The sequence below is a fragment of the Mustela nivalis genome, assembly GCF_964662115.1.
Source record: "Mustela nivalis genome assembly, contig: HAP1_SCAFFOLD_2481, whole genome shotgun sequence".
In the NCBI taxonomy this organism is placed as follows: domain Eukaryota; kingdom Metazoa; phylum Chordata; class Mammalia; order Carnivora; family Mustelidae; genus Mustela; species Mustela nivalis.
This window is the reverse complement of record NW_028134184.1, coordinates 1-59,101: the sequence shown is the minus strand read 5'-3', so window position 1 is coordinate 59,101 and position 59,101 is coordinate 1. Positions and strand designations below refer to the sequence as shown.

General features: G+C 43.1%; 1 protein-coding gene and 1 long non-coding RNA gene across 10 annotated transcripts; one reads left to right on the top strand and one right to left on the bottom strand.

The window, feature by feature from the left end:
- Positions 1–10,288: 10,288 nt before the first annotated feature.
- LOC309858442 (conserved oligomeric Golgi complex subunit 2-like) lies at positions 10,289–39,815 on the bottom strand. 8 transcript variants are annotated; one of them, XR_014308195.1, is made up of 7 exons: positions 39,530–39,813; positions 19,959–20,120; positions 18,749–18,810; positions 16,461–16,541; positions 14,710–14,813; positions 12,341–12,449; positions 10,289–11,505 (listed from the first exon to the last, which is right to left on the bottom strand). XR_014308195.1 is itself a non-coding variant. In XM_082751134.1 (3 exons), exons 1-3 carry the CDS (start codon positions 39,599–39,601, stop codon positions 18,745–18,747), a joined length of 300 nt encoding a protein of 99 aa, XP_082607260.1. In that variant the 5' UTR covers positions 39,602–39,815; the 3' UTR covers positions 17,779–18,744. The 8 variants fall into 8 exon arrangements, 1 of the variants encoding a protein (XP_082607260.1); XR_014308192.1 differs by lacking the exon at positions 16,461–16,541 and having other exon boundaries at positions 39,530–39,814; XR_014308194.1 differs by having other exon boundaries at positions 10,289–12,449.
- Positions 39,454–45,348, top strand: LOC309858443. 2 transcript variants are annotated; one of them, XR_014308198.1, is made up of 3 exons: positions 39,454–39,908; positions 42,889–43,132; positions 44,472–45,348. It is a non-coding gene; the product is annotated as an uncharacterized lncRNA (long non-coding RNA). The 2 variants fall into 2 exon arrangements; XR_014308199.1 differs by lacking the exon at positions 39,454–39,908 and adding an exon at positions 39,943–40,394.
- Positions 45,349–59,101: the final 13,753 nt, after the last annotated feature.

The following is a 59,101-nucleotide window of genomic DNA, read 5'->3' as shown; positions in this document are numbered from 1 at the left end:
TATAGAAAGCAGGTTGAAAAGAGGGAATGGATAAAATGCATGAACTTCCATTGAAACCCAGTAGACAAGATTGTTAAATTTGAGGATTTTCTTTCAGTTATTTGCCTGCTCTGAAGGAAAGCTGTGCTGGACCATTGCCAGGAAACAGTGGGAAAGACCCAGGCTCGTTCTTCTTGGGGACAGGCTGGAAAGCATTTCTATCATTGCATGTATGTATGGGAAAACAAATCATCACTCTTGCCTCACACTATATCCAAAAATTAACTGGAAATAGATTGTAGACTTAAATGTAAAGGCTAAAACCATAAAACTTTCGAAAGAAAATGCAGGGGGAAATCTTCATATTCTTGGGGTAAGCATGGCTGGATCGGGCCAGGTACACTATTCCCTGGGCACCATTTTTCAATTCAGGGCACAGGAAGATTCAAGACTATTTTGGTCTTGAATCTAAGCCATGTTGATTCATCTAGCCCTCAATACCTATCACATTTGATTGAACTCGGTTCTTATCTGTTGTCAGTCTAGGTTAGAACCCAGAAGGATGATTTATTGACACCTTCCCTGATCTCTAAGAGCACAGAGTCTAATATTCTTCAGTTTTCCCAGACTTGGGAAGAAGTGCCTTGTGGGGACATTGCAAAAAGGTGGATGAGAGGTTGTCTACAAAACACCCAGGTCTCTAGGAGGAAGACACCTCAGATTCACAAGGGTCCACTAGCATAACTCTTTTTCCCAAGAATATGTTCTGACCTGTTGCCAAGAACCTTTCTTAGATCTGTCTCAGGATGTCTGTGTTTAAACGCACAGAGTTAATGATTGGGCTGGTGGTTGGCATGAGGGGATGGTCACTGAACAAAGGCACCCCACCTATCCTCTGCCCTCTGAATTCCTCCCTCCCTCTTCTCCAGGTCCCCTATAGCATGTGACAAGCAGAATTAGCTCACATAAAGCTGTCAAAGAACTCTCTTATTAACTTAGCCCCCAGGTGTCAAAAGAAACAGCTTAAATCCCTGAAACATGAAATGAAGATGTGTCCCCACCTTAACGATATAACACCCCTTCCCTCACATGCTGCACACCGTAGGAAGCTCTAATGACATCCATTAGGGACCTAGTTGCTGAGCATATATCAAAGGAATAGGACAGAAGTGAGGAAAGATAATTATGTTTAACAAATGAATTAAAACAATTATACAACCACCCACTGAGTACAGAGCTTTGAGCTCTGCTTCAAATAGGATATGAAAAGAATCAGCTGAGAAATCGTATTGCAATCAAAGCTGGTCAGCACTTTCAGAGAACTTTCTTCTGCAGGATCAGAATGCAGACATTATTGGTTAGAGAAATCTAAAAGGTGCTCTCTTATCAGATATCTTGTGAACCTACAGTAAATGATTCCCAGTAACATTAAAACCCAATAATAACTGTTTCAAGACATTAAAACCCCACTTCTGATGGTCAGTGGTATTGTTTGTCATGTTTGTTGTAATTTGCAACAGCCAGCATCCTTTGGACACTCTTCCTACCTCTGAGGAATTTTCCCATGTTGACTTTCTTCCCCAAGAGAAGCCAGAAATTTCTTTGCAAATGATACAAGGTCTGCCCATCAGATGCACCCACATGAGGCTTTGATGGGAGAAGAAGAAGCAAGCACCAAGTAGGTAGGATCTGTTTCTAAGGATGGATGCAAAAGACTGGAGTTCTCTGAGCAGCCATGCCCATTGTTCCATCCAGGGCCAACTGTTGGGGTATCACTGCACTATCTCCCCTGGGCAGTCCTGCGGTGGTACAGCCCCAGAACCTGGCATTGGCCCTCCAGGCATTCTTCAAGGCCCTTGATAATGTTCAATAAAGTTCTTTTCTGTTCAAACTAATTACATCATTGACTGATACACATTTTGCTTTTCAGAAGAATAGCGGAAGAACTCATAAGTGCTTTGAAAACTGTAAAAGACTGTACTGATCTACGGTAGCAACTACAGTGCTTGGCTTTTAAAGGCAAGAAGCACCAACCTAAGCTTGCAAATAAATAGACCACTCACAAGCTTGTTGACTGTTTGGAATTCTACAAAGTAAAACATGGGTCATGGGATTAATGTTGTAGACATCCCTTCATAACCAGATGGATGATGAGTTGGGTTTTCAGAAGTTTCCAAAGCTACTCTTAGTGTAGGTACTAACTGAGGCTATTTCTGTCCCCACGCTCCGACACTGTACACTTGTCCTTTGTGGGGCACATAGCAGGAAACCCCAAGTTGGTGGGACGGTGCAGGTTTTCAGTTCTGGCCTGGCTTAGGTCCCAGCCAAGAGCCAACATGGCCCACCAGGGACATCACCCACACTCCTTCTTTTGTTAAGCTGAATAATCTTCCATTGTATGGATTTACCACATTTTGTGGGTCTGTTCATGTGGTGATGGACACTTAGGCTGCTCTTTCTGACATGAACCTTTCCCATCATTTCGCAGAGCCCTTCCCTGGGACACAGCCCACTGGGATGGCAGACAGAGCTCTCCTGCATTGGCTGCCACATAACCCAAAACTGAATCTGCTTCCTTGTTCCCACAGTGATTTTTCACTCATGGGCGATGAGGCTATGAGGCCCTCATCAAAGGCCCTACTTTGGTTCAGGGAGTTGATGGTCACTTACTCTGGCACTTTTTTGTATTTGCCCCCACTTGGTGGAGAGACAGAGTGCACACTACCATCAATGGGGAAAAGAAAATACGGCTTCTTTATTGTCTTATCCATTCTTGCTCATGGGGCTCTGCTTTGTATGGAGAATGAGCAGGGGACTTAAAGTATCTCAGCATCTTTGTGATTAAGTAGAGCGCATTCAAAATCCAGCTCCCTCACCAGGCTGGGTCAGACACTCCATTGTACCATGCACCCTTTATCAGGTATAGGCACTCTCTCTCCATGGATCTGGATGTAGGGTGGGATGGGACTGAAGGCTCCGGGGCACAAAGCCCTTGGATTCATGCTGCGTCCTGTGGCACTGGTAGTTTTTGCTGCAGAATGCTGGTTTGTGGGTGGTCCTGGTGAGGTCTTGTGGGTCCCCACTGCTGGAGGCTGGCTCCTATCAAGTCTCCATATACCATGGCTTACTCATCCCAGCCCCATCCCTCTTGGTCTTCTCTCTGCTCTCCAGCAGGAACTGGGGAGGTGAGGGGGGGCTCTGGGTCTTCTCCATACCACACAGACTGTGTGGAGCCAGGAACTCACCCCAGCCTCTTCTCTCCAGCCAACCCCACACCCCCATATCTTCCTCCACCCAAACACTAAGCTTCTTGACTCAATTTTAATGATGGGAAGAGTGTTCTTGACACACTAGGAAAGAAGCACTACCATAGAGTCCCCCAGACCTGGCTCCTAGAAGTTTGAAAGGAAGAAGCTTTTTCTAGCTGGGGATAAAAAAATAATAATAAAGACTCAACTTTGAGGCTTGGTTGATGAATGGCCTCTTTGATTTCCGTGGTACCTGTGGTCCTTCCTGAGACTTCTGGCTCTGCCTTGGAGACAGAAGTCTATATGGGAATGCAATTTGGGGCCCTGCTGAGATTATATTGGCTTCATCTTTGAAAAAGATTATCTCTATTACTTGATTTCAATCTTAGAACAAGCAGAGTTGTTGTTCCCTTCCCTTTTGGAGAGCCTGTTCTGCTTTTGCCAACTTCCCCACACAATCCCGGCTAACCTCCATGATTACAGGGAAAGGTGGACATGGGTCCCTTTGCCAAAGAAGGTTGGGGGGCGAGTGCTCTACTTAGATGAAAACTCTGGTTATAATCTCACTGTCAAAAGATGGCTGGATACTTGCTTAACTTTGGGGTTTCTTATCAAGGGATTAAAATGTTAATTGATGTTTCCATCTCCAGGAACACAAACTTGCCCGTATCTTCCAAATGGTTCATCCCAGTTATGTAACACCAACTTCCTCTTCCCCCGCTCTGCCACACTGACAATGTCTGCCCCTCTGAGCCGGCATCCTGAATCACTGATGAAGTCTGACACCCTCTCATGCATCCCTGTATCTGGCCCAGTTCATTCCCAGTCTCAGCTTTTTGAAAGTCTGGGAGGTAATATGCAGAACCAGAGTCCTTGAATGGACGCAGAAATTCCTTCCAAACACCCACAAATATCCTCAATGTCTTCCCTTTGTATCTGTTTTCTCTCAAGTACCATATCACCCAACAGATTTCTGTAAATACCTGTCATTCCATTTAATTTTATTTTGTGTCTATACTAGAATTAAATCTTTTTAAAATTATTTTGAGTCAAATGTACAGTGTTTAAAGTCAATGACAGACTAGGAATTTTTTAGGAGGGACGTATATGTAAGTCAGTTATTTTAACCCAACAATTCACAAAATAACTTTCTTTAATATCATAGGAAAAAATATATAATGTCAGAAGGGCAGGGAGAACTTCCTCTTTGTTACTGCTTACCTCTAGTGCCTTGTACAGTACCTGGAAATTTATTTATTTTTTGCATTTCATTTATTGATAGAATATAACATTATGATAATATTTCATATATTATATGTACTATATCATATCATTGGCTCTCTCCCGTCCCTTCCCACAAGGACACGAATCCCATTGTTAGGGCCCCACCACCATGACCTAATAATCTCCTAAAGGCCTTATCTGTAAATGTCATTACACTGGGATTAGGGCTCCAACATATGACTTTTTTTTTTTTAAGATTTTATTTATTTATTTATTTGACAGACAGAGATCACAAGTAGGCAGAGAGGCAGAAAGAGAGAGGGAGGGATGCAGGCTCCATGCTGATCAAAAAGCCCAATGCAGTGCTCAATCCCAGGACCCTGGGATCATGACCTGAGCCAAAGGCAGAGGCTTAGCCCACTGAGCCACCCAGGCGCCCCTCCAACATATGACTTTTGAGAGGGGACACAAACATTCAGACTATAAGAGAGCTATATTTTTTTAAATTATTTTTTAAGAAACAGGAATAATTAACCAAAACCCATTAATGTTTAAAAATGATAAAAGTACATTGTATTACTGTAGATTTATTTTGTAACTGCTAATATTCACTTAATATAATCAATCACCTGGGATGATAAAAAATGTGAACTCAACAGCCCTGGCTGACAATTCGAGTCGGCATCTAAACTGTATCTGTGTTTTAGTTTGTGTGTACGTGTATTTTGTGTCTTGAGAAAAATATGATTACAGAGATAAGTAACTGTAAAGGCTGACTCGTGACAATTTGCCTTAAAATCTCAGAGCACACCTTAATTTAACCCAAAGTCTTAAAGAAAAGATGAAAAAAGTCTTTGCTTCAAAGTTGAATCAGTAAGAAGGTCAAATACGTGTTCAGATTCCTAAACATAAACATGCACATTTTATTATGGCAGCAGAAATTTACACAGTGATGGGTTAGTCCCTCACTTGCTATTGTATAACACTATCTGGTCCCGGAGGAAATTCCAGGGAGGAACATGAATTGAGCTACGCCCATTGGGGCAAAATAGTGCACATTCAGCATCTTCGCCTGACGTTTTAAGGGTTACCAGAAGGAGACACTTTGGGCTAAAAACCAACCTGTGCTTTGCTCCCCAAGCAGTCTCCACAGCACACAGCTGCAACCATGCAAAGGAAGGTGCTTCTTTTCCTAATCCACACCCAGGCACCATACAAAGATAATAAGGCACCATACATTCAGCAGTGGGAGGGGTCCTTGTGTAATCAGGCATACTGTTTTGATTTTCTATGCACGGATATTTACAAGCCTGAATTTCTTAAAAGAGCAGTCAGAGTTTAAATTTTCCTGGTTAATTGTGTATTTGGAAGGTCGAAGATAGGCACAATAATGCAGAGAAAAAACGTATTCAATAATCAGTATGAGGATGAATGAACAATGGCTCTATAAGTGAATGTGATGGTGGAAATTCAGGATATATTGCACACCTCGAGTTTTGTTGTCATCATTTTAATAAAAAAATATGAATAAAAATATTTTTAAGACACGTGAGTAAAGACTAGAAGTGCAGTCTTACAGGCTACCCACATCAAATGAGGTCACACATCCATTACATCGAAATTAAAATGGCTTCAAGTTCTCACCCTCTTCCCTCAAAGGAATCTGAAGGTTGAACATTGCTATGCTGTCACTTGGGATGCCATTGTTGGCGCTGTCACCTTGCAAGGACAGAAATATGCACTGGTTATTATGGGATCAGAAGTAAGAGTCACAGAAACCTGATTTAGGGGAAGAGGGTGAAAAAAATATCAGGGAAGAATAATTGAACTCTGCATTAGAAACTATTGATACACTTTACGTTAACTAATTGAATTTAAATAAAAGAAGTTTAAAAAGAAAAAAAAATCAGGGAAGATGAGTAACCGTCCTTTATTTTCCATATTTTGATACTTTGACCATCATGAGTGCTTGCTGAAGCTGGAAGGACTGCCCCTCCAGGGTTGGTCAGCTCCTAGAGAGAGTTACCCCTCAGCTGGAAGTGAGGTGTTTAAATGCAAAGCAATGAATCTAGAGTCTGAATTCCTGACCACCTTCTCTGTGGAACTGTTACTCAGGGTCCGAATCACCCCAGGGCCAAGTAACAGACAACCAGGGACAGCCATTATACCCCAGCTCCTGCTGAAAGTGTCCAAATCAGCCAGTCCCAACCTACCATCCCTACTTCCCCCATTCCTTCCTACAGAAACCACAATAAAGACTCTTACCCTCAGTCCCATCCTGACAGATCCCGGTGCTCCCTTTTGTTCCCCACCCCACCCCTCCCTGGTGGCTGCGCCAGCCCCTCCTTCTGGGATCTGTAACCAATTGTCTTTTCAATGGCAGTGATCTCCTGGTCTGTTGGCCTTACTATCCCTAAATAACAATAAAACCCCTAGTTCCAAACAAAGACTTCCTGGAGGAGGTGATGTATGAGGTGTATGATGTGTGAAGAATGTCCGGAAGTATTATCTTTGTACAACAAGCCAGCAAATAGGGTTTTAGGCACAGAGAGCAGCAGTTGTGGCCAAAGCCATCCATGAATTCACAGGGGCTCACTGTGGTTCAAGCACAGAACCTGCGGAAGGAGCAGGGAAAAGTGGAATCGAAGAGATCATGTAAATGGTGGAAACTGTGGGCTATGTGTTGTGCCTGACCTCTGTACTTTCTCATCTTCCTCTTTCTTGGTACACAACGCCGTTCACTCTGGATAATTTCCCCTGTGCTTCACATTATGAAGGTTCCTCAAAGAGGAAAATAGAGTTACCCTAGGACCCAGCAACCCCACAATGGCTATTTACATATCTTTGTAAAGATACAAATGTAGTGATCCAAAGGGGCATGTGAACCTGAATGTTTACAGCAGCAATTTCCATATAGCCAAACTATGGAAAGAACCTAGATGTTCATCAACAGAGGAATGGATAAAGAAGATGTGATAAACACACACACACACACACACACACACACACACACACACACACAATGGAATATTATGCAGCCATCAAAAATGAAATCTTGCCATTTGCAATGACTTGGATGGAACTAGAGGGTATTATGCTAAGTGAAGTAAGTCAATCAGAGGAAGGCAATTATCATATGATCTCTGATATGAGGAACTTGAAAGGCAGGGTAGGGGGTCATGGGAGGTAGGAGGGATAAAATGAAACAAAATGGGATGGGGAGAGAGACAAACCATAACAGACTTAATCTCACAAAACAAACAGGATTGCGGGGATGGAGGGGGTATGGAGAGGGTGGATGCGTTATGGACATTGGGGAGGGTATGTGATAGGGTGAGTGCTGTGAAATGTGTAACACAGATGAATCACAGACCTGCACCCTTGGGGCAAATAATATATTATATGTTAATTTAAAAAATTTTGCCTGTGCTTTATGCAGTCTGGGGGAGGATGGGCACACATATAAACCCATATAGTGATTGGTCCGCCTGACACCAATAGGACCAATCAGAGTCTCCCTTGGAAATATATGTAAATGACAGGAAGGCGAGGTTCTCTCTTTAGGCAAGTGACTGGCCTTGCTGGATGGGATTCAGGAGCTGGCAATGGCCATCTTCCCGGACACTTGAAGAGTCTCTGACCAGAGAAGAAAGTAGCCTTATGGAGACGAGTAAACATGAGACATGGACAAAGAGAAAAGTGTTTTGCCGGTTTCCAGTTCCTAGTTCTTGATTCTGAAATTTTAGTTCTGCAGCTCTTCTTTTGATTTTTTAAAAAGATTTTTTCTTTATTTATCTGACAGAAATCACAAGTAGGCAGAGAGGCAGGCAGAGAGAGATGAGGAAGCAGGCTACTTGCAGAGCAGAAAGCCCAATGTGGGGCTCGATCCCAGGACCCTGGGATCATGACCTGAGCCAAAGGCAGAGGCTTAACCCACTGAGCCACCCAGGTGCCCCGTCTTCTTTTGGATTTTTATAAACTTCTGTGGTATCCACCCCTACAGGAACCTGGACATTCCTTTGTTTTTTGTTTGTTTGCTTGCTTTTCCCTTTTGGTTCCTCCAGTTTTCTTTGTGGTTGCTACCACTTGCAAGCAAAGGGTCTTGTAAAAATACCACACCAAGGAAATTCACACGTCCTTAGGAGCTACTGAGTAAGTTCCTGTAGGGGAAGGACAGAATGAGATGCACATTTTAGAGTGATCATCTTAGAATAAGTTTAGAGGATGAATTGGTGTGAGGAGGGGAGGGAAAGGGGCATATTCCTGAAGATGAGATGACAGGTTGGAAGGCCATTATGGTCATTCTGGCAAAGTATGGTGAGTGCCTGAAACAGAAGAGAAAAGGGGGCCGAGGAAAGATTAAACTTACACAAGGTGAGAAGACTAATGAGACTTTATGAAATCTGAGTTTGTGAAATCGGATATTGCTAGGCTTTTTGCACACTTACTTTGGGATCTAATCTTCAAAAATATTTAAATATCTCTGGTGGTGACAACACCATCATCTTTCCAGTGATTAAGAACTCTGAAATCTTTATCTGGCCTGGGCTGTAGAATGTCAGCTGCGGCTTGAGCACAACGAAAAGCCATTGAAGGGTTTTACACTGGTAAGTGGAGGGTGGTCATGGGATTCCTTTTGCATTTTTAAAATGTCATTTTTGGCTGCTGTGAAAAGAATGGATAGAGAAAAGGCAAAAATAGAAACGAATCATTCTCCAATATTTACGGAACATCTACTATGTGTCAGGTACTGTTCTAAACCCTAAAGACAGAATAGTTAACAAGAAACAAAATGAATTTGATGTCCTCTTGGAGTTTTCATTTTAGTTGTTGAGTGAGAAATGAAGCAAATAAATATACATACTAATCAGGGGTTGATGTGGGGTAGGAAGCAAACTAAGCTGAGTGAGTGGACATGGGGTGTGGGGGTTTAGGGGAGCAGGTTGGTATTTTCTATGGGACTGTGTCAGGGAAGTCTCCCTCATTTGAGGAAAGACCTGGAGGAAATTAAGGAATGAGCAGTTGTGCTGTTTGGAGAAGAGCATCCCACACAAAGCAAACAGTAAGCCCAAGGTGGGAGCACATCTGGTGTGTTAAAAGAATGACACAGCGACCAATAATGCTGGGCAAAAAATGAGCCAGATGGCAAGTGGTAGGAGGTAGGTAAGGAAGGTAGTGGGGTCAGATCACATAAAGTCTTGAAGGCCATTGTAAAGATGTGCCTTTAACTTTGTGCCAGATGAGAAGAGCTTGGATGGTTTTGAAGAGGCTTGACTTGATTTAGATTAGAAAAGGATCGGGGTGCCTGGGTGGCTCAGTGGGTTAAGCCTTTGCCTTCATCTCAGGTCATGGTCTCGGGGTCCTGGCATCGAGCCCCGCATTGGGCTCTCTGCTCATCAGGGAGCCTGATTCTCCCTTTCCCACTGCCTGCCTCTCTGCCTACATGAGATCTCTCTCTGGCTCTGTCAAATAAGTAAATAAAATCTTAATGAGAAAAGAAAAGAATCATTCAGGCTGCTGTGTGCACAACGGACTTGTGGGGTTGTGGGGTGGGGATGCTACATTAATTTTTGCTATGGGGAGCTGTCCTGTGCACTGACAGAGACTGGCCTGAATCTAAAACATCACACACACTCATCTGCTTCCCTTCTGAGCTTAAAAGCGAAATACTGTATCTGCAGACAACAGCTCTGTACCATCTTCACCCTGGCCTTATCCTCTACCGTCTCCAGAACAGGGAAAGGGCTGAGATGGAAAGTGATGGAAGACAGACACAGAAACGTAAAGTACTTCCCTAATTTAGCCTATTAGATTCAGTTCAGTGAAAAGGGCATAAATTAAATAACTAAAATATTTTCATTTAGTGCAAAGAATAATGTGATCTTTTTCACCCCCACAGAGAGAGCTATGAACTATAATAGGATACATACAAAGAACTGACAGATCATTTACTTTTAGTAGTCCTAATGAAGCTGAGAAGATTACTGAAATTAATCCTTCAATTTCACTTCTATCACTGGGATACTGTCCCGTTTTAAAACTGGAAGCCTTTCATCCTGAAGTCATGGTGGGTAGCTTTATACTTACCGGACAGAAAGAACACTCGCACTGGCAGGTGACTGGAAGAAAGCCCTCAAACGCTGAGACTGGCTTCATGACTTCTGTCAGCCTGAACTAGATGAAACCGACTCTCTCTAAATGGGAAGCTGCTGACTGCTGGCGGCCTCACACGGTGCAGCCCATACTCCGGCCACTCAGAGGCAGGATACACTGACTCCCTGTATTTAACTGTATCCTCATAGGTCAAGAACACTGGGTAACCAAGTTCCGGACTTAAGGTACTACCCCGCTAACTCGCCCTTAAAAGCCCTTTATCTTTGAATATTCCCTCCCTCCCACCTTCCTAGCCTGGCAAACTCCCCCATGGTCTTCAAGACTTAGGCCACATCAATTCTGCTAAGACGCCTCCCCTCACGGACTTTCCCTGCGCACAGAGCTGTCTTCCAGCTCCTCCAGTGGGCACGGGCACCTTGGTGGGGTCACGCTTTTCGGCAACTTCATTAACGTATAACTTATGGAAATGGAAATTGACCTGAAAATGTTCTGATCCGTATCTTCTTCCTAGGCAAGTCCCTCACCCCTACTAAATTAAGATGATCCCTGAGCTATGGCATTACTGGAAGAAACCAGAGCGCATGCCTGATTCCTGCCATGCTGATGGGTACCAAGCGGGACCAACCTTTTCTTACAACCAGAAGAGCAGGAACTAGGAGCATCTTCAAGGAAGAGCCCTGAGCTCTCTCGCACCCAGTCAAGAAACGAAGCCAGATTAGATGCTCTGTGTTTGCGGAATGAGGTGCATGGGGGCACAAACCTCATCTATGTACGGTTTCATCAGTACTTGACCGACTAACGCTTCTGCATCCCGTGTGTTGTCAATAGTAGCGTAAGTCCGGAGGCAGTGCCGTATGATGTCCACATTGGAAGTCTGAAGCCCTTCTAGCAGCAGGCCTCCCAGGGACTGCTGCAGCATGGCCGTAATGTGGGCTATACACTGCAAGAACAGAGAGACCAGGAAAGAAGGTCCAGGCACAACAGTTTCTAAAAGCTCAAATATATGTGTATAATTTATATACATATGTGTTTTATATATATAAAGCGAGCCTCTAATTCTACCAGAATATATGTAAGATTAAAATCCCAACATTGCCTAGAGAATAACAATGAATCTCTTCTCCCCATGATTGCTTTCATTCTTCCTTCCTTCCTTTCTTTCTTTCTTTTTTAAAGGTTTTTATTTATTTATTTGTCGAGAGAGAGCACAAGCACACAAGGAGGCACAAGCAGAAAGAGAAGCAGGCTTCCTGCCAAGCAAGGAGCCCAAGGTGGGACTCGATCCCAGGACCCTGGGATCATGACCTAAGTCAGAGGCAGTGGCTTAACTGACTGAGCCACTGAGGCGTCCCCTCCCTATGATTTCTTTGAAAGTAAGTCGGCTTCATCAAAGTGAAGTTTAGACAATTACTGAACGACAAAAAGTTATTTGCCTCTTAAGCTACGGAGTAAATCTGACAAACATGCATTTAAACCCAGTCAAGGGCTTTGGATAAATGAACTCTGACTACATCATATGATGTGTCAAGTTACATGATATTCAGAATTAATTTTACTTGCATAGTTTGGAGACTACGCTTGTGTCTTTACACAAAATCTACCTAGTGTGACATAATGGAAGCAGGGTCCCAAGCAGGAGACACTGAAAAAAAAAAAATTCAAAGCTAGCTTCAAAATCCTGTAGAGTAGCAATTATCAGGGAGCAATGCTAGGTCAAACCAAAATCATCCAGGAAATTCACAAACAGCAAATTGAAAATCGAAACCAACACTTGCTGGTCTTACTTTGTCCAGAAGAGGCATGCCTTTGCTCTGAACAGCATGAAACTGTAACTGGTTAAATTCTGAGGCAATTCTCTCCAAAATCTGTCTAGTCCAGAGAGGGCTAGTAGAGACAATTAGAGAAGTATAATTCCCAAAGTTAAAACCTGCCACCCCCACCGCCCCCCATGCCTTACAGCATTCAGGCACCTGCACCTGCACGCCATCAATTTTCAGGACAAACTGTCTGTGCAGCAGGCCCCAGGTGCAAGGGGTGAGGAGCGGGGAGGTCGTAGAAGCCACCGATGCAGCCTGGCCCGGGCCACAGGCCCCAGGCAAGGGGATGGAGCTATTTTAGGTCAGTGTGGGTACAACTGCATGTTTCCACCACGTTCCTCGGGCTCTCCCATTCGTGCCCTTCTTCTCCCTTCTTCTCCCATTCTCTAACCCCCTCCTCTCTCTTGCCCTGTCCTACCGTTCATACCCGAATCCCCCTCTTCTTCTCTGCCTGCCTCATTCTCCCTCCCAAGTACCTCCCCAGTACCAACTACTGCTGTCTCCTCAATCAGCTAAAACTGACCGCCTAGCAGCAACCTGGGAAATCGCTCAGAGCAGCGGACTCCAAGTTTACATTTACCCAATGGCAGAAAGAGCAAGCTCGGTGCTCCGGGAGCTGGTGAGAAATCACTCACAGTGCATCTGCCATCAAGTGTACTGGATACACTTCTCTCTTGCCCCCCACATTAAGAAAGCGTCAACCCCATTCAAAAGGAAGTCGAACAGTGAAAGAAAAAAAAAAACCAAAAACCACAACAAAGGCCCCAAAGTCCCTGCTGGGCTCTATGAGGCATCCCACATCTGAAGATGGGCAGTCAGGTAGTGAGGAAACACACTGTAAGGAAACCCAAAATGTCTGGAGACCTGCCACGGTGTGCCCCGTCCCAGAGCATAACTGGTGTGGAGGGAAGGCAAGCGCTCAGCACGACCAACGCCAATGCCGAAGCCTAATCCCAACCTCTACTGACTGATCCCATGCGCATTTCCTATTTATCCTTATCTCGGCATTTCTGGGCCTGGCAGAGCATGATGGATTTACCGTGCGCTGACGCTGCTCTGGCTTTCCTGACTCTAGAGCTCAGAGCTGCTCTTCTGGAGAAAAAAGTCCTCCAAGGTAATTCTGAGAAAGAAAGTGCACAATGTCTGTTTATCAAGGACAGTGTTGCAAAGGGACAGGATTGTAGACACAGAGCTCACTGAGGTGTTTCTATCTGAGAAGCACAGCAGTAACAGCAAAGACGGGAAGAACACTGGAGGGCCAGCTCCCCAGGGGCCAAACGTGGACATGGCTGGAGGGGCTGCAGGTGCTGCCAAGGGCCGCAGCGAAGAAGAGCCGCTGGAGACACACGGGCTGCAGAAGGGCCGCATGCAGACTGTCTGCTAAGTGTGGACGAACGGGGCAGAAGCACGAGTGCAACGGGCTAGAGACACAAGCACAGTGGAGGCTGACCAGTTCGTTGAATGCCTTGATGTGAAAGGGGGCAGAGACCTAGGACCAGAGAATCGCTTCCTTTGGGATGTGTCCGTTCTTAATCTCCATGAGACATGTGGAGCATATGGTCTCTCAAGTTCCTTCCAAATCTAAAACCTTAATTCCTAAAATTTAGAAACTTAACTCCGCCTGCAGGGGGAGGGACTGTTAGCCTCACACAACAGAGCACGCAGGGCACGCAGGGCACCAGGCGACTTTGACGCAGGCAGCCCAGCTGGTATGTGCAGAACCAGCCCGGGCTACTCCCACTGCACCACTGTGCGTCTCACGGTGCACTCATTTTCCGAGTCACTCATCTACCCTGGCTGATTGAAAATTCACACCAGGAAGGGAACAAGACAATCACAGTATAACAAAGAGAGCCATCATCTTTTTCCTATTTCATAAGCTTTTTCTTTCCTGTTTGTAAATTTCAACTGGATGTGTCCTATACTGTTTCATAATAATATAATGCTGGTGCAAAATACATCAATGGTAATACTCTGGGCATGTCTAGGGAAAAAAATGAGATGGAGAAAAACCAAGATGAATGGTAGGTATGCCTTAAAGATCAACAGGACTTTGCTAGTCCTCAGGGAAGGTGATTCCAAATATAGTTTTCCACTGCAAGCATAATGACGTGTTGGAACTGTGGTCTATAACCAAAGGGTTTATAGGAACGTGTTATAGATTTCACCATTTCATGCTCTCCACTCTCCTGGAGCTACATTCTAGCCACAAACCTGGATTTTCTTCTTGTTCAGAAATGAATTCTAACTAAGCCGTCCCCGCCTAATTAGACTGGATGTGAAGTATTAATTTATGTGCTACTTAGTTAAAAAAAAAAAAAGCTTACCTGCTTTCTTCTGGTGCAGAGGTTTCTTTAGAACTTTGTGAATTTAAGATTTTTTCAATCTTTTCAACTGATCAAATAACTTGTATAAGCCTCAACACACACATCTATAAAAATAAAAATTAAGCAAACAAAAAACGTCACCATCTTTACTCTTAATCATCTTTATTTCCCATGCTAAATGCAGGAAAATATAAGACCAAAAGTTAACTTCAAATATATAGGGCATGCTATATTTTGAATATTTCTATGAAACACAGAATTCTCAAGAATGCCAATCTTAGTTCTAGAATAACCATACTTCCATATTCTATTGCAAGTTTATAGAGAAAAAAAAAAACCCCTAGACTTTGCTTTCTCATATTCTATACTCTTATTTCTTCTTTTCCCCATCCTGAATCTTTCTATGGGCCTTTCTTTCCTATTTTTTTAAAAAGATTTGTTTATTTGAGAGAGAGAGAGATTGCATGTGCGCGTGCAGGGGAAGGGCAGAGGGAGAGAGAATCTCGAGCAGACATCCTGCTGAGCACAGAGCTCAATGCGGGGCTCAATCTCATGACCCTGAGATCATGACCTGAGCCAAAATCAAGAGTCGGACGTTTAACCAACTGAGCCACCAGGCGCCCCTCCATTTGTTTTCTTATGGCCCTTTATTCATGTTTTAACTTTGGCTTCCGATTGTACTGGCCCTCTCAGTTTACATGTGCATATACCTATATGCCCAAGCACCAAATCATTAAAGACCTTTTACACTACAAATATTATCAAAGAGGTTGAGGGACATTATGAAAACTCTCATCCTTAAAGAACAAAAAAATTCAAAGTCATCCATTCAATAAATAATAGTAATAATGAATCCACCCCTGGGAGCTCGATATTCATTCCGATGGGGGGTGGGGGGGGCACGAGAAAATAAAGCAAGAAATACACCCTGCTCTCACAAAGCTTACTGTTTTGTCTGGAAGCGCACGACAAGCATTCTTTGGACAAAAGCTGTGAGGAGATCCAGAGGCGAATTAAACAGAAGGTCCCTCAAACAGGCTTTCTCCCCACTGAGATTTTAACAAATATGCTAATAATACACATAGAAAACATTGTACAGAGCAGCAGGCGAGAGTCAGAAGCCCAGACTCCCAATGCCCGCTGTGCCCCTACATCGTTATGATCATGAATGATATCGGGGACACTTGGAACTGGAGATAGCACTAAGGGGCACACTCCCGGGGTGAGCCCTCAGATGTACAGAGCCGTTGCCTGTCTCACACACCTGAAACTAAGCCAACACCGCATGCTAACTACTGGGAATTGAAAAAATTAAAGTGAACACCAGAACATAAAGAACACAGGATCAGAAAATAACAGCAAACCTACGGCAGAATCCTGAGTTTGCTTTGGAAAGCCCACTTCTCCCCTAGTCTCTAATATAGGCCTATTTTCTTTACAGGGCCGCTGACAATTTATACAGTCGTTAACTGTCAAGCGCTGCACCGACAACAGTTATCACTGTTTCTTGTTCTGGAAAAAGTGGGTGATCTTGAGATCGTGTGGGTACCTCTGAAATTCTGTCTTCTTATTTCAGGTAGATAACGTGACATAATGCATAAAATGCACATGCGTGAGAGCTTTGAAAAAAAGCTAAATTTAGAAAAAAAAGAAAAAAAAAGAAAAAAAGCTGAATAGTTCTGACAAGTTCGCGGAGACAAGAGGAGAGGGCTTCAACTGGCATGCAGCATAAGAAATCTACTGGAGGGTACCTTTTTCTTCCTTATGTCCTCTTGTTTACACACTCGTTCATCTACTGCCCGAATTCCTTCACTGACTGATGACCTGAGACTCTTTAAAAGAATAATAAAGAAAATGTATTACAGACATTGTTTTGTCACATTATCAATTTCCTCATTCAATTCCACAGAAATTAATACCTGTGCACCAGTACTATGCAGATATTGACAAAAAAAAAAAAAAAACCAAACATGATATACCAGACACAGTTACTGTTGAGGGGACTCATGACCTGGGGGCATAATGACATGAAGGCAGGGTCGCATGGCTAGAAGAAGAATGACATATACAGTGAAAGTTATGAGGATGAGGGGGCTTAGAATGGAGAACAGATAATATGAAGCAAAGTACAGGAGAGTCTGGAAATGCGACGGGGCTCGAATCGGACTCTGAAAGCCATGTGTACACAACTGCCGAGGTGGGGAGGGGATGGGGAGCAGATGTAAGTGCACACACACTCAGGGGCAGGGTCAGACAGGCACACAGCCATGTGCACTGCAGGCTTCCTTCTGGAGAGAAGCAGAAATAGGAATGGAGGGCCAACTTCACTGAGATGAAGTCTTTAGATTCTGCATATTTGGAGAACGAAAAAATGTCAAAGCACTGATGCATGATGATGAAATGTGGGTATGGAAATACCAGGAATCAAGAATGAAGAACAGAAGACCAGAAAAAGGCAGAGCACAGAGGTAGAGAAACATGTCCAGAAGCTAATAAATAAAGAGATAATTAGGAATTAGGGCCAAAACAAAGGTTAACAGAAACAACTAGAATGAAGTAGGCATATCACAAAAATTCCACAGGAAGGTGAATTAATTCATTCCATCAACATTATGAAACACCTCCTGGACGTCAGTATTGTGGCAGCCTACAGGGATGCAATGAAGACAGATATAGTCGTATCCCTCAGTGATCTGAGAATCTCACAGAACAGCTTCAGAGTTGGGACCAGAAAGGCAGGTCAGGCCTGTGGCTGAGCAGGACCAAAGTGGCCATAAAAACAGGCCATGGAAAAGGGAGGGGATACGGTGATGGCAGGGGGTGAGGTGGGACGGGAGCCTGTGTGAGTAGAGCAAATCTGCCTCCAGGGAGGGGGTTCGAGAGAAGAGTGGGAGGCCAAAGGAAGGCTAGGCTTGGGAAACAACACCACTATGAGGCCCCGGGAGGAAGAGGCACACCAAGGAGGCAGTGGGAGAGCCCCACAGCGGCTGGTGTGGAATCCAACAGCGGACCATGAAAATCCCTTCCATTCCAAGGAAAAGTATCTTTAACAAGATTTTGCAAAATTCAAATGAGACATAAACCATGGAAAGTATTGGCTACCTCAAGGCACAACTCAAGATTTTTACCTGTTTCATGAACTCTTTCCTGCCTGCCCCTCCCCTAGGCTTCTCAGCACTGATATTTCCGTTACTCTACATTTTTCTTGGTTCTAACTGTGTACTGTGTCTTCCCTTAAATTATGTTCTCCTTATATTCTCTCTAGGATGCAGGCACTGTCTTAGGGGAGGGATGCACGAGGCCACTCAAGCTAGAGGAGACACACAAGGAAGGATGGTGTCGTTTATGACAAGTTTACGACAGGGCATCAGAACGGACAGAGGCCAGAAGTCAGGGCACCAGACACAGACGGGGGGGCGGGGGGGGGAAGACAGGCCAGCACAGTTTTCTGTTAGAACTCCCCCTCCACTGTTCACCCAGGTGGAGTTCCTATTCCCAATGGCTTAGAGGTGGGGAGTCCCATTCCCACAACAGAGATTTTTCTAAGAGAACATGCAAATGTAACATTTATTAAGTATTACATTTTATTTATATTATCCTTCAGTTCCATTAGGGATTACACAGTTTTTGTAGATCAGCCCAGGAACCTAACCACACGTAGATTACGTGTGTGTGGGGGGGATATTTACAAGATTACAAACTGTTAAAATACAAGTCATTCGTAAGTTAGAAACCACTTACATATGACCAAAGTGGCATTAATAAGTTGAATTTGGAAATACGCTTCCTCTCCCCTGACATTTTAAGGTTGTCTACTCTGAGAATATGTCTTCTTCAAATCGAACATTTTTTTTTAGGTTTTTAGCATATGCAAAAACAAAATCATTTACAACTCTTCTGAAGGTGAATATTATAATCATGAACCGTTAAAATACAACCACCAGTACCACCAAACTAACAGATGAAAACAATTCTTAGAGAAAAGCCGACAAGGGCAACAGGCGTCACAGCAGGCGGTTTTCATTAATTGGGGACTTACCAGAACTTCTCTAACTGTCCCAAAGGCACAGAAAGTTGATTGAGGGCTTTGTCCATGCCAACCTAAAGGCAAAACCAGGTTGGCACAAACACATCACGATAAGAAGTAATAGTGACGTAACTATTTAACGATCAAAGCAGTACCAGATTTAAGTTATTTTTTTGGCACAACCGTAATTTGCTATATAACTAGCTAAACAACAGAAGTGTTATTTGGCCATTAATGTTGTTCATAGAATATGAAAAAAATCTGTTGAAATACATGAAACTATAAAAATAAGGGAAGTCATGAGAAACGAAAGTTTCCTTAAGAACAATTTGCCTTTAGATGACATTTTAAATGAATGTGAAAAATTTTCACAGAAGGTGAACAGTTCTCTGTCTGTAATTGATGATACTCAGCCAGCTGATATGAAAGTCTGACGGGCTACGTCTCTCTTAAACATTATTATAAGCCTTGAGAAAAATAGAAATTGAACAGAAGTAAAATTTTCTAGGTTTTTAATCCTATTGGGATATTTATCTTAGTGGTATATTTCCCAAAAGCAAATGTGCATCATTAATTTTAATGCTTCTTGAAATTCCCATGGAGCTGCAACTTTCTGTGCTTCTCTGGACAAACAGATTTAAAACAAAATGAAGCATCAACAAGGAGACTTTTCTGCCAAGTAACAAAATTCAACATTTCTAAACGGCTTTTACAAACAATTGATAAGCTCACTGCAAATCATCCTTATATTTTTATAAAACCAAACTTTTTAAATTTAAATATCAATATTGGCCAATGTTTCCTCAACCTAGCTCTGGCTAACAGATATACCTGGGAGTAAATTAAACATTGTAAGAGTGGTGGACATTTGCTCCTACAAATTAGTCTAAATCAAGGAAGACTTCAGGGTAATCACTTAGCAACTAATAAAACAACCCCTTGTGTATTATTATCCTTTACTTTTCACTGTTGACTAATGAATTTGAAACATAATCAAACTAGAGCAACCTTAAATGAATAAAAACTAAAACAAACAAAAAAATGTATTCCAAAAAGTTTAGTTCTTTTATTAATGAAATTGGTAATTTCTTCAAGTTTCTGGTGGGGTTGGTGGGGTAATCAACTGAAAGGTTTCTAAAAACTCTGCCCTTTTAATAAATATGAAGGAGAGAGAAAGTGTGTGTGTGTGTGTGTGTGTAGGACTTGTGAATTTCAGGTTTACCAAGTTTGTGGAAAGGTTGACAAAATCTGCATAATCCTTGTTGATGAGCTTGACCATGGCTATTTTAAGAAGTTTATAGTAGAGTTTCAGATCTCCTCTTAGTTCCTCCAGCTGGACACGCTTCCTACAGTCAGAAACAAAGTGATCGACATTGAAATCTTCCTGAAAATCAAACCAGAAAGAAAAAATGATTGCATTGATACCACATTTTACATAGAAAAATAAGATCAGAGAAAGAATAAGAGGCCGTATTACTGCAGGGGAACACACACAGGGACATCAGGGGGTCTGCTCACTTCCTAAGATTATGGGAAAGGGGGCCCCTCACCAAGACCATTCTCTCCTGTTGCCTAACTCTGCAGGCATTTTATTTCTTTTAATTATACATTTCAAAGAGGCTCTTCTCAAAATAGAAACAGCTTTTTCTTCTTAATTTTAAAAGTAACAAATGTTCACTGTCAAACTTTCAACCAACCAAGAAATACTTATGTAAGAGAGAGAAAAAAAAAATCACCCACTCTCTAATGCTCTGCAGTTAAGCACTGTTAATGTTTATTTTTCTTCACTATTTAACACAGCGATTCACATACTTCCAGACTTTGTTTTGGTCTTTCTCTTTACTTTTTTTTTTTTTTTTAAGATTTTATTTATTTGAGAGAGAGAGATGGAGAGAACAAGTGGGAGGAGGGGCAGAGGGAGAAGCCGGCTCTCTGCTAAGCTGGGACCCTGATGCCAGGGTTCATTCCAAAACTCTGAAATCAAGACATTAACCAAAGGCAGACGCTTAACTGACTGAGCCACCCAGGTGCCCTAGTCTTTCTCTTTAAACTATAAATTACTTTTGGGGTGCCTGGCTGGTTCAGTGGGTTAAGGCCTCTGTCTTTAGCTCAGGTCATGATCCCAGGGTTATGGGTTCAAGCCCCGCATTGGGCTTTCTGCTCAGCAGGGAGCCTGCTTCCCTGTCTCTCTCTCTGCCTGCCTCTCTGCCTACTTGTGATCTCTATCTGTCAAATAAATAAATAATTTAAAAAAAAATAAATATCAATTACTTTTTAAAGAAACTGACATATAATGGACACATGTTAGATTCAGGCATACAACATAAAAATTCCCTATTTTTATCTGTTGTGAAATGATCACCCTAAGACTAGTTAACATCCATCACCAAACATACACATTTTTTTCTTGTGCTAAGAACTCTTAAGCTTTAGCAACTTTAAATATATAATAATATAGGGCACCTGGGTAGCTCAGTGAGTTAAGGCCTCTGCCTTTGGCTCAGGTCATGATTCCAGGGTCCTGGGATTGAGCCCCACATCAGGCTCTCTCCTCAGCAGGGAGCCTGTTTCCTCCTCTCTCTCTGCCTGCCTCTCTTCCTACTTGTAATCTCTGTCAAATAAATAAAATCTTAATTATATATATATATATATATATATATATATATATATATATATATATATATAAAATATACTATGCAGCCATCAAAAGAAATGAAATCTTGCCATGTGCAATGATGTGGATGGAACTAGGGGGTATGCTGAGTGAAATAATCAGAGAAAGACAATTATCATACAATCTCCCTGATATGAGGAATTTGAGAGGCAAAGTGGGGGGTATGGGGGTAGGGAAGGAAAAAAAATGAAACAAGATTGGATTCGGAGGGGGGCACCTGGGTGGCTCAGTGGGTTAAAGCCTCTGCCTTCGGCTCAGGTCATGATCCCAGGGTCCTGGGATCGAGCCCCACATCGGGCTCTCTGCTCAGCGGGGAGCCTGCTTCCTCCTCTCTCTCTGCCTGCCTCTCTGCCTACTTCTGATCTCTGTCTGTCCAATAAATAAATAAAATCTTTAAAAAAAAAGATTGGATTGGGAGGAAGACAAACCATAAGAGACTCTTAATCTCACAAAACAAACTGAGGGTTGCTGGGGGGAGGGGTGTAGGGAGAGGGTGGTGGGGTTGTGGACATTGGGAAAGGTATGTACTATGGTGAGTGCTGGGAAGTGTGTAAGCCTGACAATTCACAGACCTGTAACCCTGGGGCTAATAATACATATTTCTAATAAAGAATAATAAAATAAATATACAATAATACACAGTATTATTTACTACAGTCACTATGATGTACATTACATCCCCAGGGCTTATCTTATTAACTGGAAGTTTATACCACTGGACCCCTTCATCTATTTCCTCCACAACCTCGCCTCTGGCAACCACCAATCTGTTCTCTATGACTTCATTTTGTTTTGTTTTTTAGATTCCACATGTGAGGGAGATCATACAGTATTTTTCTTTCTCTGTCTGACTTATTTCACTCAGCACAATATCCTCAAGGTCCATCCATGTTGTTGCAAATGGCAAGACTTCCTTCTTTTTATGGTTGAGTAATATTCCATCGTATACACACACATTTTCTTTATCCATTCACCCCGTTGGTGGACACTTTAGTTATTTCTAAGTCTTGGTTGTTGTAAATACTGCGATACTCACTACCGTGAGTGTGAGTCTTGCTGGCCGCTAGAGCCAGGTGATCTAGAGGTATACCCTGGGTAGCAACTGCAAACCTCGGGGCATCATACGAGCATTCAAGCTCCTTTCCAGGAGATACCAGAAAGCAGAAGCAAGGCAGAGGGACAGCGCAAAGATGGTACCCATCAGCTCCATCTTTGGAGAATACCTTACTAGGCTCCTAGATCCAAGTTAAATTAGATGCCTGCCCCTCAGGGCTTTAAGATAAGCAAATGAGCCTCTTTCACAGAAATCTAAACCCATTTCAGTCTGCTGCTTCTGTGCTGAGTTCCAGGGTGGGTCAGTCTACTCGCGCGACTGCTTTAAAAACTCTTTCTCAGTTTGCTATAGCCTTGTGGGTCTCATGGGTGCAAGCTCTGATGGCTTTCAAAGCTGGATGTTTTGGGGTCTTGTCTCTTAGATGTACGTCTTGAAAGTTGGGGTGCCAGAAGTGGGGCTCAAACCCTTTGCTCCTCAGGGAGAAGCCTGAGGTTGTAAGTACCCTCCCAATCCCAGGTCGCTGTACCAGGGGTGGGCTTTATGGCAAGACTGATTCTTACTTCAACATAGGTTTTTTTTCCTTACTCACCTAATGTGTAGGAGTCACTCAGCTAGTTGTAGGGTTTTTTCCACAGGAAATTTTTCCATATGGAGCTATAGATTCAGTGTGTATTTCATAGAAGAGATGAGTTCAAGATCCTCCTATGCCACCATTTTGAATGGAAACCCCAGACCTTCTCTGTGTATGTGTGTACACACACATATGTGTACACACACACACACACACACACACACACACAAATATTCATGCTCTTCTAAACTATTTCCCATCTAGGAGCACCTGGGTGGCTCAGTGGGTTAAGCCTCTGCCTTCGGCTCAGGTCATATCTCAGGGTCCTGAGATTAAGCCTCACATCAGGCTCTCTGCTCAGCCGGGAGCCTACTTTTCCCCCTCTCTCTGCCTGTCTCTCTGCCTCCTTGTGATCTCTCTCTCTGTCAAATAAATAAATAAAATCTTAAAAAAAGAATAAAAAAATAAAAAATTAAAACCCATTCTATTAAAAAAATTTCCCATCTAAAAATATAACTTGAATATCTTTACGTAAAACACATACATTTCTATTAATATTTTATGTGCATGCTGAGTGTCCCATTGAACAGATGTTCCAAATCTTTCATAACCTATTTCCAAGTATTGGTCTCACAGGATTAGCTATCCTGTGTTTCCCCTTTACAATACTGTGATACCCCGGTAGGCTTATATGCTTAGAGGCAATAAATTACTATCTACTTCCCCTGTGACTCTGCTACTCCATGACCTGTTTAGTCAGCAAGAATCAAATGTGATGATTCCCAAACTAGTTAAGGACACCTACACTTACTTCGTAATTATATAGCTTCATTAAACACTATGTAAACCAACAAAATATGACTGCCAAAAAAAAAAAATCACTGTTCTTTTGAAAACTAACACAGCTACTTTGGAAAGATTTGATACAAAGAAATCAATAAGAAAATTTTTGCTAAGTTAGGTATGGGTGAGATGACCAAGTACCAGGCAGGGAGGGAGTGATCACAGGATTCTCACTCAATTCAGTTAAAGAAACTGAAACTGAATGCAAAAAAAGACAACATAGAAAGCTTTTTTAAAAAAGATTATTTTTATTTATTTGAGACACAGACAGTATAAGCAGGGAAAGGGGCAATGGGAGGAGATTCCCTGCTGAACAGGGAGCCCAATGCGGGACTCCATCCCAGGATCAAAGGTAGATGCCTAACCTATTGAGCGACCCAAGTGCTGTGATAACTCAGAAATCTAATCTGCAGGCCAGTTTCCAGAGAAAAGACCTGGCACTGTTTCAATGGAGAATAAATGTACATATATTTTTTCCAAATAAAATGCTAAAAACTGTATGTACCATTACCTAAGAGTACTTGTTTAAACTGACTTTTTTAGTTAATCAACCAAAGACTGACCCTGCGAGTGTTGGAGAGAAGGACTTCATACCAAACCGTAATTTCACAGTCATCTACAGAAAGCCACCTGCTCCTTACACTGGTGACCAAATTAGCCTGGACCTTTCTCTCCTGAGACCATCTCAGACCTTACATCATAGTTATGTAGTACATCACGGGAGGGGGTCTCGGTTCATAATCCTGGCCATCCTACTCACCAACTGTATACCTTTAGGTTGATCACTTTCCCTGCCTCAGTTACACATTGTTGAAGTTCTTGAACTTCATGATGGCATTCTAAATTGTATAACTGGGGTGCTATGTGGCTCAGTTGGTTAAGCATCTGCCTTTGGCTCAGGTCATGATCCCAGTCTCATGGGTTTGAGTTCCACATCAGGCGCTCTGCTGAGCAAGGAGCCTGCTTCTCCCTCTGTCCCTTCCTCCTGCTCCCGCACTCTCTCACTCTCAAATAAAATCTTAAATAAATAAATAAATAAATAAATCATATAACTTAGCCTCAGTGAACAAATGCTATTAGGTAATATTAGTACTCAACTTACCATTTATGCATTCGTCCTCAGATAAACAAAAGTTGCATAACACATGACTAAATAACTCGGAACATCTGTGAATACTGGGTTAGGCAGCGTTTGCTGTGAAAAGCAAACCCAAACTCACAGTGCCATAATAGAGACCCATTTCACTTAACCAAGAATGGTTTTACTACTTTAGGAATGGTTTTACTTTATAATGTAGATTTCCCAAGTATTCAAAAAGAAAGTATTTACAACCCACACATTTATGGTCAACTGATTTTTCACAAGGATGCCAAGACCATTTAATGGGGGGAAAAACAGTCTTTTCGAGTGCCTACTACTGGGACAAGTGAATATCTACATGCAAAAGGATGAACTTGGAAGAGAAACTTCACACATACACAAAAATACAACTCAAAATGGATCAAAGATTTAAATGTAAGAGTCAAAACTGTAACACTCAGAGAAAACAGGTGAAAATCTGTATGACTTTGGATCGGGCAAAGCTTTCTTAGACATGATACACAAAGCAATAAGAAATATTAGATAAGCTGAACTTGATCAAAATAAAAACTTTGTGTCAAAGGACACTACGGAGAACGTGAAAAGACAACCCACAGAATGGGAGAGAGTATCTGCAAATCATTTGTCTGACAAGGACCGAATAACCAGAATATGCAAATATACTCTTAGAACTCAACAACAAAAAGACAAATAACCTAATTTAAAAACAAGCCAAAGATTTTTGAATATACATTTCTCCAAAGATGATACACAGATGGTCAAGAGCACATGTCGGGATGTTAGACATCCTTAGTCATTGGGGAAATGTGAATCAAAACCACATGCAGATGCCACGTCACACCCACTAGGACACCTATGGTAAAATTAGAAAAAGAAAAAGAAAAAAAAAAGAAGAAGAAAAGTGCTGGCAAGAAGGCGGAGAGGCTGGAACCCTCCTGTATTGTCGGTGAGAATGTAAAATAGTGTGGCTAAGGCAGAAAACAGCCCGGTAGCTCCTCAAGAAGTTACACACGTACAATTACCCAGCAGTTCTACGTCTAGGGGTATGACACTGACAGAACTGACAACAGATGTTCCTGCCACAACCTGTACGTGAATGTGCACAGCAGTGCTGCTCGTAACAGCCAAATGAGTATATACCCAACGTCCATCAACTGATGAATGGATACATAAAATGTGGAAGAGCCTTTTACACAACCATAAAAAGGAATAAACTGTTACATGCTACAACATGAGTGAAGTCTGAAAACATTCTACTCTCAGGTTAAAGGAAGCCAGACACAAAAGGTCACGTGTTATACAATTCCACTGATATGAGATGTTCCAGAAAAGGCAAATCCATAAAAACAGAAAGTAGATTCATGATTGCCAGGGAATAAGGGGAGGGGAGAATTGGAACTAAGAGGTTTATTTTTCGGGTGATGGAAGCATTCTGGAATTAGACAGAAGTGACGTATGTACCATATACACAGTAAGTATACTAAAAACCAGAGAAGAGTACACTTTAAAATGGCAACTATTATGCTTTGTGAATTATATTTTGATGAAAAATGAAACAACTTAAATATCAACAAGTTAAATGCTAGGATACATTAAAAAAAATCCAAAGTAACACTAATCACAGGAACAATGGCATAGCTACATGAATTTCAGACAAAGCAGATTTCAGAGAAGGAAAATTATCAGGCATAATGAGCAGCATTACATAATGATAAAGAAATCGACTGACCAAGAAGACACAATTATCCTTAACGTATGTGTGCCTGATCAACACAGGTGAGACACAACCTAACAGAACTGCAGGGAGAAATAAACAATTCCATTATCACAGCTGGTGACTTCAACACTTCTCCATCAGTAATGGGCCGATCCAGCAGCAGGGCAACAAGGATCTGACAGATGTGGACATTCAGTCCAGACATGGCACACTCAACACCACCATCAGTTACCGTACAACAGACGTACACAGACAATTTCGCCCAGTAATAGTGCAACACACATTCTTAAGCTCATATCGAACACTCATCAAGACAGAATAATTCTGGGCCACAAAACACAACAAATTTTTAAAAATAAAAATTATACCAAGTATGTTCTCAGACCGCAATGGAATTAAAAATCAGTAACAGAAGATAGCTGAAGAAGTCCAAAATACATGGAGATTAAATGACACACTTCTAAATGACAGGAGACCAGTCTCAACAAAATACAATGTAGCAAAATGTGTGGAATGCTGCTTAAAGGGAAAATACAGTACTGAATGCAAATATTAGAAAAAAAAAGATTAAAGTCAATAATCTAAGCTTCCATTTTAGGCAACAACAACAAAATCAAATCTAAAGTAAGGAGGGGCTCCTGAGTGGTTCAGTTGGTTAATCATCTGCCTTTGGCTCAGGACATGGTCCTAGGGTCCTGGGACAGAGCCCTGCATCAGAGCTTCCTGTTCAGGGAGGCTGCTTCTCCCTCTCCCATTCCTCCTGCCTGTATTCCCTCTCTCACTGACTCTCTCTGTGTCAAATAAAATCATAAAAAAAACCCTAAAGGAAGTAGAAAAAAATAAAAATTAGAGCAGAAATCAATGTAATTAAAACCAGGAATTTTTTTTAAATCAATAAACCCCAAGTCTGTTTCTTTGAAAACATCAAAAAAACAGATACACCCTTAGCCAGGCAAACAAAGAAAAAAAGGTAGAAGACATAAATTACTAATATCAGATGAAAGAAGGGAGGGCTACTGCTAACAATTCCAATCACTGTAAATTCAACCAAACATTTATGGAATACTACACAATTCTCTAAAATCTCTTCCAGAAAGTAAAGCTACAAGGAATACTTTCTAAATCATTCTAGGAGATCATTATTACCCTGACACCAAAACCAATACTACAAGAAAAGAAACTACAAACCAGTATCTCTCACGAACACAGACACAAAAATCTTCAACAAAAATTAGCAAATAAAAGCAAACACTATATTAAAAAATTATACACCAGGATCATGTAGGATTTATTCCAGGTATGCAACATTAGAAAATGTTCAACATTAGAAAATCAATGTGATCCATCATATCAACAGAAAAAAAATCACATGATCATATCAATGAAGGGAGGGAAAAAAGCATTTAACAAAATCCACACCTCTTCATTATTAACCCTCAGGAAACTAGGAATAGGAGGACTTCCTCAACTAGATAAAGAATGTCTCCAAAAATCCAAAGCTAACATGATATTAATACTGAGAAAATAGAAGACAGGGAATCAAGGCAAGGATGTCCCTCCTACTACTACTATTCAATACTATACTGGAAGGCCAAACTAATGAAATAAGGTAAGAAAAGGAAACAAAAGGTATACAACCTGGGAAAGAATAAAACTTTGTTCACAGATGACATGACTGTCTACAGAAAATACAAAGACTTCACACCCCACACCCACACCCTCCTGAAACTAGTCAAGTGATTATATCAAGATTGCATGATACACAGTTAAAATACAGATGTCAATTGCTTTCCAATGATGTATCAGACAAAGGGCCAGTATTCAAAATTTATAAAGAATTTATCAAACTCAACATCCAAAAAACCAAAAAAAATCCAGTCAAGAAATGGACAGAAGACATGAACAGACCAAAGAAGACATCCAAATGGGCTCCACATCACTCAGCATCAGGGAAATACAAATCAAAACCACAATGAGACACCACCTTACATCAGTCAAAATGGCTAAAATTAACAAGTCAGGAAACAACAGATGTTGGCGAGGATGTGGAGAAAGGGGAATCCTCCTACACTGTTGGTGGGAATGCAACTCTGGAAAACAGTATGGAGGCTCCTCAAAAAGTTAAAAATGTAACAACCCAACGACTTAGCAATTGCCCTATTAGATGTTTATCCAAAGTACACAAAGTGATTTGAAGGGGCAAAAGCACCCCAATGTTTATAGTCAAACTATTGAAAGAGCCCAGATGTCCATCAACAAATGAATGGATAAAGAAGATGTGGTACACACACACACACACACACACACACACACACACACATTACTCAGCCATCAAAAAGAACAAAATCTTGTCATTTGCAAGGACATGGATGGAACTAGAGGAAGACAAATACCATATAGTTTCAGTCACATGAGGAACTTAAGAAACAACAGATGAATATAGGAGAAGGGAAGGAAAAATAGAAACAGACAGGGAGGCAAATCACAAGAGACTTAACTACAGGAAACAAACTGAGGGTTACTGGAGAGGGGAAAGTTGGGGTAACTGGGTGAGGGGTATTAAGGAGGGCACTTGTTGGGATGAGCTCTGGGTGTTGTATGCAACCAATGAATCACAAAATTCTAACCATGAAACTAAAAGTACACTATATGTTAACGAGATTGAATTTTAATTAAAGAATTTAAAAAGTCAATTGCTTTCGTATATACCAGCAATGTACAAGTGGAATTTGAAGTTAAAAACGCAAGACCATTTTCATTAGCATACCAAAAAAAATTAATACTTAGGTGCAAATCTAACAAAATATGCACAAGATCTATGTGAGAAAAAGTAAAATTCTGATGAAAGACAACAATCAAGGTAAGATGTGAAGTGGAAAGAAAGTCCATAATCTTGGGTAAGAACACTCAATACTGTTAAGAGGTCAGTTCTTCCCAAACTGATCGACAGACTCAATGCAATCCCAATCAAAATGCCAGGAAGTTATTCTGTGGATACCAACATGTTGACTCTAAAATTTGGATGGAAAACTGGAAAACCAAGAGTCCCAGAGTAGTCAACAAAATATTAAAGAGGGGGAAAAAAAGGAAATTGAGGATTGTCACCACCCAATCTCAAGACTTACTATTAAAGCTATAGTGATTAAGACAGAAGGTGCCTGGCAAAAGAGACAGGTGCTTGGAACAGAGTGGAGAGCCCAGAACAACATCCACACACACAGGCAAAGGCAACTCATTGGCAAGGACAGTCTTCAACAAATGGAACCGAACAATGGGACATTGATAAGAAAAAACAAACAAATGAAAAGAATAAAAACAAACTTTTCACACCTTTCACAAAACCTAAACGTAAAATGCAAAACTTCTTAAAGATGACATAAGAAAAAATGTAGGGATCCTTGGATTTGGCAATGACTTTTCAGATATAAAACCAAAAGCATGATCTATGAAAGAAAAAATTGATGAGAGGGACTTTGTTAAAATTAAACTTCTCTGTAAGACACTGTTAAGAGAATGAAAAGACGGGACACCTGGGTGGCTCAGCTGGTTAAGCAGCTGCCTTCGGCTCAGGTCATGATCCCAGCGTCCTGGGATCGAGTCCCACATCGGGATCCTTGCTCCGCAGGGAGCCTGCTTCTCCCTCTGACTCTGCCTTCCACTCTGACTGCCTGTGCTCGCTCTCGCTCGCTCGCTCTCTCTGACAAATAAATAAATAAAATCTTAAAAAAAGAGAGAGAGAGAGAATGAAAAGACCAGTCACAGAGTAAATATCTGCAAAACACATCCATGGTAAAGGACTTAAAATAAGAAGTATAATATAAAGATGTCTTAGTAGCAACAAGAAATCAAACCTAATTTAAAAATGTGAAAAGAGCGGTGGCTGGGAAACCCAGTCAGTTAAGCATCTGCCTTTAGCTCAGGTCCTGGGACTGAACCCCACACTGGGCCCCCGGCTCAGGGAGGAGCCTGCTTTTTTCCCTCTCCCGCTGCCTGCTGCTACCTCTCCGTGTGCTTGTGCTGTTAATAAATAAATAGAATCTTTAAAAAAGAAAAAAAAAAAGGATCTGAAAAGATGCTCAACTTTGTATATCATTAAGAAATTGTAAATTTAAACAAGGTACTCTTAAATATCACATAGAATATAAAAAATCCAAAGCACTAGTAATACCAAATGCTAGCAAGGATGTGGGACAACCGAACTCTCATTCACTGTTTGGTCAGAATGCAAAATGGGAGGCACTGTGTGAGACAGCTTGGCAGTTTCTCACAGAACTAAACACATTCTCACTATAAGATCAGTAATTGTGCTCCTTTGTATTTACCCAAAAGAGCTTAAAACTAGTGTCCACACAAAAACCTGCACACGGATGTTTACAGCAGCTTTATTCTCTGAAGTGCCAAAACTTGGAAGCAATCCAAATCTCCTTCAGTAGGTGAACAGGTACACTGCGCCACACCCACACAATGGATTATTCGACAATTAAAAGATGAATTATTAAGCCACAAGACTTTGAAGAACCTTAAATGCATATTGCTAAGTGAAAGACCAGTCTCAAAGGCTAAATACTATATGATTCCAACTCTATGGCGTTCTGGAAAAGGTAAAAATTAACCAACATTTTTATTTTTATTTATTTTTTAGGTCATCTCTATACCCAATGTGGTGGCTAGAACTCACAACCCCGAGATCAAGAGTCAGATGCCCTAGCAACTAAGCCAGCCAGGTGCCTCTGAAAAGGTAAAACTCTAGACAGTTAAAAGATCCTGGGCTGAGGGGTGAGCGAGGAGGGTGCAGAGAGAGGAGAAGAAGCAAATAGATGAGGTACAGGGGTTTTCAAGGCAAGGAAACTAGGCTGTAAGATACCAACAGTAGGTAAATAACATTATACATTTGTCAAAACCCACAGAACTATAGAAAGAGGAGTGAACCCTAATGTAAACCATGGACTTTAATTAATACTGTATCAATGCTGGTTCATCAGTTGTAACACATGTACCACAACAATGTAATACATTAATAATAGGAGATAGTGAAGTTAGAAGAAAAATATCTTCTCTTTGTACTCAGGGGTATTTCCTATCTGAACCCAGTTCAAGTACAAATCCCCCAAAAGGCCAGAAGTTGGGAGATCACAAGAGGTGTTGGAACACAGGAAAATAAATGAGCAAACCAGACAAGCTGCAGGTAATTAAGAACCATTAACCATGAGAGAAGCAGTGACATCACTCAAAATTAAAACCAAGTAGAGTTTAAAAGTTTAGCTACTTTACTAACTAGCTGCAATCAGGGATGGCAAACAAAGACTAATTCAAAGGAACCTGGGAATTAATCATTTAAAACTTACCAATAATCTGAAATTAGTAGCTTTAATGCTATGAAAATTACATGGAATTTGGAAAGATTGAAGTTCTCTAAGCTGCCAAGAAGTAAAACACTCCTTCCCAGATACATGGACTTATAAAATCACTATATACTATCTCCACGAGAAGCAGAATCCCCCAGAACCATCACTCTGTAATGATGAGAAGTACAAAGAGGGCATATGAAATTTATGAGCTCTGCCCTGAAACATGTCCCATTTCATCGAAACAAAAAACCAAAATAGTTAAGCACTAATCTGCACACTACATAGGGGTTGAAAGACATAGAAAGTTTGTGTGAGCTCACGTATGTGTGTGTTTCCAACCATTCTTGAAAACAATGGACAACAGAGATGAATAAATGTCCCTGTATATCCCATAAATATTCCTCAAATATTTATCATGCAACTCCAGCTCTGCTCTAAGACCTGGGGACACAGTCATGGAAAGAAAAGACAAGGTCTCTGCTTTTAAGGAGCAGATATTCTAATGCAGAAATGAGAAAATAAATATGTAAACAGACATTATATCAATGAACAGTGATCAAATAGTGATTAATGAATAGTGATCACAGCTAAAAAGAAAACAGGACACAGTAAAGGTTGAGTGACAAATGGGATGTATTTTAACTTGGATGAACCAGGAAATATAGAACAATGAGTTGAGATCCAAATGACACAAAGGAGCTAGCCACAGGAAGTGTGGGAAGAGTGTTCCCGCCCAAGGTATCAGCATGTATACAAAAATGTCCTTGGAGCTCTTCCCTCCAGCCCTTGCTCTCAAATCTCTGACCCAGCTAGGTGGGGACATAATCTAGAACTTGTGTCTCCCAAAACTCATTCTAAATCTTTGTTCGGTGACTAAATTATTCAAGCTTGAGAAATTAAAAACATATGCTAACAAGATCTTCCCACCATCTACAGAGAGATCATCTTAAAAGCATCATGAAATAGTAACACTGAAATTCTAAAAAACTTCTGTTCTAACATTTTAATCAATTTTATATCAAACTCCTTTGTTGAATTTATATACCCATTTGACATATTTATGAAGAGATTAAAAAAAAAAACAAACCCTACATTCCGTAAATGTATTTATCCATCTAACAAATATTTGAGTACCTAATTACACTCTGTTCCAGCTGATTTCTTCTCTTTATCTCTTTTTTCCCCTCAATTTAACACCAATCATAATCTATGTAGGCTTTTAGTTCGCTTTTCAAAATTAATTTCTTGAGCTATTTAAAGGAATTATCCAGTGCTAGAGTTCTCAACACTGGTCACACATTAGAATCACTTAAGGAACTTTTTTTTTTAAGATTTTATTTATTTATTTGACACAGAGAGAGAGAGATCACAAGTAGGTAGGCAGAGAGGGAGGGAATCATGCTCCATGCTGAGCAGAGTGTCCCATGCAGGGCTCGATCCCAGGACCCTGAGACCATGACCTGAGCTGAAGGCAGAAGCTTAACCCTCTGAGCCACTAAGGCACCCCCTCACCTGAGGAACTTAAAAACAAAAAGCCCAAAGGGCACCTGGCTCGTTCAGTCACTGGAGCATGCAGGTCTTGATCTCAGGGTTGTGAGTTCAAGTCCCATGTTGGGTATAGAGATTACTTAAAAAAAAAAAAAAAAAAAAAAAAAAAAAGAAAGAGCCCAAGCCCCAGTTTGTGATTAATTTGTTTAAATGTTTCAAGAAATTTGATGCTACATGTTGTAAGACTAGTTAAATAACAAAAAGATATATTTACATAATACTTCTTGCTCTCAAATTTTGAACAAAGAACTTACTAATAATCAATAACTTAGTAGGCCAACATTTTATTTAAATAAGTTTTATAGTACTACAAAGAGTGAATTAGAAAATCAAAAGCAAGGAGAAATGGGCATGGTGTGAACATGGGGAAGCAAGAGAAAGCAAGCAAGTATGTGACCGGGAAGTGAATGCTTAGCTCTGAGATCCTTCTCCGAGAGGACAGATTAAAACCTAAAAAGCAAGAAAAGAAGGATCCCATGCACTCAAGGAAAGAGAAGTCCCCCAACATCCCTCCTGCTTTTTCCAATATAAACACACAGCTGGGCCGACTTACCACATCCTGGTTGGTACCGACTTTATCAACTTTTCTATTTAGGCCAAACTTGACCGGTCAATGATGGACGGGCTGTGTGCCAAGTGTACCAGTTGTACAACTGACTGTGTAATGGCTGAAACTGAGAAACCGGGGTGAAAGTATCAAGAGGCTCTAAGGATTGTGAAAGAGCCAAGATTCAAACAATTACCACGTACACACAAGACAAACTATGCAGATGACTGCTCAGTAGGGAAGTAATTCAGAGTGTTACACTGTGGCATCAGCTGACCCAGACCCAGAAGATTGCTGGAGTTCCCATCATGGACATCTCTAACCATATAGACGACACTGAGCGAATGCCAGATGATGATGCAGCCCCTCACTCCTATGTCTTAATAGAGTTCCTCAGCTCTCCTTTACCAACTTTTCCTGTTGCCAGTTCATACAAGCAATTCTCCTTACCCAGTTCCTCTGTTTTGAGCTATGGCTAAAGACACTCACTTTTTTATGTTTTGAAACTGATTATCTTGTACCATTTTACTTTTTGTTGCATCTTTTTATAAATCAGATGACCGCTCACAAGACAAAAAAAAAAAAAAAAACAAAAAAAAAAAAAACCCAAGAAAAGGAATGGAAAGGAAAGATCAAAAGGGAGGACAACAACAACAAAAAAACAGTTCTTTTTTGCCGGGAACCCTTCTTAAAAAGGGCCAATCAGATAAACTTTATCTGATGTTACATCGTCACAACTCCTCTATCATCAGGGAAAGTAGTTCACATAAGAAAATTTCTCTATAAAATGAGTTCCAGGCTTACATTCCATATTTGGCTAATTAGAATTTCATTACGATGTCTGTCTCAAACTGATGCGGAAGAGAATGGAATCTTGTCATCAAGACGTGACATCGAACTAAGAACCCACAGGGTAAGCACTCAGCTCCTGTGATACGAAGATGGCTCCTGGGGATGGGCGACCAGGAGCAACAGTGGCTGACCTGCGGGCCTGTGGCTATCTGCCGTCTGTCACTCTTCCCTCTTCCTCCTCTGTCAGCTACTATCTCCAGCCGCCGTCAACAAAGTCCACCTCAGACAGCCATCACTTCCCTCTGGTCCCGTTTACCATAGCTAAGTTCCAGGCCAGGCATCCAGATCACCAGCCCTGTGGGAACTTCTTCTAAGGTAAGAGGTGGCCCTATTGGTGAAATGCAGGTGCCAAGGCATGCGGACATTGTGCCATCTTCTGCGCTATTCTTAATGTTCTGATTGTCCCACTTCCCTCAGTTCCCACCTGTGGCCTCTGGAAAGGAACATATTACAGTAGGATTTCCAAGGACTGATGCATGGGGGTCAGGAGATCTGGCCTGTGATTGGCCCCAACTAGCTGTGTGGCTTTAAAGGAAGTCATCACACCTCAGGCCTCAGTTTCCTTATCTGCAAGCCAGGATGGACTGGAGTCTTTTCAGAGGAGCCGGCAAAGATCACATAGATAAGCACCACCTCATTATACTAACAAGCAAACAGAAGGCCGGAGGCGAGTGATTTGCCCCAAGTCAGACATAAGCAGGCAGAGAGCAGAGCCGAGGATGGGACCCACATCTGCAGGTCACAGCTAATCAGCCAGCACAGTACAAACAGATCTGAGCAGCTGCTCATTCTTCCCCTTTTCCGTTTTGTCCATCAGAATGCATGCTCCCTGCAAACAAGGACACACAGGACCTGCTGCCTGTCTCAAAATTCCCAGTTCACCCAATTAGAACAGGGAGAAGCCTCAAGGACTTACCCCCCCACCCCCACACACGGTTCTTTTACCTATGGAACATGAGGGTACATACATTCACCGTCCAGAGGGCTCCTGCCTTCACTTCTCATGGAAAAGGTCATCATGTGCCTACCCAGGGTGCCAATGAAGCCACAAGTTCCAGAGAGGAACTGACACAGAGAAGTTCGAAGGAGGCAGACTGGCTCAGCACAGAAACGAACTGTCTACCAAGGAAAACTACCCCATGGGGGACTGATTCTCTTTGAAATACGTTCGAGTGCGTGGGAGAATGGTTTTTCAAGAGCTGGTGGACTGACCAGTCACCTGGTACATACAAGATCACATCCGCATTCTAACAAGAGTGGCTTGCCTGCAGTGTAGACCAGGGGCCAGAAAGACAAGGAAGGCGCATGGAGACTGGGTGAGAAGCTTCTACGGTGTGATGGCAAGGGCGCACTGCAAAGGTACGAGAAGAGATGGAAAGATGTATATGGACTCAAGAGGTTTAGGAAGCGAAATCCACAGGACTTGGTGTGACAGACTAGATTTTGGAAAGGTGACAGAGTAGGAGTTGACTTCTGGTTTCCCGACTCCAGGCTAAACGGATGAAGTGTTTACTGAGAGAGGCAATAGAATAAGAAAGGTGGTTTTCAGTGGAGGAGATGCTCATGAATTCCGTCTGATGAGTCTGAGGGGCCACAGACACATCCAAGAAGAAAGGTCAGCAAGTCCGATACACAGAACTGGTGCTCAGGAGGTGTGTGGGCCAGAGACAGGAATCTGCCTGACCTGCTGATAGGTGGTCATGAAGCTGCACAAAAGGTCATCTAGGGAAAGAAAGGAACACGGGGCTGAGCCCATAATTAGCATTCAGTGGCTACCAGGAGCATGACTTTGCACAGGAGACACATCAGAGAGGTAGAAGAAAGACAGGAATCAATGCAGAGCATTTGGTCTACTGCGATGTTGAGTAAGGAGACAGAGAAAGGTCGGGTGTGCTGACTTAGAAACAGTTTTGGTAAGAACTCTTTAGTGGAACGACAGGGCCTGAAGGGTGGGAGGTGGGAAAGTCAAGTCAACCCCTGAGCACTGGCTGTGATGCGCGACAGTAACAGGGCAATACCTAGAGGTGGGGCAGTCAAGTGGGAGAGAATCAAACAGGAGCGCATGATGGGAAGGAGTGCAGGGGAGAGGATCCTCGCAGGCTCCTGGAAGGGCGGGAGGGCATGGATTCCGAGCCTGAGTGGAGACTGAACCTGAGGAGGAAGGAGAGCCCCTCCCCGTACCAGGCGAGGAGGAGAAGGGGACAAATACAAGAATGGGATCATGATCAGCAGGATGGAGGAGGTCCTGTGGGATGGCTGCTAATTTTTCTGTACGACTGGAGATGAAGTCATATGTTGAGATGGAAGAGGAAGGCTACGTGTAATGTCAATAGCACACCCATGTAAATGGTCTAATTTATCTGTTATGCCACTTTCTCCCCCTACTACCAATACCTTATGTCCTGCTCATCTATTATTTGGCTGTCAACCCAAAGGATTTTCATATTTCTAAGCCGTCAAAGTATGATGTTGCCAGTGCCTCTGCCCCAGGTGACCCTTCCCCATCTGCCATTCCTGCACTTTGATCACCTACCTCTTTTGCATACCTTTCCCCTTCTATTTCTCATTAGATCTCATAAACATGACTTTTTAAGTAGTCTCCTGCCACCAGTTAGCTCGAACTCAACAGATATGACCATGCAACTTCCTGCTGTAAACCTGACTGCAGCTCTACCGTGAAGACTGCATCAACGTGGACCCCTCAATGTAAGCAGTGTCCAAGGTGCAACCCGCAGCCCCACCCCATCTCCCTTTCTACCATCCCAGTCTCATTCCAAAATGTGCCAAACAAGACACCTATGTAGAAATACAACCCCGAAAGCAAGCTCTCCACTCATTTCTGCCTCGGAACTGTAACTTAACAAAACATCTCTCTGACGAAAACACAAATTGCAAATAACCTTTATCTCCAGCTCCCACAAAGAAGATCAATACCACTTTACACAGAACAGCTGTTCCATGTATTTTCCTTCTATGTATGAAGGGGTCACGTTCATTAACACTACAAATTGTACATTATATTCAGAAATGTCAGAGCCTTGAAAGAATATGGAATTGCTGGCATTCTAGCCACTTTCCCAGTTTGCTCTCTTCCTACCTCTAAGTCCTACTTTAGAACTACTATTTTGAGATTTCTATTTTCCGAAGCTGCTTTGACCAAAGGCATTCTGTTGGCTCAGAGTGAGAAAGATGGTGGGGCGAGGAAGTGTGAGAAAATGCTAGTGTTAGGCCCAAAGAAAGCCTGACGAAGTCCAAAGACAGACAAGCTAAAGAGACTTCCGTGCTTTGAGATTCTTTAAGTCTGTGTGTGTGCCTTTTCTTCTTCCAATGACCTCTCTCCTCATCACGTGTCCTTCGTTAACAAAAGGTTTCTGGATCAGAGAATTCACTCTGTGCTCTCCTTCAGACACTCCATTCACTTTACACCTTTTATTACAGTGGCTTAACATCACCATACAAGAACAAGAGTACAATATACCTTCGTCTAGACATCCCTACATATTAAAAATGATATGGCCACACCGCAGAGGATCCAGACATAAGCACTTTTAAAGCCAGAGTTTGGGAGATGTGATCTGAATGCAAGTATCAAAAAGGAACTAGCTGGTTAACCCAAAAAAGAAAAAAACATATTATGACTTGAAGCCATAAAAAAGTAAGAAATTCAAACTCTTTTCAGAATTTTAGGTACCTACAGAGCCAAAACTTTTTAACACTGAAACCAGCTACTAAATCCCAATCCTTAAAAATTAAACATATACGTTTTGATAGTTTAAGTACAGACCCAGAGGGATACAGAAAACAGATAAAGCTTCTCCTGGCTCTGATTCAAACCTTGGGACATTTTCAAGGCTATGTCTGATGAACCTTTCCTGTCAGTAAAGTCTTTTCAGTTTAAATTTCTATTCTGTAAGTTTATGTCCTACAGTTATCTGCTGCCAGCTTCAGGCTGACCTCACCAAGAGAAGTAGGGCAACTTTAGAAAAGGAGCTTGGTATGCTTTGTAGTACTGGACCAGAACCAGTAAGGACAGTACAGTCTTTCAGATTTCTCATTCCGGGAGCTTAAGACGAAAGTCAGGCATAAACCTTAGGTTAAGTGCCTTTTTGACCCGATTCCTGGTAAGTACCTGCGTTCAGAGATGTGTTCAATGCACAGTCGCTGAGCTTCTAGGCACATGGCACTGGGAGGCTTCTGTCAGGCCGGGGGAGCGGCGGTCTGACTGTGCCGCACGGTACCAGAGGCGGGTCCTACGGGTCAGGGGCTTTTACGTTTAGCTCAAAACCACTTGCCCTGAACTTTCAGGCCTTTTCATTCAATGTGCACGATTTCACAGGAGTGCTTTCTCCAGGCTGCACCTAGCCCACCCGACGCCAAGAGACTCACTGCGAAGTGCAGCGAGGTCCCCGCCGAGGACCCGTCCGGGGCGGGGACGGCCCAGGAAGCCCACAGGAGAAGCCCGAGGAGAGGCCCCGGAGGGCCAAGGAGGGCAGGCCACCCACGGCCTGGCTCCGGGGAGCAGAGCCCAGGCGCGCACCTTCATGAACTCGTCCTTGTCGAAGCAGAGCGTGTCCGGCCCCTTAGGCAGGTTCATCTTACTTCTCTCCATCCCGCCGGCCACCGCCTCTCAGCACCGACACTCGAGCGAGGAGGAAAGGTAGGAGGCTGCGCTCCCCAACGCTACGGGTGAAGCCACGGCGTTTCCACCGCACAGAAGGCACCGCTTCCTCCAACATGGCAGCGCCCCCGCCCGGCCAATGAAAGAGGACGCCGCAGGCCCGCCTCCGCCTGCCTCCGCCAAGAGAGGCGCGCAGGCCCTACCGTCGAGCCAGCAGGTGATGCTGCCCCCCAGCGGCGGAGGGCGACACTACAACCTCCCCGTTTCTGCAGGGCAGTCCCGCCGCTGGTGATGCCGGGTGAGCGGGAGAGGGGAGGGCGGGGAGGGTAAGGGGCGCTCCATCCCCACCTCGCCCTTTCCCTCGGAAAATCGGCCTGCGAACCTCTTCGAGGACCTTCTTCCGAGATTGTCCCGCGGAAAGCATAGCCGTGGCGGGATGCTGGCCCTTTACTTCTGCGGCCGGTTGTCCAGAGAGGGGGGCGCGTCCGGGTGTCAGGCCTCCGGTCCCCGTGCGCCACCGCTGCAGCCGCCTGGGCGCGGAGGCCTCTGTGGGAACCTGGCTTCCGCCCTTAGCCCCGGCACCCACCCGCGAGCATGGCTTCTCCCCCGCTGAGCTTGGCTCCAGCGATCTGTAGGGAGGAAGGTGGTCAGCTGGCAGCCTCGGGTTGTCTGGGCAGCTCCCAGCTCCACTTCGGCTCAGCTGCGGAGCGACCACAAGTTTGGGTTCTCAGAGCTCTTAAAAAATCACCTCGCTACCGGCCGGCCGACAAAACGCAGCCAACAAGTAGATGTGCGAGCATGTTTATGTCCAGTCCGCTCTAGAATGGGCGGAATCCTGTGTTTGTGGCTAGCGTTGGTTCCATCGCCACACCTGCCCCCCCCCTCCTGCCGTCCACCCCACATTTATTTTGAGATTTTTCTTTCCTCTTCCCTTGCTCTTTCTCCCACTGTCCTCCCCTTTAGTGGGAATGTCATGGTCAAATGATGATTCATTTATCTTTTTTTTCTCTGTGAGACTCTGACAGCTCAAACCACAGATCTCACGCGCGCCCTTCAGGCTGCAGCTTTGCTGTAATAGCCCAGGACTGGGCTGCCCCTCCCAATGCTGTGATCTCCTAGAGATAGCATGAGCAGTCCTTAGAAAGTGATGGGACACAGCAAGACAATGGCTTACAGTGAGTCTTGCATTCGAGTCACTCCAAACGGGAAAATGGTCACTTTTTTTTTAAAACGTGAGTACAGGGACGCCTGGGTGGCTCACTTGGTTAAGCAGCTGCCTTCGGCTCAGGTCATGATACCAGTGTCCTCAGATGGAGTCCCACATCGGGCTCCTTGCTCAGCAGGGAGCCTGTTTCTCCCTCTGCCTCTGCCTGCCATTTTGTCTGCCTGTGCTTGCTCTCTCCCCCTCTCTCTCTGATAAATAAATTAAAAAAAAAAAATCTTTAAAACCTGAGTACAGAATCTGAAACAATACATTCCCTAGCAGTGGGCCTGGCAAGGTCTTGTTGAGGAAAACGTTCCCAGTCAATATCCAGAGACTATGACAGGTAGGATGAGAGCTGGAATCTTATTTGGAGAATCAGAATAAATTGCCAGGGGAGCAACTATGAAAGTGCATTCTATGCCCTGTTGTGGTCATTTGGATATAGGGAATGAAAGCCTCATTATTTGGTCTTTGTTTGTTTACTCTTATTATGAAAATTCTCAAGCATACACCAAAGTGTGTAGAGCAGAAGAATCCCAGCCCTTCCGAGTACTTATCACTCTGCTTCCCCAACTGTTTCATAGGCCCTCCTCCTTCTACTGCCCCCAAAGTGCCTGTATTTTTGTTCTTGGGGGAGAGGGGAGGTCTGGAATATATTCTAAAGTAAATCCCAAACATCACATCATTCCCTGCTCCCCAAATACCTTGGTTTACACATCAAAGAAGGAGGAGGAAGAGGTGGAGGAGGGGAAGACTGAGAAGAGGAGGGATGAAGAAGAGAGATTTCCGCACAGGCCCACTATGCCAGAATCAATAGGTCTAATAAGCTATTCCGATTGGCTCTGAGAGGCATGACTTTTAGCCTCTCAGACTTTTAGGGCCACAGTGCTAATAAGCGACAAGGGCAAATTCAGGCAGCGCAAACAGCAAGGCCCACACTCATCACCAAGGCACCGAGGGAGGGGGCAAGGGTGCCAGACCGACGGAACAAAGGTGTCTGGGAACCCCACCTGCCCTAGAAGTCCAGATGAGCGAGTAGTTGAACTGTTTTTTACCTTCATTGTCATTCCTTTCTGAAATTATTGCCGGTCTTTGGTAAAGACATGAACCTGAGCTTGTGCAGCCTGGGGTACTGATCTTGGGGTTGCTGAAGAGAATAGGTGCCAACAAAGAATGAAAATCCCTGCTGCCTGTTCTCCTTCCGAGAGTCAGGAGGGAACAGTCAAGACCCCATACAGTGCACTGCCACTTGGAGCCCTGGCTGTGGCAGTGGCGTGGCCCACCAAAGCCAGGAGCAACAGGCAAGACCCCAGACCCCAAATGCTAATGGAACACCCTGGGGAGGACGAAGGAAAGGCAGAGAGTCAGCAGAAACCTTCCCAAAGGACATTTCCCTCAGTTTCATCTGGGAGCTGACATTCAGCTGGTACACACCCCTTCAGCCACACAAAGTTTGGTGACTAGCCTCTGGCCAGAACCTGCTGTGTGTCTCCCTACCCTGAACCCTTCCCAAGATCCCTACCATGGCCTCAGGATCCAGGCACTGGGCGTGTAACACTTGACTCTGCAGGGGTCCCCAGGCCAGCTTTTGGTTAGTTAGTTGTCCACGCTGTTAAAGATTTGACTACTGTCACATGTTTGACTCTCGTCTTTGGTGATGGTACCTATTTCATAGGAAATAGAAGCTGGAATCCAGGAAACAGGCTGGAAGATGAAATTAAAAAGTGGATACAAAGCTTCTAATCAGAGCCAGACACAATCGGCGGTCAACTATATCCCAGTCTCTCCCCTCTTCTCTGATCTGTACTTTCCTTAATGAGGAATGAGACTTTAAGTTGACTTTTTTTTATCTTCTAGTCTCTCTCTCTTTCTCGATTCCCTAACTTGCCTCTCTTGCCTTCATTTCATCCTAGAGTTTGTGCCCACGACTTCTTTTCTAAGTAAATATTAACCCCCTTTGACTCTGAATCTCTGGAAAATTCTCAGTTCCCTATTTTTGCTGGCACTGTGACACGTCCTCATTTCTTCTTCCCACTCCTCTCTATTTATAGTTTTCACATTTTTTTTTTGGCAGGTTGGCTACAGAACACTCAAAAATTGCAAAGAGAAATATTGTGTTCTTGAAATTCGTCCGAGCATTTTTTTCCAATATCGTCCTTATGCTCTTCTGATCCTCTCTTGAACTGTTGGACTAAAGCAGCTGACGCTTCCACCAGCAACCAGAGTCATCCTGTCCACTACTGTGGGAACAGAGGGTTTCCATTTGGAACTGCAGACTGAGCCTAAAGTCTGGTGGCCCTTTGGTGCCAGGATAGCAGGTATGGGATGAGTGGGACATGGAGGACAAGCATCATGGTAGAGGTCTCAATTCGACCAGGAAAGCTCACAATGAGCCAACAGGTCCATTTCAACATCTTTGGTATTTTCCTTATAACCTGTTTCATTCCAGAGTGGATTTGAGATTATTTAGTTTGATTCTTAAATGTTTCCCATTCCAACCAGAAACAGACTCCTCCTACGGGCTCCCAAATTCTGCCTCATCTTCCTAATCAGTTAGTACCCCAAATTGGGTATGATAGTGCCAGAACATTCTTCCATGTGTATTTTATAACAGACTAGTACTTTATTAGTTTTTTTTCAAACTAATAAGAATGATAAGGGTAACTTTTTTTTCTTTTAAAGCATAGGCAAAATCACGAAAGACATTGAAATGAACCTAAAAGATTATAGTGTCTTCCAAGGGAAAACAGGTGTTGTCTCATGTACCCTTCTGGGCTGACCAATTCTATGGGATATTCTGTGCCTTTCTTGTCTTTGAGCTATTTTGCAACTCTATAGATTGTACATAATTGATGTGGATGCAGATGATCTTGTCTAGCTATATGTAAATGAATTTTGTCCACTGGAAGTACAGTTGACCCCCTTTCCTTTGGTAGAAGGCAGTTTTGCATCCATTTGCATTCTATTTGCATATCTATTTGCATCTATCAAAGCAAATTCGTTTAAGTATTACTGATTGTATATGTGTCTGCCTTGAGATTCTTGCTTGAAGTGGTGGTAACATCTTAGTGGTTCCCGAGCTAATGAATGAATTAAACAAAATCCCTTCAGGCATTCATCCCATATTTGTAAAATGGTCCTTATTTAATCTTTTCGAGAAAATGATACACTAGCAAACCATGACAAGATTCTGGTAAATGAAAAGTGCAATGAAATCAAATCGGAATGAATTTTAGAATTACCTTCAATGTGGCCAATGCTATGCCAGAGGCAGAGAATGAATGAATCTCAAAGACATGGCTTCTGGCCCCCAGGAGATACAGTAATCTGTGTTAACATTGGCATGCCTGAGAAATGCATGTGACATTCCCATCAGGGTTTCCCCGGGGGTTCAGTTAACCTTTCTCTTCCAAGCTACCCTCTCTTGTAGTGATATCAACTGTGCCCTTGGTTTCAGCTCCCATTCCCTAGCCAACATCTCTCCCACTGATACATGACCATCTGTTTCTTTCCTACTCACCAGGCCCGTGTAACTGACTACCTACTCATGCTATTTCACTGATGTCCCACCTGTGCCTCAAAACCCAGCATGTTCAAAACTTGATTCATCATCGTTTGTGAAAGAATGGCTTATCCTCTTTTGTTTTGTTTCTATAGAAATGATTCTACCAATGCCAGCGGCATGCACCAGAAACCAGGAAGGAATCATACAGCTGAGCCAACCCGCTGTACTTTAAAACACTTGACCACAATTCTCCAGTGGATACTCAACCCTGGCTTCAAACTCCCTTGTCTCTCCGGTGAGTTTGCTTTCCCTCTAATGGATGACCGTTTCACACCTTCAAGACTTGCCTCAACAATCCCTACCCCCACCTCTTCTGAACTATGTCACCTCACTCCCAGCTCCTGTCCTAGGGATGAGGGAGCAGAAGGCAAGCTTAGGACAAAGCAGAAGCTGGCGCCCTACACCCTCTCCCCATGCCATATGTGTAACATTCCTCATGCACACCTGGCTGCCCTAAAGGAAAAACGATGCTTAACTGATAGAGATCCCAGTCCTGCAGGACAGGAGTCTCCCTCCATCTACGAATGTCCTAGTGACTTACAAGGAAGGAAGAAGCTTTCTCATCAATAGCCTGACTTCCAGACACCCATACCTCAGTTTCCGGAAGCCCTAACATCACCCTCCCCTCCATAAAATTGAGGGAGGCTAAGGGGAGGGAAGTGTAATAAAACTGAATTTCTTCTAAGCCCAAAGCCCACTGACAAGGATGTGTGATAGGAGGAATGTAACATATCTCCAGGAAACTCCCGACTCCATGCTTTCCCTCATTAGAGGCAAAAACAGCCTTGACTTGACAATAACCAGGTCTCCCTTATCCTGAAATTCTTCTTTAGCATATGACAGTCCTTCTGGACACCCCCTTTGTCCTCACCTTCCTCAGATTCCAGTCAACCATGCCTCTGTCTGAGCAGCTCTTTCTGCCCTTGGGTCCTGTCCCTGTGTTTTAATAAAACCACCATTTGCACCTAAGACGTCTCAAGAATCCTTTCTTGGTCATCGGCTCTGGACCTCACCCCACCAAACCTCACCTGTGTTCCAAAACTTCATCACTAGTGTCACACTTCAAGAAAATAAAAGCCCTTTGTGCAGGAATTCCCTTATCTTACCACCACCCAATCAAATCTATACCTACATTTGTATCCATTTTTAATTTGTTTTTAGACATTTACTCAACAAATATTTAGTCAGTACCTACAGAGTGCTACTGAAAGACCCGCGGATCCCCTTACCCAAGAATTCAACACTGCCACTGAAAAACCCCTCCCCCAGAAAGCCCCCTCCCCTAGAAGATAGATAGGATAACTAACCGCTTGTTTGCTTTTCTGTGAACCTCTGGCTTTTAGGCGCAGATTAGGTTATTAATTGCGTGATTAATTGCTCTTTTGCCCTTCTGTAACTGCTTGGCTTATAGAAATAATAGAGACGCCATGATGGCATTCCTACCTTCCCCCTTCTTGTTCCCCCTTCCCGCCTCTCTCCTCCCACGCGCGGGCCCTCAGAACCAATCAGCCTGTTTCGCCCTTCCCGCCTCTCTCTTCGCGCGCGCGGGTCCCCAAAGCCAATCAGCAAACTCAACATATGCCTTTTTCAAAAGTTTAAACTGTCCACCAATCAGTTGCGCCCCACCCAAAACTTGTTTGTACCTGTCTATAAAAACCCAGCACCACCCCAGCCGGGTGTGCTCAGCTAGCAGGAGCTGCTGACCACCTGCAGGCGCGCGCTGACCACCCGCAGGCGCCTGCGTAACAATAAAGAACCTCTTGCTGATTGCATCCAGTGGCAGTGTTGGATTCTTGGGTAAGGGGATCCGCGGGTTTTTCACCACAGGATGCAAACAGCAAGAGGTTCTTTATTGTAGCACAGGCTACATTTGAAAAAAGGCATACTTGGTGTTAGCGGATTGGCTTTGGAAGACCCCCTCGCGCGAAGAGAAAGGCGGGAAGGGGAAACAAAGAGGGGAAGTTTGACCTTATTACTCAGCAGAAAGACATCCTGTCTATGTGACTATGCAGCCCCCTGTCTACGTGACCTACGTGACCAGGCAGCCCCCTTGCCTATGCGACCATGCCTCGGCTATTAGGAGAAGGTATCTTGTCTAAACAGGAGACAAGTGTCATGCCCTACAAGCCAAGCAGTTACAGAAAGGCAAAAGAGCAGTTACATTGAATTCAACCCTGGGGGAAGGGTCTTTGCACTGCAAGGGGAGGAGGGGTACTCTTACACAACAAAAGAGCAGTTAATTAGTTAACGACGGGGGGGGGGGGGCGTCTTTCACTACACACTGCCCTGAGTGTTTGTAAATCTGTGGCGAACGACACAGAAAAGTCCCTGGCATCATGGAATTTACATGGTAATTGGAGAAATGTACAAGAAACACAGAAAGAGTTGAAGACAGAGCAGGTTTATTGAGAAGAGCAGACATCCCCAGCTGGGGTTTGTTCTTCCTTGTGCCTGGGATTTGTTCCCTCCAGCCCTCTCCAGGACTCCACTCCCAGGGTCAATATCAAGTTCTTGTTCCAATGGATCCTTCCAGTCAGAAGACAAATGACCTTTTTCTTAAAAACAAAAGGAAAAAACCCAAAACAAAGATTTCCTTTAACCTTCTATCTTTCTATAACAACCTCCATATTTCTCTCCCCACCTCATTCCCAGCATAGCTTGTAAAATATTTGTCTACACCTGTGGGTGTAGGGTACCATGTCCCCAAGGGTAGCTGAAAAATCTCTATAAAGAATCCTTATGTGCAGATCATTTTAAGGGAGTCCATTTCCAGATCCAAACTCCATGTGTGCTCTGTAGGATCGATGATATGCCCATTCTTGGGTCTGATATCAGGATACTCCTCTCCTTCCTGGAAGATCAAGACACTCCTCTCAGATCTTATTAGAGTGTAGGACTTGGGCTGATACCAAAGTTGAAATACCAGTTTTGTTTCAAATAATGCCCTTCTGTGGGCAGTCCTGGGGCTTCACCTTTAGAGCTTCCTCTCCTTATTAAGGGTAAAGGTTAACATCAGAAAGGGGATTAGGGCAGATGTTGGAAGTGCTCAGAATAACAATCAGTTTTGGTTAGTGACACTCATTCCTTCATATTTAAATTAAACTACATATTTTTAGGGACATAATAGGGAAAAGCACAAGTAAGGATTTTAATGGTTTCATTCCATTCCAGTGTGGTTTGGGAAATAAAATAACAAAAAATGAGACTGTTCTGCTTAAAAAAAAAAATCAACTTGTAGCAGGCAAATGTTACTCCAATGAAGTCAATCCTTTCCTATCTCATTTTCTTTTTAAAGATTTATTTATTTATTTGGTAGAGACACACACACACACACACACACACACACACAGAACACAAGTAGGGAGAGCAGGGGAGGGAGAAGCAGGCTTCCTGCTGATCAGGAATGTGAGCCTTCATCCCAGGCCCCTGGGATCATGACCTGAGCCAAAGGCAGCTGCTTAGTGACTGAGCCACCCAGGTGCCCTCTATCTCATTTTTTAAATGTTTAATATTTTCAACACCTAGTTAATAAAATATACATATATTGTGATGAAAAGTTTATGATTAAAAAGTTTCAGATGCCCACTTAAAAATGTGCAAGGTGTGTGAATTCTCATAGGTGGTCCATGCACCGAACACGCCTATCACTAGCAAACGTGGATGTACTCGGTGTCTCTAGGTTCCCGCTTCCTTAGTGCCCTCTTAATCACATGGTTTCTCTTCCTACCATCCTGGACCTGTATTCTCAATTTGCTTCTCTATTTCATCTCTGCCCCTTTGAAGAGCTTGATTCTGGGTCTTCTGTAGCTATGCGTCCACTCTCTCTCTCTCTCTCCCTCCATCAGGCTTTCACAACCTAGCACTATTGATACCTGGTGGGTGATTCTCTGCTGTGGGGCTGTCCTGTGCCATGCAGGACATTTAGCAGCATCTCTGGTCTCTAGCCACTAGATGCCAGCAGCAACCCCCCCCCCAAGTGGTGAGCACCAAAAATGTCACCAGATATTGTTCAATTGGCCCTGGGATCAAAACTCCTTGCCTCCCAGCCCCAGTTTAAAAACCACTGCTTTAGCCGATTCCATTCAGCATCATTGATTTAAGTTCTTTGTAGAAGCTGAAGGCTCTGAAGTTAACGTCTTTAATTCTAACCCGCTCTTGGAGCTGAGAATCACATGGCCAGCTGCCTGCAGCATATTTCTCCATGAATATGCAACAGGAGTCTTATTTTCACCATGATTTCTATCCTGCTCCCTCCTCACCTGCTCCTGTCCCAGTCTCCCCATCTTAGTAAACAGCATCCCCACCTCCTACTGGCTAAAGCCTCAGCCCCTGGGATAAATTCCCCCTTTCCCTTTTCTCGTATCTAATCCATCAGCAAAACCAACTGATTTGACCTCCAAAACAGAAGTCAGACTTGCTCACTGCTCTTTATATCCACTGCTCCCATTTGAATCCAAACCCTGAAAATTTTTTTGCACTTCAGACACTGTTAACAGTCATTGGTCCAACGACTACACCTACACAGATATTTTACAAGATTGCTAATCACCGCCAAGTTGCCAAATCCAATGATTAACCCTCAGATCCAAATGACTCAACCTGTCAGTCCTATAGACATAGAAGTCCCTCCACTTCTCTGGAAATATTCTATCTTTTTCATCATGATCTTGGCTCTCCCTTCCTCTTCCACACTGGTCAGTGATGATGGCTTCTTTCCTGGGTGGGTTTTTTTGAGCTTCCTGACCTTTAGACATCAGTCCTGTGCTCTGGGACTCGGACCTTCTGCTTGAGTTTTCTGTTGTGTTAAAAAAAAAAAATTCAGCTGAGTACATTTTAAAGAACCTATTGGCTTTATTCAATGATTCACGAAATGGGCAGCATCCTGCTTGCAGACTGAAAGGAGCTGGGAGGAGCAGTACAAAATGAAAGACTTTTATAGGCAGAAGAGAGGAGGAGCAAGGAAGTCACGTCAGGCAAACAAGGCAGGTTGGTTATGGCCAGGTGACTTGGCTTCTGGGGATGGCAGGGGTCCGAGGGAGTGGGGATCAGGTCTGCTTGCCTGGGCTCAGATTCCATTTCTGGGACAGCTGAAATCAAAATTAAGTCTGGTTTGGGGGACATGGGGCTTAGCATAAGCAACTCCATTTTGGGCCTCTTGTTTTGTTTTTAATAGTTACTTCATAACAAATAATAACAAGTTTAGTAACTTTAAACAGCTCAATTTACTATCCTACCATCTCTAGCTGTCAGGAGGCCAGACACAGCTTAACCAGGGTCCTCGGCTCTGGGTCTCACTCAAAGGTGGAGAGAAGGCGCCCACCAAGCTGTGTTCTCACGTGCAGGTTCCACTAGGGAAGGCTCTGCTTCCAAACTCACTCGGGTTGTTGGCAGAACTCATTTCCTTGTAGCTGTGTGATTTGGGGGGCAGCCCATGCTGGGGCGGGCCAGGGAGATTCTCCAGGCTGTTAACTGGAAACCATCCTCAGCCCCCAGAGGCTGCTTGCAGTTTCCTGCCATATAACTCTCTCCACAGGTGATTCCGAACTTGGCTCTTTGCTTCTTCAAGTCCAGGACAGCCTCTCACTCCAATCAGTAAAACAGTCTGATTTAATATAATGAGACCATAATAGTGATATCTTCTTACCTTGCCAAATTCTACTGGTTAAAAGCAAGTCCTAAGTCCCATACACACTCCCATCCATACTCACAGGACAAATACCAGGGGACAGATATCATGAAGCTGCCTTATCATGTTGCCAAACACACCTCTGTTTATACTCACTGCGTAGGTAAGCCCACTTCTTCTCAGAGCTTGAACCCTATGTCCTAATGGTGCTCATATTTGTGCCTCCAGCCTGGACCTCACCCATGAATGCCAGACTCGTGTGTTCAGCTGCTGGTTGGGCATCCCCATGTGGATTCAGCCACCATCTCCAGAACCAAACACCTGTTGCCCATCAAACTTGCTTCTCCCGTCGTCTTTCCCATCTTAGCAAGTGGTAACGTCACTGTTCCAGGGCCTCGGGCCCCCAAAATTGTAAAATCATCCCAACTCTTGTCTTTTCCGCACACTCCACACTTAATATGTTTACAAATCCTGCATGTTTTGTCTTCAATATACACCCAGAATCTCCCCCCTTCTCCCCACCCCTGCATCTACTGCTCTGGTCTGGGCCAATACCCCTTTTCACCCAAATCAGTGGTCCTCAACCAGGAGAGTTTTGTGTACCTGCTCCCCCCCCCCCAGGGGATTTTGACAGGGTCTGGACACACTTTTCGTTGTCACAACTTGAGAGTGGGAAAGTGCACTCCTGCGATCTAGTGGTCAGTGCACAGGACAGCTCCCCATAGCAAAAATTAATGTGGCCCCAAATGCCAGCAGTATAGAAATCTCAGTCTACATTAATGCAAGTAGCATCCCCACCCCACAACCCCACAAGTCCGTTCTGCACACAGCAGCCTGAGTGATTCTTTTCTTTTCTCTTTATGATTTTATTTATTTATTTGACAGAGCGAGAGAGAGATCCATGTAGGCAGAGAGGCAGGCAGTGGGAAAGGGAGAATCAGGCTCCCTGATGAGCAGAGAGCCAATGCGGGGCTCGATGCCAGGACCCCAAGACCATGACCTGAGCTGAAGGCAAAGGCTTAACCCACTGAGTCACCCAGGCACCCCGATCCTTTTCTAATCTAAATCAAGTCAAGCCTCTTCAAAACCATCCAAGCTCTTCTCATCTGGCACAAAGTTAAAGGCAAATCTTTAAACTTTATGTGATCTGACCCCACTACCTTCCTTACCTACCTCCTACCACTTGCCATCTGGCTCATTTTTTGCCCAGCATTATTGGTCGCCGTGTCATTCTTTTAACACACCAGATGTGCTCCCACCTTGGGCTTACTGTTTGCTTTGTGTGGGATGCTCTTCTCCAAACAGCACAACTGCTCATTCCTTAATTTCCTCCAGGTCTTTCCTCAAATGAGGGAGACTTCCCTGACACAGTCCCATAGAAAATACCAACCTGCTCTCCTAAACCCTCACACCCCATGTCCACTCACTCAGCTTAGTTTGCTTCCTACCCCACATCAACCCCTGATTAGTATGTATATTTATTTGCTTCATTTCTCACTCAACAACTAAAATGAAAACTCCAAGAGGACATCAAATTCATTTTGTTTCTTGTTAACTATTCTGTCTTTAGGGTTTAGAACAGTACCTGACACATAGTAGATGTTCCGTAAATATTGGAGAATGATTCGTTTCTATTTTTGCCTTTTCTCTATCCATTCTTTTCACAGCAGCCAAAAATGACATTTTAAAAATGCAAAAGGATTCCCATGACCACCCTCCACCCACCAGTGTAAAACCCTTCAATGGCTTTTCGTTGTGCTCAAGCCGCAGCTGACATTCTACAGCCCAGGCCAGATTAAGATTTCAGAGTTCTTAATCACTGGAAAGATGATGGTGTTGTCACCACCAGAGATATTTAAATATTTTTGAAGATTAGATCCCAAAGTAAGTGTGCTAAAAGCCTAGCAATATCCGATTTCACAAACTCAGATTTCATAAAGTCTCATTAGTCTTCTCACCTTGTGTAAGTTTAATCTTTCCTCAGCCCCCTTTTCTCTTCTGTTTCAGGCACTCACCATACTTTGCCAGAATGACCATAATGGCCTTCCAACCTGTCATCTCATCTTCAGGAATATGCCCCTTTCCCTCCCCTCCTCACACCAATTCATCCTCTAAACTTATTCTAAGATGATCACTCTAAAATGTGCATCTCATTCTGTCCTTCCCCTACAGGAACTTACTCAGTAGCTCCTAAGGACGTGTGAATTTCCTTGGTGTGGTATTTTTACAAGACCCTTTGCTTGCAAGTGGCAGCAACCACAAAGAAAACTGGAGGAACCAAAAGGGAAAAGTGAGCAAACAAACAAACAAAAACAAAGGAATGTCCAGGTTCCTGTAGGGGTGGATACCACAGAAGTTCATAAAAATCCAAAAGAAGACGGGGCACCTGGGTGGCTCAGTGGGTTAAGCCTCTGCCTTCGGCTCAGGTCATGATCCCAGGGTCCTGGGATCGAGCCCCACATCGGGCTTTCTGCTCTGCAGGGAGCCTGCTTCCTCCTCTCTCTCTGCCTGCCTCTCTGCCTACTTGTGATCTCTGTCAGATAAATAAAGAAAAAATCTTTTTAAAAAATCAAAAGAAGAGCTGCAGAACTAAAATTTCAGAATCAAGAACTAGGGACTGGAAACTGGCAAAACACTTTTCTCTTTGTCCATGTCTCATGTTTACTTGTCTCCATATGGCTGCTTTCTTCTCTGGTCAGACTCTTCAAGTGTCCGGGAAGATGGCCGTTGCCAGCTCCTGAATCCCATCCAGCAAGGCCAGTCACTCGCCTAAAGAGAGAACCTTGTCTTCCTGTCATTTACATATCAATCCCAGGGAGACTGATTGGTCCTATTGGTGTCAGGTGGACCAATCACTATATGGGTTTATATGTGTGCCCATCCTCCCCCAGACTGCATAAAGCACAGGTGAAATTTTTTTAAATTAACATATAATGTATTATTTGCCCCAAGGGTGCAGGTCTGTGATTCATCTGTGTTACACTTTTCACAGAACTCACCATATCACATACCCTTCCCAATGTTCATAACCCAGCCACCCTCTCCATACCCCCTCCATCCCCACAAACCTCAGTTTGTTTTGTGAGATTAAGTCTGTTATGGTTTGTCTCTCTCCCCATCCCATCTTGTTTCATTTTTTCCCTCCCTACCTCCCATGACCCCCTACCCTGCCTTTCAAGTTCCTCATATCAGAGAGATCATATGATAATTGCCTTCCTCTGATTGACTTACTTCACTTAGCATAATACCCTCTAGTTCCATCCAAGTCATTGCAAATGGCAAGATTTCATTTTTGATAGCTGCATAGTATTCCTGTGTGTGTGTGTGTGTGTGTGTGTGTGTGTGTTTATTACATCCTCTTTATCCATTCCTCTGTTGATGAACATCTAGGTTCTTTCCATAGTTTGGCTATTGTGGACATTGCTGCTGTAAACATTCAGGTTCACATGCCCCTTTGGATCACTACATTTGTATCTTTAGGTAAATACCCAGTAGTGGGATTGCTGGGTCCTAGGGTAACTCTATTTTCCTCTTTGAGGAACCTTCATAATGTGAAGCACAGGGGAAATTATCCAGAGTGAACGGCGTTGTGTACCCAGAAAGAGGAAGATGAGAAAGTATAGCGGTCAGGCACAACACATAGCCCACAGTTTCCACCATTTACATGATGTCTTCGATTCCACTTTTCCCTGCTCCTTCCGCAGGTTCTGTGCTTGAACCACAGTGAGCCCCTGTGAATTCATGGATGGCTTTGGCTTTCTCTTACCTGCATCTGGCCACACCTGCTGCTCTCTGTGCATAAAACCCTATTTTCTGGCTTGTTATACAAAGATAATACTTCCAGACATTCTTCACACATCATACACCTCATACATCACCTCCTCCAGGAAGTCTTTGTTTGGACTTAGGGGTTTTATTGTCATTTAGGGATAGTAAGGCCAACAGACCAGGAGATCACTGCCATTGAAAAGACAATTGGTTACTCACAGATCCCAGAAGGAGGGGGCTGGCGCAGCCACCAGGGAGGGGGCGGGGAGGACAAAGAGGAGCACCGGGTTCTGTCAGGATGGGACTGAGGATAAGAGCCTTTATTGTGGTTTCTGTAGGAAGGAATGGGGGAAGTAGGGATGGTAGGTTGGGACTGGCTGATTTGGACACTTTCAGCAGGAGCTGGGGTATAATGGCTGTCCCTGGTTGTCTGTTACTTGGTCCTGGGGTGATTCGGACCCTGAGTAACAGTTCCACAGAGAAGGTGGTCAGGAATTCAGACTCTAGATTCATTGCTTTGCATTTAAACACCTCACTTCCAGCTGAGGGGTAACTCTCTCTAGGAGCTGACCAACCCTGGAGGGGCAGTCCTTCCAGCTTCAGCAAGCACTCATGATGGTCAAAGTATCAAAATATGGAAAATAAAGGACGGTTACTCATCTTCCCTGATTTTTTTTCTTTTTAAACTTCTTTTATTTAAATTCAATTAGTTAACGTAAAGTGTATCAATAGTTTCTAATGCAGAGTTCAATTATTCTTCCCTGATATTTTTTTCACCCTCTTCCCCTAAATCAGGTTTCTGTGACTCTTACTTCTGATCCCATAATAACCAGTGCATATTTCTGTCCTTGCAAGGTGACAGCGCCAACAATGGCATCCCAAGTGACAGCATAGCAATGTTCAACCTTCAGATTCCTTTGAGGGAAGAGGGTGAGAACTTGAAGCCATTTTAATTTCGATGTAATGGATGTGTGACCTCATTTGATGTGGGTAGCCTGTAAGACTGCACTTCTAGTCTTTACTCACGTGTCTTAAAAATATTTTTATTCATATTTTTTTATTAAAATGATGACAACAAAACTCGAGGTGTGCAATATATCCTGAATTTCCACCATCACATTCACTTATAGAGCCATTGTTCATTCATCCTCATACTGATTATTGAATACGTTTTTTTCTCTGCATTATTGTGCCTATCTTCGACCTTCCAAATACACAATTAACCAGGAAAATTTAAACTCTGACTGCTCTTTTAAGAAATTCAGGCTTGTAAATATCCGTGCATAGAAAATCAAAACAGTATGCCTGATTACACAAGGACCCCTCCCACTGCTGAATGTATGGTGCCTTATTATCTTTGTATGGTGCCTGGGTGTGGATTAGGAAAAGAAGCACCTTCCTTTGCATGGTTGCAGCTGTGTGCTGTGGAGACTGCTTGGGGAGCAAAGCACAGGTTGGTTTTTAGCCCAAAGTGTCTCCTTCTGGTAACCCTTAAAACGTCAGGCGAAGATGCTGAATGTGCACTATTTTGCCCCAATGGGCGTAGCTCAATTCATGTTCCTCCCTGGAATTTCCTCCGGGACCAGATAGTGTTATACAATAGCAAGTGAGGGACTAACCCATCACTGTGTAAATTTCTGCTGCCATAATAAAATGTGCATGTTTATGTTTAGGAATCTGAACACGTATTTGACCTTCTTACTGATTCAACTTTGAAGCAAAGACTTTTTTCATCTTTTCTTTAAGACTTTGGGTTAAATTAAGGTGTGCTCTGAGATTTTAAGGCAAATTGTCACGAGTCAGCCTTTATCTACAGTTACTTATCTCTGTAATCATATTTTTCTCAAGACACAAAATACACATACACACAAAATAAAACACAGATACAGTTTAGATGCCAACTCAAATTGTCAGGCAGGGCTGTTGAGTCCACATTTTTTAATCATCCCAGGTGATTGATTATATTAAGTGAATATTAGCAGTTACAAAATAAATCTACAGTAATACAATGTACTTTTATCATTTTTAAACATTAATGGTTTTTGGTTAATTATTCCTGTTTCTTAAAAAATAATTTAAAAAAATATAGCTCTCTTATAGTCTGAATGTTTGTGTCCCCTCTCAAAAGTCATATGTTGGAGGGACGCCTGGGTGGCTCAGTGGGCTAAGCCTCTGCCTTTGGCTCAGGTCTTGATCCCAGGGTCCTGGGATGGAGCCCTTTATCGGGCTTTTTGCTCAGCAGGGAGCCTGCTTCCCTCCCTCTCTCTGCCTGCCTCTCTGCCTACTTGTGATCTCTGTCTGTCAAATAAATAAATAAAATCTTTAAAAAAAAAGTCATATGTTGGAACCCTAATCCAAGTGTAATGACATTTACAGATAAGGCCTTTAGGAGATTATTAGGTCATGGTGGTGGGGCCCTAACAATGGGATTCGTGCCGTTATGGGAAGAGACGGGAGAGAGCCAATGATATGATATACTACATAAAATATATGAAATATTATCATAATGTTATATTAATATATCAATAAATAAAATGCAATAAATAAATAAATAAATAAATAAATAAAATTGCAATGCAATAAATAAATAAATTACAATGGAAGATTATTCAGCTTAACAAAGGAAGGAGTGTGGGTGATGTCCCTGGTGGGCCATGCTGGCTCTTGGCTGGGACTTAAGCCAGGCCCAGAATGAAAACCTGCATCGTCCCACCAACTTGGGGTTTCCTGCTATCTGCCCCCCAAAGACAAGTGTCCAGTGTCGGAGCATGGGGACAGAAATAGCCTCAGTTAGTTCCTACACTAAGAGTAGCTTTGGATACTTCTGAAAACCCAACTCATCATCCATTTGGCTATGAAGGGAAGTCTATAACATTAATCCCATGACCTATGTTTTACTTTGTAGAATTCCAAACATTCAACAAGCTTGTGAGTGGTCTATTTATTTGCAAGCTTAGGTTGGTGCTTCTTGCCTTTAAAAGCCATTCACTGTAGTTGCTACCGTAGATCGGTACAGTCTTTTACAGTTTTCAAAGCACTTATGAGTTCTTCCCCTATTCTTTACTTCTGAAAAGCAAAATGTGTATCATTAAATGATGTAATTAGTTTGAACAGAAAAGAACTTTATTGAACATTATCAAGGGCCTTGAAGAATGCCCGGAGGGCCAATGCCAGGTTCTGGGGCTGTACCACCGCAGGACTGCCCAGGGGAGATAGTGCAGTGATACCCCAACAGTTGACCCTGGATGGAACCGTGGGCATGGCTGCTCAGAGAACTCCAGTCTTTTGCATCCATCCTTAGAAACAGAGCCTACCTACTTGGTGCTTGCTTCTTCTTCTCCCATCAGAGTCTCATGTGGGTGCATCTGATGAGCAGAACTTGTATCATTTGCAAAGTAATTTCTGGCTTCTCTTGGGGAAGAAAGTCAACATGGGAAAATTCCTCAGAGGTAGGAAGAGTGTCCAAAGGATGCTGGCTGTTGCAAATTACAACAAACATGACAAACAATACCACTGACCATCAGAAGTGGGGTTTTGATGTCTTGAAACAGTTATTATTGGGTTTTAATGTTACTGGGAATCATTTACTGTAGGTTCACAAGATATCTGATAAGAGAGCACCTTTTAGATTTCTCTAACCAATAATGTCTGCATTCTGATCCTGCAGAAGAAAGTTCTCTGAAAGTGCTGACCAGTTTTGATTGCAATACGATTTCTCAGCTGATTCTTTTCATATCCTATTTGAAGCAGAGCTCAAAGCTCTGTACTCAGTGGGTGGTTGTATAATTGTTTTAATTCATTTGTTAAACATAATTATCTTTCCTCATTTCTGTCCTATTCCTTTGATATATGCTCAGCAACTAGGTCCCTAATGGATGTGATTAGAGCTTCCCACGGTGTGCAGCATGTGAGGGAAGGGGTGTTACATCGTTAAGGTGGGGACACATCTTCATTTCATGTTTCAGGGATTTAAGCTGTTTCTTTTGACACCTGGGGGCTAAGTTAATGAGAGAGTTCTTTGATAGCTTTATGTGAGCTAATTCTGCTTGTCACATGCTATAGGGGACCTGGAGAAGAGGGAGGAAGTCAGAGAGCAGAGGATAGGTGGGGTGCCTTTGTTCAGTGACCATCCCCTCATGTCAACCACCAACTCAATCATTAACTGTGCATTTAAACACAGACATCCTGAGACAGATCGAAGACAGGTTCTTGACAACAGGTCAGAACATATTCTTGGGAAAAAGAGTTATGCTAGTGGACCCTTGTGAATCTGAGGTGTCTTCCTCCTAGAGACCTGGGTGTTTTGTAGACAACCTATCATCTACCTTTTTGCAATGTCCCCGCAAGGCACTTCTTCCCAAATCTGGGAAAACTGAAGAATATTAGACTCTGTGCTCTTAGAGATGAGGGAAGGTGTCAATGAATCATCCTTCTGGGTTCTAACCTAGACTGACAACAGATAAGAACCGAGTTCAATCAAATGTGATAGGTATTGAGGGCTAGATGAGTCAGGATGGCTTAGATTCAAGACCAAAATAGTCTTGAATCTTCCTGTGCCCTGAATTGAAAAATGGTGCCCAGGGAATTGTGTACCTGGCCCGATCCAGCCATGTTTACCCCAAGAATATGAAGATTTCCCCCTGCATTTTCTTTCGAAAGTTTTATGGTTTTAGCCTTTACATTTAAGTCTACAATCTATTTCCAGTTAATTTTTGGATATAGATTTGGTTTCCCATACATACATGCAATGATAGAAATGCTTTCCAGCTGTCCCCAAGAAGAATGAGCCTGGGTCTTTCCCACTGTTTCCTGGCAATGGTCCAGCACAGCTTTCCTTCAGAGCAGGCAGATAACTGAAAGAAAATCCTCAAATTTAACAATCTTGTCTACTGGGTTTCAATGGAAGTTCATGCATTTTATCCATTCCCCCTTTTCAACCTGCTTTCTATAGAGAACATCAATTCACCTGTTGCAATTAAACCTGGAAAAAAGGGCAACAAATTAAGCCACTTACAAGAGTGTCATGAAGTACTGACCTTTTATTCTTAACACAGTGACTGGACAGAACCCCTATTTTTGCGAGTAAAAAAGAGCAGGCACCCCTTCCCCATCCTAAGCGATGGTGCACTTCAAAGCCTTATCTAAGCAAATCTTAGAATGTAGAAGTTGTAGGGAACAGAATGTTCATCAAAGTGATGAACATTGGAAACCGTGATCTTTGCAGCTTCAGTTTATAACAGTGAGCTTGTGCATTCTTGGATAGCTGTCCATTACTGATGTGTGCCGGATTAGTTTTACAGTTTCACCTGAGGAGCAGAAGTCTGTTGT

Coding starts and splice junctions, on each gene's coding strand:
- LOC309858442 (XM_082751134.1), bottom strand. CDS start 39,601: ATGGAGAGAAGTAAGATGAACCTGCCTAAGGGGCCGGACACGCTCTGC. Junction 20,121..39,529: donor ACAAGGACGAGTTCATGAAG/GTGCGCGCCTGG, acceptor TTTGATTTTCAG/GAAGATTTCAATGTCGATCA. Junction 18,811..19,958: donor TCAACCTTTCCACAAACTTG/GTAAACCTGAAA, acceptor TTTTGCCTTTAG/GTTGGCATGGACAAAGCCCT.